We start from the raw sequence: 72,089 nt of genomic DNA, 5'->3' as shown, positions 1-72,089 counted from the left end.
AAACTTAATAAGGCATAAATATTTGAACCAGAAAAGGGAGGATCTTCCGCGTTCAAATGAATGTAACAATTTAAAAAACGCAAGGGTTCACTTATGTCTATGAGTATCATTCAATTTTTGTTAATCATAAAAACCTAAATATGTAGAGACATTGATAAAAAGAGCAGTTGGTAAATTTGATTAATGCCAACGTACATAATCCTCATAGGGTTGACAGGGGTACATTGTTATTATCATCATGGGAAACCTTTAACGCAATCTCCTTCACCCTCGTTATTGGTACATGCTTTTTCGCTTTTATCTAAAAGAAAAATGTTGTACAGGTTTTAATAGGATAATATTTTATAACATTCTTTCAGAGATGAACACCTATTTTATTTTTGTTCATTTTGGTTAATTGTACACAGTATCTTGTCAATAAAAACGGTCATTCTAAGACCCAGTTTCAATAATCAGTGTTAAATAAATAATATTGTTTTATCATTTTCGACTATTTAATTGTATTTTTAATTAAAATTTCTTTTCCATATGATGAAAAATATTGCCCCGCCATTTCTATGACATTGCAAATTAGGTTCTCTTTTCATCACTTAACTTGAGCACAATTTAACCCAATAAACAGACAACACAATTTTGACAGATTACACCTAGCAAAGTGAAAAGAAAGGTTTTGTGTGCCAAATCTATGGAATCAACGATATATAAAATTTTGTTGTCTTATAACAAGAAGGAATAATTTGGTAGCCGGTCATTTAAAATGTCTTTTAATAATGCGTTGTTAATTTTTCATCGTGGGTCTTAAATATTTTGACATACAATTATATTTTTGAAAGTTCGTTAGTAAATGCCTCGTTTAGATTTAACAAACAGGGTCTAAGTAAGAAAAGAATACAAAGTATTCTAAAATAACATTTAAGATATAAAACATGTTTAGATATAAATATAATTATTATTAAATAAAAAGGATGGATGGTTAAAAGTATGGTAAATTATTACGTATGTGAAGCTGAAATAAAACTAAATGTAAGCAAAAATTCGGACAATATATTTCCAAATATAATATTTCATAAGGGGATATATAAGACTCAAATAAAACTGAATAAGCTACTCTTCTTTATCCTTGTCAGAAGAGTGATAAGGGTGACAACGTCGTCGGTTATATTCTTAAAAAAGAGCATCTGAATGCTTTTGTCTTAAAGTACGTGAGTGGAAAATGTAAGTAACTGAGTAATAGAAACTACTGTCAAGAGATGTCAAAATAAATACATAATAGGTTTAGAATATTAATAGTTTAATCAATTTTAAACTTCCATATAACCAGGCTTACAGAAGTTGTTTATAAAGTAACTAGAATCAACACATAATTGCTAAAATATTTGATTTGGTAGCACGAAAAGTTTACGTATGATGTGAAAATCCCTCGATTTTTTTTGCCTCCCGATTTTATTATTGCCTTAATTCTTAACAAGATAGTGATTGGTTTGAGTGACCGTATCATTATATGAAATAGATTACATTGTACCAAAAATATTATGTACCTTGATGAGATGATATTTAGGAATTAGTTACAGCGATAATTTGGGGTTCTGCTTTGGAGTCTCCCCTTATTTACCTATACGTAATGAATTGTAACTTGTAAAATTGTAAAGAAAATGTTTCCCGGCCAGGTAAAACAACCTTTTCTGTCTTGCCTACTCGATATCGTTTTTATCTATATTCATATGTGATTCCGTGCAGGCATAATAGTAATAATTTTCTTAAAATAGCACATTTCCCAAGTAATTATTCGCATTGTGTAATCTTATATATAAAATTCTTGTGTCACAATGTTCGTTCCCGTACTCCTCCGAAACGGCTTGACCGATTCTCATGAAATTTTGTGAGCATATCGAGTAGGTCTGAGAATCGGCCAACATCTATTTTTCATACCCCTTAGTGATAAGGGTTGTTCACCCTTAAACATGTTTTTTTTTATTTTTGAACGAAATTTTTTGTTTTTATAATGTGGCATAAAAAAATACATACAACCCAAAATTTTTATCACCAATCTCTACTTTTTTATATATATGTAAACACAACACGAGTGTATGTTTGTTTCGGCTAATATCTAAAATGGCTGAACCGCGTTTAACGGGACTTATTGGCACGTTTGGGCTTTATAAAAAGTAACTGAGGGTACTTTTTTTCAAGATCCCGAATGACCATCCCGAAATTATAACGCGCGAAGGGGAGGCAGGGCGCATACCGGGCTTTAAAGTTTTGTCATGGTTTCTTATTATTTTTCTTACGCAGACGGAGTCGCGCGTAACAGCTAGTTGTAAATAACACGATGCAGTTAACTTGAAAAATATATATTTTTTCAATGTTTGATTTATTTCGGTGAGTTTAAGATCATAATTTATTAATTATTAATTTTTATATTATTGTAAGTATTCAAAATTCTATTCTAACCAAATGTGTTTAATAAAAAAAAAGAGAAAGATAAAAAATTCATAAAATGAACTCACAAATAAGTCGCAGTGAATTTAAAAGTTATTTCCTTTCAAAGAAAATGTATTGTGAATATATTTTTTATAATTTTCTTTATAATGCAGAACATATGTCTTAGGGTCCAAAAAAAAATTTGACTTACGAGTATATCTAACTGTCAGGACATTAGAAACGAAATCAGCTGGCATTTTCCTTTTATATTTACCAAAGTTCCGAGAATAAAAAGAAACTTTGTATTCTCGGAATAAGACATCATAACTTTTTATTAGTTTTCTATTGATACATCATCATCATCACCCAACATCGTACAATGCTGGACACAGGTTTCAAAATTCAGCTTCGTAGTAGTAAAACTATTAAGCATTCAACTTTATGATTAAACTTCTAGAGCCCGTAAAATCTACCTTATTTGCATTTATGAAATAAAGTTCTAAAGTTACTACCATCTGCAATACAAACATTGTCGGTATTTGTTACATTTGCAATGATGACCAAGCTGAAAACTTGTGGATGTAAATATGACAGCAAAATATAATTTAGCAATTCAACATAAAGCTTTACAATACATTGAAACGTTTATCATTTCCATAACACTACGTAACACTTTATTAGTAAAATTTCAGGAAATTTTAGAAGTACAATTTACATGGGTCTTAAATATTTTTACTTATTATTTGAATAAAACCGGATTCTTTTGGTTTTTTTTAATGCATATTTATATACCAATAAAATCGCGACACTCAATATGAGTTGTATGCTACTTTTTAATTAAAAAAAATGTATTTTGTGTACTTAAATATAAAAAGTGGGTATGCGTATTTGAATTTTTCAAAAAAAGTAGAGTTTTAAAAGGGAACATTGAGAGTTCCACAATTGGAAATTGAAGTTCCACATAAGTATGCTTAAAACAATAAGCAGTGTGGAAACCTGATTCGATGGATTGAGGCGAGAGATTCGATTGAGCTATTGGAACAGTTTACGAAATGGAATATTTTCTAATGCTTAGAAAACGGAAGCTATGGAAATTGGTCGGAACCGATTGGAAGTTTGAGGCAGAGGAATGAAGTTATCCAATTTCCACAAGTCAACAAAATGGTTGTAAAAATAAATTGAGAATGTGAGTTTAAAATAACAATAACATTTCAATTTTGGGAACGATCCTGTTTTGACCTATCGTTATCGACACCAGAGAAACAAATATTCTTGATAGTGGTCCTAACTTCACATAGTTGTGTCTTCTGTTCTGATATGTTTCATGTTGTTCTGTGTTATTATAAGTGCTATAGTTTGCAAGTTTTCTAAGGGTAATAGTGTTTCGCTTAACTTAGATTTTGGAATATTTCATTGGTAATCTCTTATAAGTTTTGCTTGAAGTTAACAGGTGACCTAAAAAATGTGCAGGAGATTGTCGTAGACAAAATAGCTGTCGTTATTTTCATGGACATGGATTTAATTTCATCAAAGTGTATCGACGTTGGAAATTTCATTGGTAACTTTTGGGGAGTATTCTTATTTGGTGCTTGTCAGACAGGTTGGTATTCGCAGTTTTTGCAATCTTTATATTTTTATTGTTATTTATGGAAAAAAAAAAACATTTATATAATTCTAAGGTTTAGTTGTCAAAGCTTTTTATAAGTTATAACAAGCAAAAGAGTAGGGTTTCTATTTATCAAACACACAATTAGATTAGCAGAAACACAAACGAATAGAGAAGCTATTTAGTTCTGATTACCTTAGATTCATGTCGTTTCTTAATTTTATTTTATATAAATGGATATGTTACGTCATTTAAAATTGCAATACGTCATTGTAACAAAAATGATGTTTTGATACCAGATAATACTGAGTTGATTACAAGGGATATAATTTTGTTATAATAGTGAAGAAAGTTTTCATTTACCCCAACTTGTGAAGATCGATATGTTTACTAAGAGTTAAATAGCAAAAAGACGAATGTGGTACCTCAAATAAAACCTTTCACTACGCTAACTAAGTCGGCTTAAATAAAAATAAATTCCCTAAAAGCCCCAGCCTCTAAGAGCAACCTTAAAGATGTATCTAAAATATTAAATTGGAATTAAAAACCTTTTTCATCTCAAAGCAATTAATTAACCGTCCAAAATTGTGACCGTTCGGTTAGAGTTCAGGAATACTCGACTTGTTAAGGTATTTCTGATAATTTATTCCTGAACAACCGACGCTTAGCACCCTATAAATTTATCGACGTCAAATAAAGGCGATGCTTCTAGATTTATAGTTACCACTCGAAACAGTTTACTAATAGCGTATTAGAATATGTTAGGGAATTTTAATTCTAAATAAAAATTTAATTTGCACTGTATAATTTTAGAGAGCATTATAATATAATATGAGATATTATAGTACCTATACATATAACACGAAAAATAGTTGATTCATCTTAATGGTTGTGTGTCTCCTCAAAAGTCACTTTATCGATATTATTATTTTTATCAGACTGGAATCAACAAAGGGTTATATTTTATCAGCTATGTAGATAAAATGAATGTGGTCAGCTTTGTTAGTATGGTTGTAACCGGCTGAATAGATAACTATATTACGTATACAATAATTTTTAATAAAAACTTTGAATTACCATGTGGGACTGATTCAAGGTTATTGTTTATCTCCTAAAGTTTTCATTTTGCAATTAATATCTTAGGAGATAAACTAGTAAGCAACGAGAAAAAAATAGGGTATCAGTTCAAGTTGAACAATAAATACACAGAATTCATTTTAGCCTTCGCTGACGATCTCGCAATACTCACATGAAACCCCAAATACTGTCAGTACTTTTGGATGAAGTGGATCAATTCTATGAGTGGACGGATTGATTGAAGACAAAACCAAATAAATGTCACTGTCAGTGTCTTATTGGCGCAATACAAGATATACCTCATACGATCCGGGATTATCGATTATCCGGGATTATCGGGATTTAAATTTCTCGGTCGTAAGATTGATAATATAGATCGTACTCCATTTTTAGAAGAAATAGTAGATAGCTTCTTAAACGATCTCAACAAGGTAGATAGCCAACAGATCGGTAACGTCAAAAAAGCTTGGATCTACAGTAATTAGCTAACTTCATGTTTAAATTGGCCTTTTCTCGCCTATGATTTTAATACAACCCCTTTGACAAAATTAGATGCAGGCGTCATAAAGAAGTTGAAGTTGTGACTTAGGTTCGCGCTATCGGCTGATTCATCAGCTTTATTCAGGGATTGAAATAGTTTTGGAATGAGTCTAAAAAGGCCATCGGAGCTCTATAAACACGTAAGAGTTTCCAAGTGATATATCTTGGGGAAATCCCAAAAGAGAAAGATGCCCTAAAAGTAGAGTCAATTCCATAAGCAATTTATGTTAGGGGCACAAAGAAACAGAGTAGGGTTAGGATCAAGTAAGAAGGCCCCCGATACGGATATATTGAAGTATTTTATTTGGCAAGACGAGAATGCTAAATATGTAAGCCATGCCATGAGTTGCAGAGTAGAGATGCAGAACGAGTGGTTAGACATAGGAGATTTTTACTTCCCATTAGCATTAAAATGGCGCACCTTATTTCATGATTGGTCTCCAGCATTGTTAAAATTTTATCTCAATTCGTTTCAAATGACTCTCCCAGATCAGAGTAATTTAATAAGATGGGAAAAAGGTACCGAAAAAATTTGATATATCTGTGGGAAGGCAAATCTGTGTTCGGAAATCATACGAGAAGCGGTTAGTCCTTCGGTAGCCAGAGCGCAAGGTGAACTAACCACAATCGAGCGATCAGTAGGTTTTGTGAGAGAAGGCACTGTTTTATAAAATTAAACGTCAAGCCTTACACTATCCTTCAAGCGGCTTCGGATTGGACTATAATGATAGATACGTATGATAAACAATATAAAATCCCAGGAATATTTGTACGTCGGCTTCCAGACCAGACATATTTATTTTAATTTAATTTTAAAGCGCGTTGTGAGCTTACGGTTCCTTGGGAAACCAACATCCCCAAATACCATGCCATCAAGGTCAATAAATATTACGAACTCACTCGAAATAGGTTCGTCGTGGATTTATACGCGGTACAATTGGAAGCAAAAGGTATAACGGAAAAATTTCACTACAACCTACTAAAAGACTTGGGCCTTTCCAGAACTAATATCAATTCATTCTTGGAACGCACTTCGAAGGCAGCCCTAGTAGGTTCTTTTCAATTTTGGTTAGGTAGAGAGAAGAGCCTGGACGGTGGAGGTAAGCGTTTAACGCTCGTTAGATAGGGGCCCCTTAAACCCAGACCTGGGTCGCAAGTCCCAGGCACTGTTGAAGCTCATCTTCCTGCTATTTTTTAAATTGGTTTAATTTATTTAATTGTTTTAATTTGTTTTAACTAAAATTTTAACGTCTTTTGCTCTTTATTAAATAATTTTTATTATTTTCTTTAAAATAATTTAACAAATAAATAGGTCTTTTATTTTCAACTGGTCATCTGTTTTAAGTGTAGCCTATTTTTATGCAAAGAACGAGAGCTTTGGCCGTGACAAAGTTTCGTTGTTTGCAAATCAGAGATCAAAAAGGAAATTGCCTTCAAATCCCTCCATCGTGATCTGAATAATAAACTAGATTATCTTTCGCTGTTTATCAAAGAAATCAATCACTTATTTCATATTAGACAACATTCTATTAAATATAAATGTTAAAATATTAAGCAACATTATCATATATATATGTTCAATAACACGTCGTTTTGGCTTTGATAAGTAAATCAATGAAACGTAAGTGACATTATTGAGACAGTGATATCCACATTTACCACTAATAATTTCATCACATGACGTAATTGATATATACATTTAAACTGGTTTGGAACCCGTTGGAAATGCTCCGTTAATCTCCTATTATCTTGTAAATTTATTAATGCCAAAAATTTTTGAAAGTAAATTATAATATTGTGTTTTTGTATGTGAATAGTAATTTCAAATTGTATGTGTTTTTAATGGTATGGAGAAAAAGAAGCCACAAGAGTTGCTTGTCATAAATAGTGTTCTGATACAAATGTCTTCAACAACGTACCTGAAAACTCTCGTACTGAATTATTTAGTATCTACCAAAAATTTGGGAAGAATTTTAGAATTAGGTATATTTTATTTTTCGTTTTTTGACATCAGTTATTAAAAATATTAGTATCATAAATGAAATTTTTATAAGGAATGCAGTTAAAAACTTTAATTTTACTTGCTGTGCCTCGCGGTTCTGACAGGATTGTACCGGCTCCTTAAGAATTTTTCCTGCATAAAATTATATGATCGCAATTTTTCGGTCACAAACAATATCTATACAAAATTTCATTCCGATCGCATCAATGGTTAGATAAAACATAGAGCAATTAGCTCAAATCGAGTAATATTTCTTATTTAGAGGATTTTTATATACGTCTTAAATGCTAAACAATGAAACCAATCCGAGTAGTTTTAAAAAGAACATAAATTTTTATGTGACTTATCACTAGTAGTGTTAGTATTTATATTTTTGTTTCAATCTAGATGAACATCTAATTATTTTTAATTATTGGCATTTATGTTACAGGGGGAAGACGTAAATCATAACAATCAATCAGACAAAATATAAAATCTTTCATGATGTTGTTAAATTAAGATCTATGTATGTATATAATAAACAAAATGTAGAAAGTAAATGGTATGCTAGTGTCACTTCGTTTTCATTTCAATATTCACCAAAAGTTTCAAAATATTTAAAGAGAATTCAAATTAAACTTCCTGTCGTTTTAACATTTCACTTGAAATTTTAATTTCGAGTGGCGAAATTTTTATGCACTGTTCCAAATCACCTTGACATTAAATTCTCTTAACATATACCCGTTTTACCCGTTTACCCGTTTTTGTGAATATTCTGAAGTCATAAAATGTTTATGCCTCTGCTTGTCGAAAAGTAATTTTAAGGCCCCTTTTATAAATTTTAAATATCAGTAAAATTATTGCAGTCTTATTTTTATTTGTATACATAAATATATACATTTTTTTTTATTTTATATATTTCTTAGGATATAATAAAATATACACATTTAAACGGAAACACAAGATTTATAAACGAGTTTGCTCTCAGCTTTCATTGCACCCGTTGAAAGGTGTGTACAAACTTCTCTTGGTAACTAATGGTCGCTTGAGAACAGAGAAGGTAATAATTTACTTTAATGGGTATCTAAGTAAAAGTCGAAGGATATACAAAATTTTATTTCATTACATGTATAGGTTGCTCTAGATATCTTATCAGACTTTACTTATGTCTTAAATGTAATAGTTTTCTTAGCCAGCCTTGTTATTGTAATTAGATGGATCTATCTATTTCATGTAAAATGTCTTTACAAGTTTTCAGAGAGATTCACGGTTGAAATTGTCCGCAAATTAAAACCAATGTTCAAAGAAAAATTTCATTCAAACGGATTTTGTTTTCCGTAGTATACAGTAGGTTTATTTTTCAGAAATACAAATGTATATTTTAATAATATAATTTATATCAGGCTCATAGATAAATGGACTTTGTGTTGTTGAAATTCTACAAAATATTTTTTTATTTAAAAAAAAACTTAAACAATGAAAATTAGGTAAAACAAAGTTTTGTTGTAAATAAGTAAATGTATACCTAAGAAAATACATTTTCTAAATTAATTGTTCGTACGTTAAAGTAAAAACGTGTCCTCGACAGGTATTAGTGATGATAAATAGATGTGTCAACAAATTCATACAGGCAACAAAAACCTCTATTGAGATGGATCGTCTAGCTCTTGGGTCATCTTAATTCCCTTGAAGAGGAAATCAATCACATACAGTGAGGCCGTGTTTCATCGGTTTCAGTTCTGATAATGTGATATTACTGTTTAATGTCGTAATTTAATAACCATACATTGTAATAATATATATATATATTGCGTTAAGATCAAGATACTAAAAAGGTTTGTTTAAGGAAAATTTTTGTAAAAAATTTAATGATTTTCGCTTCAGGTTTTTAATCTGTATCTCAAAATATTCAAAAATTATTATCAATGTCTCAATCCTTTTTTAATGTTAAATCTATTCCATCAGCTCTGACCCTCATTAATGCACTATTATTACCACCTGCACCTCATTAATATTATGTCGCATAAAAACGGTTTACCGAAAAAGAAAAAAAAAAATTTAAGAAATTGATTTAAAATCAAAATAAATAGAACGAGCTTAATAAAATAATTCGTATAATGAATACAAAAATAATTATTTTTAAAGTATAATAAAAACAATTTATAATTAGAAGGAATTATAAAATATATTAATGAATTGTCTGCTTTTATAACTAAAAGGAATAATCCCTGTCTAGCTGTTGATTATTTTTAAACTAAAGTATACTAGCAGCCGTCATTATGTTTCATAAAAAACCAAAAGCACGTAAAAAAAAATTTCAAACGAGTTGCAATTTTTTATTAAAGCATGTGCTCTGGATTTATCACCACGAGGGAAATCTTAAAGATCAACAAATTGTTATGCCTCTAATTTCCCAGGCGATTAAAATATTAAATCAAATTTCAATTTGTAATAAAAAAAAATTGCTTAAGACATTTAAAGGTTCATTAAGATTATTAGTAACTCTATAGTTTGTTATTTAAAATACATCAAGTTTTTATATCTATTAAATTAGAAGCAATATGTTACTTTATATAGTTAATATACACAACATTCTATATAGTATTTTTTTCAACATAAAGCTAAAGTAACATACTGATGACACTATTCTCAGGCGACTGCAATCTATCTTGTTGAGACGTGATGCATACTAAATGGTCTTTTAACACTTCGCCATTATGTGACTCACTTTTATCATTTGTTTTTGTCAGAGTTAGAGATTCTTTTCATTACGATAGTGATATTGTTATCTTAAATTTTAATCTTATGGTGTGGAAACAAATTCAAGTCACCAAGAAACACATTTGCATATTTAGAGGTGATATTGCACCATCTCAACAAATTATGATTACAAAGCAGCTTTTGAAGTAGTAATTAAATCAAGTAACTTTATAATAAAAGCATTTTACTCAAGCGTTTTAAGAAAAACGAGATTAAATAGTCTTGTATCTTTTACTTAAATGTATTCATACTATATAATTTAATAAGATAAAAACTAGCAATCTTTTTAATTGGATATAGTTCTGTTATAGGACTTAAGGATTAACTTTTTTGTCACAAATCTCAAACGAAGAGGCTCGGCAGTAAACTTCAAACTCGCTAGCGGTTCTGTGTAAAAATTTTGTATAACTTTTTTTTCGACAAATACAGAATCGTTTTCACGGAATAAGGGGTACTGGGATTTGGCATTTTGTAGAATTTAATTTCCTGCGAGATTTTATGAGATATGTTTTTTGTTATAATTATTACGATGTTGATGTAAATATGAGCCTATCTACTTTGTCTATTCCATGTGTAGATATCAATGGTTGCAATAGCACTTCTTTTCTAAAGAGATAACGACTTAGCCAAATCAACTTGAACCATATTGTAACGTTCACGAGAATGTCATATATATCTTTCAGTTACTATCTTCCACCCATTCCAACTCAGCAAACAAATATATCGCTTCCAAAAAAGAGTAAAAGTGGTCCTTATACTAAAGATATTAAAGTTGACCCTTGATCCGGTTCATCTCATTTGAATAGCTAAAATAAATTAAGTGGAATATTTTTTCAGATTAACTCAACGTATTTTATTTTCGCGGGCAGACAAGATGAAAGGGTATTGAAATTAAAAAAAAAAAAAAACATCCAAAATCAACAGAGAAAATGGCTGGCCATGGTCTAAAAATTGGGATCCTTTTATAAAAAATATAAAATCCCATGTTCAGACTTTAAAAAAAAGCACTAACAGATATTATAGCAGCGTGCGTCCAGAGCAGTCCGCGAGGAAATTAAGAATTTGTTGGCGTTAAATGACATAAAGACCTTCCGCTCTTCCGGCTGTGATCAAGTTTTCTGAAATGTAATCGAAACGCCTTTAAAATTTAAAATAAAATATGTTGAATTTAATTTGAGTTTAAATGATGGATAAAAAAAACGAAAAGCAAAAGAGTAATTTCTTTTGAAAACAATCTATTTTCTTTGTTTTTAATATTAAATTATGATGAATTAAACTGTAATTCTTATGAATTAAACTGAAATATAGAAAGCAATATAAATATTAACAAACCTCAAAAGAGAAAAAAATAGTTTTATATTATATCACCTTGTTTTAAATTCATAGCTCAAAGGTTTCCGAGAACCGCAGAAATATGACGGAGAAGTATATTAAATTCTATCGTAGTTTTAACACAAATGTGCAACCTGTGGCTCGTAATATCGTCTTACTGAACATTTCACACTCTTCGCTACACTAATATATGCTTGTAACATGTGTACCATCGCATGAACAATTCCCTCGAAATGGATTATGGTAATTCCTGGATAGCTCTGAATAGCACTAATTTATGAGACAAAACATGTGAGTACTCCTATTTATTCTTACATGATTTATAGCAAGAATGAATCAGACTAATAATAATTTTAACAAGATAACAGCAGTCATTGTTTACGATGATGACATTGATATTCATAGCTCAAATGACTTAGTTACATGAAAAAAAAGTTTATAAAAGTAAATAAGAATAATATGATATCAAATCTAAACCGACGTAAAGTTTAATATCATGCATATATTCCCAATGGCAGAGCTGGCTTCATTTGAATTGCTTTACGGGATTTGCGTATGTTCTTATGCGGATAAAGTTACGATTGCGCTTTGTGTAAGGTCAGATTGAAGATATATAGGATACATGAATAATAATTAACAGAAAAATATAAATTTTATATAAATATGAATGATAATGAATTTTATTTAGTTTAAGTATAAAACAATATTTACGATAAACAAATGATATGAAACTGCGGTTCCATAATTAATTATTGATTAGTAAATTATGAAATTAAAAAGATGTTTTTGTATTTTTTTATATATACCTATTTATTAAAAATTATTTTGAAATATGTGTCTTAAATATTTTTTAAATAGATAAAATGTTTTTATATTATACATTATTTTAAAGTATATTTTTAAAATGGCAAGGAAAGGATAACTGAATGTTTTTCTAACGTCTTGGGATGCTTTAGTGAAATTCGACGTCCAAGTTGCTTAAAGTTTTCTCTCTGTCTGGCTACTTAAATAAAAACAAATTCGGTATACATTTATTCAGGTTTGTTTTATTTTCATAACTTTACATGATTTACCAATAACGCATTTGAACTGGCAAAATTTCGAAATGGGATCGATTATTTTTCAGCTATAGAATAACATCAATTATTATTATAATTTTTTATCACATGCTATTATTATTTTAATATAAATTTAATATTTTTCTGTAACGTTACATATCATAATCGTATCATATATCATATATATCATATCATATCGTTTTCAATTTTGATTTTGGTCGTCAATATAAAGACAATCAATTAAAGTACTGATATCTAATAAATAAAATCTTATAAAGTACATGTGAAATATTATGAGAATAAATTATATGAACCATAAATCTAGAAGCATCTCCTTTATTTGACGTCGGTAAATTTATAAAGGATTTAAGCGTTGGTTGGTCTAAAATAAGAGTATGATGTCGTACTATGATTGTAAATAATATCAAATTCTAAATAAATGTATCTGATGTATGGTCTTGTCATATCGTAAGTACGACGATTTAATCTTATGAAGGCTGACAAACGTGAAAGCTTATATTATGTAATTGATTACCCTCAAGGGATAATTCCTTTGAGGGCAATCGATTACCGACGGCGACTTAAGAATTATTCTATGTACCTACAGTAGTGGAATCATGTTATAAGAAAATATTTTTTTCATGTAATGTGAGTTTGTATATTGATTTTTTCCAATTAATTAAAATTTTTAATTTGTAAACTTTATTTAGATGATACAAATAAGTCGAAATCTCATAAGGGTTTAATTTGTATGTAATTTTTTTTTTTGGTATTGAATATAATACTTTTATTTAATACTAATAATGTACCGACAAATTAACGATTCAAAAGCATGTCGAGGTTGACGGCTTTTTTATTATACAGCAAGATCTCTTAGACTTGAATCTGTTGAGAAAAATGTACATATATCATAAAATATTTCTTTTTTTGAACATCCTTGTGTCTCGACAGTTGAATATATAACTTTAAATAATCAACGAGTAATAATGTATGCAGAATACTTTAATTTCATGTTCTTTTCAACATTCACTGTATGTAACTCACTGTGAAGTAAATTTAATTTCACAGAAATATAATAACGTGGACATCATAAAAGAGATGTCATTGTTTCTAAGAAAGTCTGTCTTTTTAATCCATTAAAGTAATATACCGCCTTTACATTACTCAAGTAACCATTTTTCTAAGTTCCATCTATGAGCGCAGTCTGTTGTTTGGTAGCAAAATTGTATTGTTATTACCTCAAAATAACTCGTTTCCTTTTTAAATTTCTATAAAGATACTTTATAAATTTAAATTTTCGTGATAAAAGCATAAGTTTATTCTCTATAAGCACTAGATTCCTTTGTGTAAAACGTTGTTATGTTATTAATAGATAAGGCAATTACTATTCATATTATGTAAAGCAGATTTTCCGTACTGCTTTTAACAAAAAATTCAATGCAAAGAGCCTTCATTTAGACGTAATATCCAGAATATAATATTTCTTAAGGAGCTACATGAGACTCAAATAACACTGAATAGGCTTGTCTTCTTCATTCTCGTCAAATAAGTGATAAGGGTGACAGCGTTGTCCCTGTTTTCATAAAAGAATATCTAGGTTATTCGTACTAATTTTCATTGTATACTTAATACGAACCATTTTAAAGTCTATCTATACGAATATATCTGTTAATTTATGAACGAAAAACTCCAAACTGTTGGTAATTATATAAAGAATCAAAACTCGTACTAGGGTATTAAAGGAGTCGAGTGCAAGTTAAAGGCCAGTGTGAAATAGATTTTATTATCGTTATAATAATATTTTCATTAATAACACAATCATAAATTCACGGCAAGCGGTATTGTTTTCCTAGAATTTTGTAAATTATTTCTAAGTGAATAAAAAACAAATGTGCTTTTAAAAAATATATTTAAAATTATTTTTTTTTACCTACCGAAAAAGTTACACCGTTTTACGTTACCATCATTATATTTTGCAAAAAAATTGTTGAACATCTTGTTATTTTTCTCTAAGCACGAAGTTTTTTACGCAATTTAAAGCTCGATTAGGCTCGTGCAGTTGAGTTAGTTAGTACTAATAAACTGATTACTAAATCAGGGCTCATTTGGTTTCACAGAGTCTTCCAAAGGGGAGGGTACAAATATTACAAATGTTACTCTTAATACCAATAACTTTAAACACACTTATTTCAGCTATTCCCAGTAATTCCTTTCACTTTTATGCGAATATCTTTAAAAGAGCCATAAAACAAAAATAAAGATAACTAGACGCCGATTTAGAGGAAACTGTGATGAAATTCATCTCGTAAAATGAATAGACTAGGGACTTTACTGTCTCGTAAATTCTAGAGATACGACCGCTCTAAGAGTAGGTCCAAGACTTGTACTAACAATATGGCACAGTAATTTCACATTATATTACTTTTTCCATTTAAAACGTTCGTGATGCCTGCAAAATATTTAAATCTATTAATAACACAATGGAATGCTGTTTACTTGGAGGTCAATTGTTAAATATAAGAATTAAATTATCTGGAATACTTTAATGTGCTATGTATAGGCTACACTAGCTATATAAGCGAGGTTTGCGGAATTGGAAAAAAAATTATTGTTCTATTGATAAATCGAATAGGTTTTAAATATATTAACATAATTAACATAAAAATCTCAGGTGTCTAATCGAGTCTTCATTATTCGTATAAAGCAGAAAAATTAATTTTAACAAAATATGCCTTTTTTACCGAAACAAGTAGAAGGACTTTATAAACTTGTATTGATGTTTACAAAGTTATTACGAAATTATAATTTGCGACTTAAAAAAAATGAAAAAACCAATTCCCATTTTTTTTGTTTTAACGTTTGCTTATTTATTAAGGTGAAATATATTTTAGACGGAATTGTTTAGTAAAAAAATCCTATATTTGTAAAGCAAGATATGTATAAATAAGCCCCAAATCCTTTACAATAGTTTCCTTACTAACCGTTCTATTATTCACATTTAACCGATCGTATACAGCATGACAATTATGTAAATTTATTCAAAGCGAGACAGCTCCAGTGACAAGACACGCAATAATTTCACTTGCCCTCATACTTCTCATGTATGTACGAACATTTAGAATATCGTGTAGAATGGGTTACGTACATGAGAAATGAATAAATGACTTGGAACTTGAATAATAGCATATTGAAATGTTGTATATTATACATACATACATATACATATATGTATGTACATACAGGTATATATATAATTATGATTTCAATATTAAAGCCCTGTTTGATTAATTGTAACGAAAAATGCAAAAAGAAAACATACGATGAATAATTCACAGTCACAAGCAGTATTCTAACTGGAAACGTTCAGAGTAAGGCGCTTCAGTTTCTTTGCGAATTGAACTGTCGTTTTTGGAGAGTTAAGCTCTAGATTAACTTTCTGGTCATTTCCGAGATCGAAACCAATTCTCTCAAGGTAGCTTCAAAAAACACTCGACTGTAATGTCGGAAAGGTAGGCACTGTATCGGCTAAAATCTAACAAAAATATAAATAAGTTTATATATTTTTATTAAATGGCAGAGCTATTTTTCACACATTGCAAAATAGTTGAACCATCGTTTAGGAAATGTCGAGCGAGATCGATGTGTTTTATAAGGATTTTTTTTGATAGCGGTATATGGAGACCTGTTTGAGGAAGATGCGATAAGGTATAAGTGTAATAACGTAAAGTTTAGGCTATAGAAGAAGTTTTCAACTTGTTGATAAAATTTGTCTCCTGTGAATAAGTTGGAAAAAAGTAGTGGAACTTTAAAAATTTACCTCATATGTTAGGTATAAATAAATGAACAGGTAAATATTTATGGATATGTATTCTGTATATGAGATTGCAAATGAGATATAAAAGATAAAAGAAAAATTCCTTCCCTCATTTCAAGACACATCTAATAACATTCAAATTAATAGATAACTAAAGTATGTTTCGTGTGTTCCCGTGCTAAAATCTTGATTAAGATAAAACTCGTTTTAAGCTTATTGGTTGCTGATGATATTTTCTTAGATAATAAGTCATGTTGCTTGAGTAATTGCACTGAAATCAAACTAACGGTACGTTTAATTATATTTTATATGTTATATAGATCTGAAACCTTGTTCTTTAAGTGAAACTTAGTACACCATATTTTATAAGAGCACTTAAATCTAATCACAGCGTTGAGACTATGATCACGCTCATGATGTAATTCATACAATAATTTTAATTTTAAATGTTTCAATAATATAGTTCATTTTATAATATCGTCTTTAATATTATATTTATTAATTTTCTGTCTTTAATTTGTTGTTTGTAATTAAAATTTGTAGCTAAACCTTGTTATTGATTACCGGTTATTATATTTCAAATAAAAAAAAAATAACATTATGAAAGTATTCGAAAACGCTAAGTTAGAATGATTTTTCTAAAACGTTTTTAAATTAACCACGAGCTAAAAAAACTAGTTTTATAAAACTCACGTAATTGTATTTCGAATATGCAATAATTTCTTTTAAATATATTAATTATTAATAAATTATTTTTTTGCCGATTTATTTGATATGATAAAAAGTAATATACCACAAAAGGCATCAGCAATACGAAAAAGATATTAAATTCCTCATACGTTCAACGCAAATGTTAAAATGATACATTGGATGTCTTGAGCATGTACACTTCTTGTCCTTTACATAATATAAACGACTTTGATTTTTTTTAGAAAAGTTCGGATTGTAGGATTTATTCCATCCAGAATTGTTGTGGAAAAATTTAATTTAATTCTACAAACTTATGATAGGAACAGCAAACTCACTTTAGGAGTATGTACACATCTACTTCTGACAATAATATCACTATTCAAGAATGATATCATAAAATATATTCAAGCAAAAGATTCAAACACAATCAACTTAATGATATCTAAGACTTTCGCTAGTATTAATTGTTGGTCTCGTTATTAACAAGACCAACTGACAGACATTCACATCTCGTCTGCCGTGATCACGGTTGCTGCAAAGTAACAGAAACGTCGGGATTATGTAGTTTTTAAATAATAAAATCCGCGTATTATATCCGAATAATACTAGTTTCATTTAAATAGTTATCATTTTTCGTTTTGAATAAAACATAACAAGAAAGCTTTGGTTAGGTAGATGTACAACGTAAGAAATTCTTAATTCATAAATTTTATTTTGATTTATATATGCACATGCAGCCTTCTCTCCGAAATGATTTCAAAATAAGGCCTTTTCAATGAAAAACTGTTTTTTTTTATATTATCAGAATTGAAATTTCAAGTTAAATCAAATGATACGAGGAAGAAAGTTATATGAGTATTAAAATATATCACCATAAAACATTAGTTTAGGAGGTGATATATTTTAAAGTTACTTGGATTACAGAAACATCTGGGAATTATAATGAAATAATGAAATTTGTACTTCAAATATTTAGACAAAGAATCTTAACATTTACAAGAAGTCTTAATAAAAAACATTCTTATATAAGCGTGGGAAATTCGGAGAATATTCTTTCAATAATTCCACAAGGGCATTACCAATGAAGCGCAAACAAAAACAACGAAGCGCAGTATTGCTTAGTATTTACCGTTAAAATATTCAGTTTTAAATTTTCGCAGAGTTCGCAAGTGCAGGTTTAAATAATATTCACAATGCGCTAACTGTATCTAGAGTCTGGTGATTATCTGTAACTATATTTTGAGGTCTATTGTGTGGTCATGAAATGATAGTATTTGTTAGATTATTGCCAGCTATTTCCTCTCTTGATATTAGAACATTTATTTTGATTTCAACATTCATGAGGGCTTATCATGGTACATACCTATACCTCTTACCTTTACATATACCTTCACGAGGGAAGCTCTGTGGTTTGTCAATCAGCATGTAATCGTTTGGCTTGTCCATTTTATGTTGACATAGTGTTGACCTCGGGAAACGTCTATTATTAATATCTGAGATATTATTTTGACATTTTTTCTAATGCTCGTCTGCTTTTGTTTAATGTATGCAAGCCATAGTATACTAAATAGTCAAAACAAATAATTTTTACCATATAACTGGCACAACCTCATAAATATTCTTTGAAGTTTGGATTGTGATATAATTCCTGAACAACTCTTACGAATTTACATAGTAATTTACAACACAAAGCCAGCCATTCTATATGTCATGACATGATAATAGAACGTAGGAAGTTCCTTCTATTTATTTGGGTTTTGGAGAAAATATAAATTTCCTGCATATATTAGATACGCTATTCTAATAAACTCTGAAATCTTGTCTACTAAAGCTCTCTAGCTAAGGAAATTATCTGAAGATAAGTGCTCAAGATGTATCATTTACCAAAAATTACAGATAATTCATATTTTTATTTCAAGAGGGTCTCCTGAGACTTATTTTCATAACACATATACCGAAATTCATAGCTACGGTTTCAGCATATTGGGTGCTTACATACTTCTCAAGAATCATATATTGTTTCCATCGATTCGTAACTACATACATATATTTGCTTTAAATACTTAAAGTTATTATACAGTCAAAGCGCTATGAATGACAACGAAAATTGTTTACGCATTACATAAAAACAAAATTGTCACTTTCACCAATGTAATAAAAAAAATCTAATCCAAAAGTTATTCAAATGAAAGTAGCATTATGAATAAATGCATATTAAATTTGTTTGCGTTTTCTAAACCCTTTCAAATACGCCATATTCCTATTCACATTTAAACCTACGATCTACATGTTATTGCTCCAACTTCCCAGCCTTACTGCTAAGTTCAGCAGTTTTGTATTGGCTTGATATCAAAAATGAAAATACTTATATTCTTTCAGTATTATAAAAGTGAATTAACATTATTTTTATGCTCATATTATACTGTGTTAATGTCGTATGTGCAACATGTGAGGTTAGTATACGGTTACTTTAGCTGAAAATTTGTTGTGATGTGTGTTAATCATAATATTTTGAGTGACAACTCTTGAACTAATTAACCTTTGAAAAAAAAGTGTTATATTCCAGATTCCAGATTAAAAGAAAATATTTCTTTAATTATATATAATGGAGGTTGGTAGATATATGAATTAATTATTTTTAATTTTTTCAAATTTATGGAAGATAGTGTAGGCTTTTAACTATGTCAATTTTGTCTTAAATAAATTAAAGTCCTTTGATCCGACATCTCAAGACAGTGACTGGTGACGATATCAATCACTAGGGATCAAATCACCCGTATGGACTGCCTTTGAAAGCACTAAATGTAAGGGGATATTACTAAGATTCGTTTAGTTTTTTATATAACCTAGATATATTAAAAATATCGACTTGTCTTCATAAATGTGTAAATTTTATGATTATTTTGGGAAGAAAAAAACTGCATAATTTTACTTTTAGTCATAACATGATTAATATATTTTTCAAAGAAAATTTCATGACCAATTAAATTTTTTAAAATGATGTATATATATATACTGTGTATACGAAAATAGTAATTAAATTTTTGTTGAAAAAAAAAACTTGCAATTAAAAAAATAGGATGGCAACTTGACTTCTTGTAACTAATACTTGAGGAATATCGATACAATTCTTTATTGCTTTACAATTTTCATTTCTGCAATACAACAATATTAAGTCTGACCTAACACAAAGCGCAGCCGTAACTTTATCCGGGTAAAAGTATACGTAAATCCCGTATAGTTATTTAAATGAAGCTAGCTTCGGCAGTGCGAATAAATGCATATTAAACATGTTTACGTTTGCCAAAGAATTACAGATAGACCAGAGTCTTATTTAGATTCCAACGTATGATTTACATTTTAATGTTCTAAACAACAAGTAAAGAGTCAAAAGTCAATTTTTTGTTTTAAAGAGTGCTCATTAACAGTTTACTCGACTGATGTCCAATATATTTTGCTAAATCAAAACTTTTTTTTATAAAGTGAAAAATCATCATATGGCGCCTCTTGCCCTAGGTAGGGTCAGACTCTTACTGACTAAAAACCCCCCGTACCTTCTCCTGCTCCGAGTCAGGTCGCGGTACATCATTGCGCTTGCACCCGCAACCCAGCTTGGCAACAGCTCTAGGGCCTCTTCTGTGGTGGTCTGATGGCTCTTTGAGGCGCGCGCGGTGCGCTACGCGCCGTAGGCTTGGGTCTGGTTCTGATCTGGTCACGGGCTTCTTACATCACCACTACACATCAAATAATAGGATATTGAATAATCACACTCATATCAGTAATTTCATCAATTTCAACATCTATATGGAAGAACCAATCCAAAATTATGTTTAAAGATAGATTATCAATTTTAAAAAACGAAAACTTGCAGAATATGAAATATATTAACATTTTACAATAATTTTCTTAAGTTTATTTCTGTCTCTGTGCTCTAAAATACCTTATATTGAGGAATTCTCTTGTGATTTACACGAACTTGAATGTATATAGTTTATATTTTTAAATTAATTTGTATGATTACATAAAATATTACTTGGTAAATAATTAAAATATAGTTTAAATGTATATTATATATATATATCCTTATTATCAATTTATTATCTTTGACAGTTGCTGACAGTCATATGGCTGTACTAATTATCTATAATCAAACAGTTCCAATCACTAGACCGTAGACCGTAAACCGTAGAAACACTAGTTTCAACGGTCTACCGTAGGGGCCCTGAACATTCCCAATGGGTGACGTAATCATTGAATCAATTAAGGTTAAATGAAGAGCAGTGAACATTTTTTAAAGAAATTCAAGAAATAATTAGAAAGCTACTTTTTTTACATAAAAAATAATAAAATTAATTATTCCCGACCACATCTTTATTAAAAATTTTACTACTTTGAGTAAAATGTAAAGTAAATAAAATATTCTTTTATGCATAATTACTCTTGGAATTTTGTGGGTTCCCATCTATAAGATGCACGTTGAAAGCTTCTCTTATGAAAAACTTAAATAGATATTTAATATGAGGTAAATTTTTTCCACCAGTTACAAGTATTTTTATATGAATAAAGTTTAAAAAATATATATTTAAACATATAGTTAAAAAATTGCAGTTTATGTAAAAATTAGAAATCAAATGAAATGTGATTTATTCAATAAAAAGTTTTATTAATGTTATGACGGGAAATATATTGTATGATAAATTGAATTAATAGAGCAAAACTCTATCTTTACCAAGACACTAAATAGAATTACTTGAAAGATTTCAACAACCATTGGAAGTGTCAGAAATAGACAGAAAAATATATAAGCGTAAAAAATTCGCTATCCATTTCATAGTATTAATATTTCTATTATTTTAAAAAAATTAAAAAACACACCAGTATACAACTAATTGTAAAGTTCCTTATGGTTTGTAGAAAATATATTCTAATTTAAACTATTTTACAATAACTATACTTTTTTTGTACGAATATTTATATTATCAAGAAAATAAATAATATATGTCAAATACAATAAAATATGATATTTTCTATTCATTGTAATTTTTGTAACTGTTTTATTAGCCAATAAAAATTTTCGGTTTTTGGCTATCTCACCAAGAACCGAAAATTTTATGTAAATTTTTTAATGATTTATCTATAAATCATTTTCATTAATATCAAGAGCAGTCAAAGTTAAAATATTTCGGGCATATTACTCTAGAATACCAATTCAAAACATTGATCATTAAGTGAAATGACAATCAATTTTATGACTTACTTTTAAAGGTATCTTCAAAGGTAGTCGTCGGTCATTTAAGTAAATGGTGATGACATCCGTCTCGTAAAATAAATACACCAGAGACTCGAGTATGTCGTAAATTTTAGGGGAAATAAGCCGTTCTATAGAATTTATATCTCCAACTTGGAAAATAGCATTGTAATTAAATTTATTGTTATGTAATGTACTGCCCTTTACATGATTCATAAAAAAATGGTATTATGTTATTAAAAAAAATTAAATGTTACTCGCTATGATATAATATTTTATATCATACAATTTTCTATCTGTAAAATAAAGGTGGAATCCAAAAAAATATGTTTATTTTTTATACAAATGTCTGTTTTTTGTAAGAATATCTTCAAAATCACATATTTATGTAAAAGGAAGGTAGCTGATATTAGTTACTTTTACATCACTTTTTCTCCTTCTTTTTTACGAACTTTTTGAGGAAAGAAGTTCTTATAGAAAAATGGAGAAGAGATGCGTATTAAAGGAGAATAGTTTTCGAGGTCGTCTTATCGCTTTTAATCAATGTTCCAGATCCCAATTCGTACCGACCAAGTGAGTTTTCATTCCACGCAATCAAGGTTTTGCTATTGTTGTTGGTATGAAAGCGCGTTGAAAAGTTCGATAATATTTTCTATCACTTGCTTTACATTGAATATCTCTTCTAGCCTACTTTATATTTATAATTTTGTTAACGCAGATATATTTTGCCTCTTATTTAATTGAGTGCCTAGAATCCGTAATGTGGCATATCACATTCTTTCTTGTTTTCTTTGTAAAATAATCATGGCGGGGTTCCAGTTTCCTACCAAGTCAATATTGAAGGGATATTTATTTCTGATTGCAACTCTGCGATGCCACGCAGTAATAAGGGTATATTATATTGCCGTCTGACAATCGGCTTTGACATTTAACTGATGGACACGTGTTCTCAAGCTCTACTCCTTTTACATTCAAAATTAAGACCCACAATGGCGGAGTTCGTTATAAATTTTAAAAAATGTAAACAAAGTTGAAATTTGTGCTATATTATTAAATAAAATATTTTTAAAGCTTTGTTTTTAAATGAACTGATTATAGGAATAATATTCATCAAGATCTAGACGGCAAAAAAAATATTACCAGTTTCACACATTTTTCTAACGTTTGTACCTCTTGTAATCAAGGATTTTTTTTGTCTTGTATAAGTAGTTTAAATGTAATTATCATGTTTATTTAATGTTTAATTTTATTCTCTTTTATAGAACTTTTTATTTAAAGTCTTTAAAAAAAAAAATGTTTACATACCATACTTGTAAAATTGTACGTACATATTTGTAGACAATTTGTAAAGAAGATAAAGGGATTGAAGAGTTATTATGCAAGACCCTTACAAAGATTTGCAAACCAAAACATCGGTCGTCGAAAGGATTTTTAAGATTTTGTAGGATCAGGAAATGAACGAAGGTATTTCGAGATGTTCTTTGTTGAAAATAGTAAAAAAAAGCTTATTTCAAATAATGTTATTATATATTCTCAATTGAATTATTCAATAATAGCTTTCCTATAGAAAAAAAAAATTTATCTTGCAGTAGAGTAATGACGAAGGCAGGAAATACTTTGGCATATATAACTATTTTAGTGTATATATAATGTATATCTGATATGATGTTTTAATCAATTGAAAACTTTTGGTAACAACCGAACGATTAATATTTTAATTAACAAAGTTTACGCTAGCGTAGGCTTCAAAAGGTAGTACAGCATAATATAATTTATCAAAAGTAAATATCCCGCACTATGTAAATATTCATTAGCATCTTTATTGATATTATTATCAGCTTTCAGCATCAAATGATTTAATTAACATTTAAAACATTCGATAACCTACTTTCAATTTCATTTATAATTTAAATGTTACAAATACTTGTAATTGTTTCATTAAATTAGTTCAGACAAGTTTAGACAGTTAGTTTTTCACTTAATAAAATATATTAACAATTTTGAAAAGTTTACTGCCATTCTGACCTAAAAGTGAACTGTAGTTAGAACTGTAACCAGTATCTACAATGTTTCTAAACAAGTTTTGAAGTGTATGAACTGGATGGTAAATGAAAATGATATTATTATTCGAAGCAATCTATAAAAACAATTTTTCATTTACATGTTAATTTTCTAGTTTTATTTATACTGTTTACTTTTCATATTAAGTAAAATCGTTCTGTTTTTTATATAGCATATTATTTAAATTACAACTTTCACAAGGAAACAACGGAGTAATCAACGTTTTTGTCATATCCGATACCCATCTCTAATATATTTTTTGGTCTCAGGTATTTGGTTGTAAAAAAGTGTTTTCAATGTTTATTTTTTTATTAAGGCTAGAATTATATTAAAATAATCTAAAGACGTTACGGAGTTCATTCTAAGGAATTTTAATTCAGAAAAAACCTTTTTACACTGATGACATAAAATAAAGCATAGTATGGTTTAAGAAACGAGAAGATTCAGTTGTTTGATGAAGTCCTGTTGTATTTCGGATAAAACAATAAAAAAAATTTGATGTATATATCGAACTTAAATATTTTCTCTTCCTCTATTTTTTGATTTAAGTGTTTTTTATTTTTAATTCATAGTAATTAAGGAATTGTACGTTAATAGTGTTATGATTTTAATATCTCCGATAATGTTATAAAAATTAAAGTAACCATCATGAACGTAAATATTTACATATTAATTTATATAGATATTTACTTTGAAATATGAAATATCACTGAATCGCTATTGGAATCACTCTCTAGATTTAATAAAACATTATGTGTTAATGTTTCATTCCGTAGATTTTTCATTGAAGAATTTAAAGTAATTCTTATGCAGGACATTGTTTAATATAAAAGTAAACTTCAATATTATAAAACACAATTTGAACAAAGAAATTTGATACCCATTGATATTTATGGAGTTAGAGAATTTGGTGAATCTGAAAACATTTATTTTATATCTAAAATTCTTGTCCAAAAATCCTCATGAATACACCTAAAGAGGATATTAAATTCCGTCGTTATCTCAACAAAGAGGTTCAACGGGTAACGTGGGGAATTACACGAACGCCACCTCACTTTGCTGCAGTCCACTACATATGTTTTCCAACAAGCACGTAAATTATTCCAACGAATTTCTGGATTATGGTAATACCTGAAATACTGAAAAGTTTTCGACAAATTTACAAACAAAACAGCAGGTTGCAAACTCCTGTGAATTATCATATGACAATGGCAGAGGAGATATTGTATTTCTGTACTTATAAATAAATAAGTAGCGTCTTGTTCGTTCAAATCTTATTATTTTAAGATTTGTCTACGTCAAATTGCTATAATTTATATAATAATATTATTATTAATAAGATATATATCGCCGTATCCCAATACGAATCCGTTAAAGGAGTAGATATATAAATCTATATTTAATTTCACTACAATTATTATTCCGTTTTTTTTCTTTTTAAAATACAATGACGTAGAAACTTCTCAGTATTCCATGGATTCACATCATCATCGCAGTGCAGGGAGAGGAGCTTTATCATAGCTGTGACTTGCGATCCAGGTGTAGGTTTAAGGGGTCCCGATCTAAGGGGTCCAAGCTCTTCTCTCTACCTAACCAAATTTGAAATGGACCTGCTAGGGCTGCCTTCAAAGTACGTTCCAAAAATGAATTGAATTGAGTTCTGGATAGGCCCAAGTTTTTAAATAGGTTGTAGAGAGATTTAACCATTATACCTCTCATTCCCACTTCTACCGCGTACAAATCCACGGTGAACCTATTTGTAATGAGTTCGTTAGTGAACTCGTAATATTTATTGACTTTGATGGTATGCTTTTTGGGGATGTTGATTTCCCAAGGAACCGAAAGCTCTATTATCACAACGCGCTTTAAAATTCGCGAATACATAAATATGTCTAGTCTGGAGGTCGACGCACAAATATCCTCTGGGATTTTGTATTGTTGCTCATACGTGTCTATCATTATAGTCCAATGTCAAGCCGCTTTAAGGTTAGAGTAAGGCTTCACTTTTAATTTTATATTCTTAGTGCCTTCTCTCACAAAACCTATTGATCGTTTGTGTTTTTTTTTGCGCTGTGGCTACCGAAAAACTAACCACTGCACTTATGATTTTTAGAACCCTGTTGTGACGACGTGAGTATTAACTATCGCGCTATCCAGGAGTACCTTACACCCCACTAGCAAATATATAACTGGATCTGAATCTTTTTACTTAATCCTAACCCTATTCTGTTACTTTGTACTTCTGTCATAAACTGTTTACAGAATTGAAGTCTCTGACTCTTGAATTGCCGACTCCAGGTCTGGGGCACTTTGTCTTTTGGGAGTGATGTAACGACGTCATCATAGGATTTCCCCAGGATGTGTCTCTTGGAAACTCTTAGGTGCTTAAAAAGCTCTTATCCCCTTTTTAGATTCATCCCAAAACTATTGCGATCACAGAACAAAGCTAACAAATCAGCCGATAGCGCGAGAACGAGCCACAACTTCCACACCTTTATGACGTTTGCATCTTGCTTTGATAACAGGGTTTTATTATAATTATAAAAGTAACATTTCTAAATTGTATTTTTTTATAATAAAAAATTTTTGTAATTTTACTTAGACATGTGTGTGGGTAAATTTTTATAAATATAAAACTGATCTGATGATGTATAAATTCTCCAATAGAACTTGAAAAATACTCATTTATTACGCCCATAAATTTCTAAAATAGAGTACTTCAATAACAAACTAGTATAAATACATGTTAAAGTGCGAGTAAAAGGCATTGTATATCACTTCATCCTGATGCAGCAGTTTTATTTTTGTCTGATTAAGTAATTCTGAAGCCTCATCAGTGATTTATTATTACTTTCAATACAAGAATGTAATCTGGTAAAAGCCGAAAACTTTGTTTTTGTATGTGATTGATTGTCCTCTCAACGAAATTAGATGACCTCAGATTTCCATCCATCTCTTGAGACGTTTCATTGTCACTTGATGTTAATTGGCTTTCACATATTTTATTAAAATAGTAAATTTTTTTCTTAGATCAGCACATTACGTACATATATTTTCGTGACTAAGTATTTCAATATTTATTTATTTATTTAAGCGCCTGTTAAAGAACCTAAAAAATAATTTTAAGTAATTTTGAATATGATTATGCAATACAAGAGTTAAAAGTCAAAGTCAAAGGTTAAGCTAATAACGAAAATAGCACACATAATTATATTAAAGAGCAAAAAGCAACACTAAAAGTTTTTTAACTCAACATAACATTTCAACAACAATAAGTTCACCACAAAAGGTTAAGTATAAAAACGTTAGTAAATGAAATAATTTAAAACTTTAAATACTGATGTGGGATATATCATTTTTTTTTAAATTATAAGTTTAACATATAGTAACTTCTAGACCAAACAGGCTGTATTAAACTGTCTCGTTGCTGCAGGTTCACTTGACACAATACATACAGAGCGTTTACTTTTTTTCATTCCTAAATGTTCGAATACAATTGTTTCAACGAAAAATGGCTTTTGAAAGAAAATCTCTCTATGCGTCGTATGTGGTATGACAAGTGGTCAGGGCACAGCACTTTAGAAGTTAGGGACAGACGAATGCTTTGAATAAAACGTCGTTATTATTCCCAGTCTCTTGAATTTTATTCAATTTAGGAGATACAAGCAAATATATATATAAACTATTTTAGAAATTAAAACAATCGTTCATTGTTTCAGTGAGTAATTTTTTAAGGGAAGAATTATTACTTCTGAAACTTTAATGCATACAAAGTGAAAATGGATTATACTTTTATGGACCAACAAAAATGTGTCATGAAAAAAGAAATTATTTTGTTCGATTTTATTTTGTTAAAAACCATGCAATACTACTACTACTAATGAGTTAAATAAACTTTTTGTTTGAGTTAATAAATGTGAAAAAATTATCAACAAATTATTACAAATTAACTTAATTTTTATGAATTAATCAAATGTACTTATTTAAGTCCGTTTTCTTCTTAATTTCTTATTTTTAAGAAGAAAATGGTTAATTAATAGGTCAGTAATCATTTAATATCTCCTTTATCTTACATTTGTAAATTCAAATATTTATACTCTTTTGATTTAAAGTGTTTTTAGCCTGCCGAATAGGATGATATTACAAATGATGGAGACAGATAAAGCTGAAACTAAAGTACACCAGATAATTAGCAGAAATTGAAGTTTATTCAAGACGTAAACCTTGTAAGACCATTAAGAATATTTCTCTTTTTTAAATTTATGAAACAAATGCTGTTTAGATAATTAAACCATAACCAGATATACTACTTAACTTAAGATTCTGAAACCTATACGAAAAAAAATTTAAACTTAAAGCGTTTAACGCGCATTAGATAGGGGCCCCTTACACCCACACCTGGGCCGTTAGTCCCAGGCACTGTTGAAGCTCCTCTCCCTGCAATGCGATGGACCCGGCACCCGCACGGAGAATCCATGGAATGCTGAGAGGTTTCGTCTCAAATTTACGAACATCTAATTGTTGTCACTCATAATTATCCCAGAACGCATCGGATATATTGATTAAGACAAAGTACATATTTCAATATAATATTTTATTTATTATTTCCAATAATAGACGTTAAATAGTCTATTAATATTGGTGTCCATTTATGAAAACTATTATATAGATTTAAAAAAAAATTAAGAGAAAGGATGGGATATGAAATAGAAAATGTCGTACGTGAAGTCACATAAACTAAAATGCTGAAAAATAATATTTCCCGTTATATATAATAGAATGATTATACTACCGTAAAGTTTTAAAATGACGAGTAGCACAAAATTGTGAGTAAACACGATATTGCCCCATATAATGTCATAATGGTAGAGAATAGAAAAGAGCTGACACATTTAAAAGCCATTTAAGCTGATGGATTTTCTTTCAACCTTTCAATTTTTTTCCTGATAATTCCATTGTTGAAAATCTATTATGCGCTAATAACTCAATTAAAGAGTCCCTTCACAATCACCGGAAATAACAATGTATCAAAACAATACGTTTGTTTGTAATTACTTGATATGTTAATAAGGCATTTTATTTAATTTCGTTGTGTTATTTTCTTAACTTTATTTTATGTTGCAAATTTTATAAAAAAAAAACTATTTTCTTTTAATGTATATAATTGAAAACAACCTTTGAAATGGTTATTCACAATGATTTTAATTTTTATTTCATGAATAACTTGACTTATCTTGACATTTATCGTTATATAAATTGTAATATGAAAGACGTACAGTTCTTTATTCTCATTAAAAACTTATAATGTAGTTTAACATTTAATACTTTAAAAAAACGATTAACTTTAGCGTTTTGAATGTTTAAAATTGAAAAAAATATTTTCTTACTTTATTAGTTTTTTTTTATACCGAAAAATAAAGAATGTCGCTTATAAGACCTATTCGCGGAACTCTAGCTTCAGTTCCTAGTGAAATCACATTTTGCGCTAATTACCTTCAGAAGTTTGCAGTAACTTCTACCGCCAAAGATCATTATAAGGTAAAGAGGTTTCTCATTGCGATAGTGTTAAAACTTTGCTCCGTCGCGTCGCGCTGCACCCAAGTCCTGATAAGCGTAAATCAATAAGGGCAGCTTAAATAACACTTTTATTGAAAGCAGTCTATTTTGACACTTTTATTGAAAGCAGTCTATTTTGACACACTTGGCAAAGACGTTTTGGTATTTCTAAAGTTGGAGTGTTTTCATTTCATTTATATAAATGAATATCAGATGAAAATCAGAATATTTTTTTGTCTCATTTTCTTTCGTTTCTATTTATTTTGTTTACTTTGTAAATAGATTTCAAAGCCTGTGAACTTACTTCACATTTTTATCCTGTAATTCTTCAAGGTCATAGTAATTTTTTTCATTAGTAAATATATTTTTGTGGCTCATGTTATATAAATAGACGACCTTGAAATTGTTTAATCCAATTCTATTTGTACTGATAGCACTGTTAATATCAGAATAAAATGTCTATACTTTAAAAAAAATATCACAACACATTTAAAAAAATCACTCATAGAATTCCAAGAAAAAGCTTATTACGAATAAATACACGGATAATGTTTCTTTACAAAATGTTATCAATTAACAAATTTCAATCTATTTTTCTATCATTAAATTGAATTCCCTCACTCTTTTTATATCGGAATCACAAGCAATTAGCGTTGAGCCGTTAGCGAGTAATTTACCGTCACAATCAGATGTTCGATAGAAAAAGCAAGTAAGAGAATTTCTATTACGTATACGACAAAAAAAATAGAATATAGTATAATTACTAAATGAAATATATAATATGGATTTATATTATTATTCTGATGTGTTATGGGCTATATAGTGTCATGGATATATTTTTGCGAAGAAATTTTCATCAAAGAAAACTTTAAATATTTTTTAATTATATTTGTTGAATATATATAGTATATTGATATAATTGTAATAGTGGTTATGAAATTGTTTTAAGGATACGTAATAAGTCGATTCACAGTCGCAGAGATCCTGATTAAGTATAGTGTACTTGTAAGTTGTTTGGTGACTAGCTAGACTTTGTTATTTGTTACACGGCCCACATGGCTTGAACGACGTCGATTTAAAACAGCCATTACACTATCTGAGAAACAAGAGACCAGGCCTTATTGTCTTTTTTTTTTGTTTCTTTTATTGTTATAAAAGAAAGATTTATTATTATTGAACACAATGAGGTTAATTGGGAATAATAAAAAAAAATAGAATTAAAATCCTCTTATTCCTAGCATATATATACCCAACAACGCTAAATTGCAACACAACGTTAAATACGTTATAGATACGGATTATATACACCTTAGGGATATTCGCAAAAGCTTCCTGTTCGTTAAGAGTGACATAATTATCACTTAATTTTTGGTACGATATTCATTGCTTTCGAGATTCATCAGCCAGTTTCAAATGGTGTGATAATTTTTGAGTTTTGTTGAACTCTTGAAAATTATTAATGATTTCCATCAATTAATCATATTAGAGTGGGTTTGGATAGCACTTATAAGTTTAAATAACAATATTTTGTTAGTTTGTTTTGATTTAATCTTATTTTTTATTAAAGAAAATATATAACACGAAGTAATCTTGATAATTGAGCATTTTATAGTTAATCGTTTGCTGGAGTCCAAAATAGTTATGATATTTTTTTTAACCAATGTTTTTTTTTTCAAACAATCGTTTTATCAATTTGACAGATTGTACATTGGCATATCCGTCTCGGTAATATGAGTGCCTGTAGTTGTATGTTTTATTTTATCATTAAAATATTTTCAGATTTATTATAAAACAGTGTAATAAGATTTAAAAATACGGAAAAATATAAAACATCTCTGCTCACAGTATATCGATTGTGACCGTTTCGTGTATAAGAATGATAATTTTAACCAGTTTACATTAAGTTCACTGTTCCAGAAAAGTTTATCAATCGTATAAGTAAATGACTTTTCTGATTCATTTGAAAAAAACATATAGCTACATTACAATTTTCGGTTACATAACATTTATATTACAAATATTTTCGATACATATATTTCCTCTATAACATTATTGGTAGAATCCATTTAGAAAACTCTCGTAATGAAACCGAGTAGTTTATTACAAATGTAATACTAAAGAGTAAAGGAGCAACGAGCGCAATCTCGTGGCAAAAAGACAATGGCTTCGGTGAAGGAAAAAAAGTTAAGGAAATCCCGCACTTTATTGCGATGTCGGGAATCATTTATATCGCTTTGTTAATAGAACTTATGTTTTATAGGATTTATGTTTGACTTACCTTGCTCCACTTTCATTTTGGGAGAAAGCTTTGTGAGGAAAGTGCGTTGTGATATAAAATGATAGGTGCTCTATGTACAGGTACCATTTTCCTTGTAGTGCGTTTAATGTTTCGTACACTTGGCACATAGAATTTTAAAATTTCCCTATCTATTAGGTACGCATAAAATTTCACTGAAGTCTCTAGGTTAGTTTCTGTAATGTTAAAACACAAACTCTCATATAAGTTACCGTATTTACAATATAAGTTTCAAAAATTGAATTGGTTCGGAAAATAAATGTACTTTGGCGTCGCATAAAAATTGACATTCCCATATTAACGAAATATTTACATTCAAGTGACAACCTTAAATTTTGTTTACTATGTAAAAAATCGTAAAAACTAAAAGTTGTTCGTATAGAATAAATTTGAAGTGAATAAACATTTCCCTTCCGTCTACTTACGACTTTGTAAATACTATCCAGTTTTCCGTGCGATGTTTCCATTGTTTACGTATTGATAAAATGTAGTAACAGCCGCTGTCACGATAAAAGTATAGGACTCACATAATCTGATTTCAGACTTTATTTGTTCCACCTTTTACTTATTGTTTACGACACACTCGAGTATTAGATTTATTTCGAAGGTATTAAGATATAAGTATAATACTATTTTCCGTTTATGTGAGAAATGTTATTTTGTTTACTAAAATGAAATATATTTTGTACTTAGTTTTTATTTTGTCGACGATTAATAATAGTTTAATATAAAGATAGTAATGTAATTCGCTTTATTTTAACCATTCTTGTTAATAAATAACCTAATGTTTTTGTTTAACATTTTTCAATGCTCAGTGACAAAGTAATAATATTATTTTTGCGGTACGACATCATAACTAACGAATATATTATTCCATTAATATAAACTTTGTGGATATGTAAGAACAAGGTCAGAAACTAAAGCAATCAAAACGTTATAAGACCGTAAACATTCATGGTGTGTACATTTTATAAGGTAATATTAAGTATTCAAAAAAGTTTTACCGAATACTTGATAGTGAATAGCTAATATTATGAAGAGACAAAAAAAATTAGTATATTTATTTATTTATTTAGATAGTATGTTAAGGTTATTCTTATATTATAGTAGTTCAAACGATGTCGGGACCACTAAACAGGCCTAATAAGCAGTAACCTTGCGCTTTGTGTTAATCGTAGCATCATGCAGGAGTGTCACTAATTATTCATTCGTAAATATTCTCATATGACTCTATCAATGCAGGATTATGAATGAACAACTCTACACCTTCATTATGTAGTGTGAAAATTTAACTTGTATTAAGAGTGCAATAAGAAGTAGTTTTTAAGGATCAGCAATAATGTGACAAAATATAAAAGATCGATTAAATACAAACACCAGAAGTGAGTAAAAAAATATTTGTTAACAATATTGTACATCATTGAAAAAACTACATTGACCAATATAGTTTAATGAAATATTTTGTCACCAAATTTAACTAAACAAACTCTTTAAAGCGTATTTGTTGTATATGAATGTAAATTTCTTTGACTCCTCTTTATGTCACTTTATATAGAATCTCTAGCTCTATTTTACAAGAGATGAAACTTCTTAGCATTCAATGGATTCACCGTGCGGGTGTCGGGTCCATCCTGTTGCAGGGAGAGGAGCTTCTACACTGCCTGGGACTTGCGACCCAGGTGTAGGTTAAAAGGGCCCCTATCTAACTCGCGTTGAACGCTCACCTCTACCGTTCAAGCTCCTCTCTCTACCTAAGCAAACTTAAAACGAACCTACCAAGGCTGCCTTCGAAGTATGTTCCAAGAATGAATTAATTTTAATTCTGGACAGGCCCAAGTCTTCTAGTAGGTTGTAGAGCGATTTAGTTGCTATACCTCTCGCTCCCACTTCTACCGCGTACAAATCTACGATGAAACTTTGTTTATATTAAAATATGAAGTGTATATATATATGTATATTATACATACAGACATTTTTTTTATATCTGAAGAACGACGAATTCAATTAGAATAGTGTTAGTCCATAGTAAAATATTATAAAAACATTTTTCATTCCAGAGAATAAGGGAATCATTAAAATTCTTATATTTAAAAGATATTTATAGATAAGAAGTCAAATAAGCTTAATTTTTTTTTTATTAGATTTGAGTAAACAATAGATTAATTGAGATTAATACAGGAACTTACGACGTCAACATATGTGTATAGAACTTCAAACTTTTACAATATTCGTATAGTAATAAAAAGTAGGTTAATCCCAAATTACAGTAGTACGAGCGTATTAACTTAGTTATAATAGTTCCGTCAACGCAATAAAGTGTCGGATTTTCTCGAGATTCTTTTGTCCTATTGCCAAAGGTATTCTGTGACAGATAAGTCGGTCTCCATTCTTATATTGCTTTGATATATATGTCCTTTGATAGATTGCCATCGATAAAACATATGTGTAAGTGCTCCTTTATTTATTTTTTTTATATTTTAACATGCTAAAATATTATTTTATTAACTGCAAAGATTGGATCATAAATACATTTTAGCAGAGTTTTTTTAAAACAATAAACTAACAAAAAAAATTTTTTTTAATTAAAACAACTATTGTTTGTAAAAACACTATATTCATGATAAAATCACACCTTATCATTATTGTCTGAATATTGTATCAACGGAAAAAGTATCGTTAAGAAAGAAAATAATGATTCTAATTTCTTTCTCACATATTAAATAAAGAAAATTAGTTCTAAATTCTTAATAATCTCAGCATCTGAGATATGGGTTCAAATAAACCTTACATTCTAGTGAGTAATTATAATTACAAATTATTTCATATAGCAAATACTTATTTGTATTGCCAATTAATATATTTTATTTTTTCTTTTATTTATTTTTAAGTTAGTAAAGTAAGTTATTTATTAAAATGATTAATTTGCAATCTTACATAAACGACAGAGTTCTACCGTGTGATTTTCTGAAAGCTAATGATATTAAAAACAACAAGAAGTAAAGTCTTGTTAATAGTCAAGTTACTTTCTAGTTTTTACTTAAATCTAATATCATTTTGATACAACAGAACAAAACTGCTCCGGACAATAAATTCGTTCGTCAGAGTGACATTAAGTTTCTCTTTACAAAACGAGTTTAAAAAATATCAGTTAAAGATATATAAATTTATTATCTTTTAATAAAAATGTTGATAAAAGATAAATAATCAAATCAAAATTTTATCGATGCTACGTGATACAAATACTGGTAATATGATTATAGTAATTAAATAACTTCATATCCAAGGCTGAAAGAGCAACTTTAAGTGACTAATTGTAAGAGGATTGAATAATGAATTACGAGTAAGTCAAAGAATTTTTCTTATCAAACAAATTGACATAAGATATTTTGTTAATGAAAGGTAACCTTTATACGACTCTCTGTTGCGGATGTTTTCCTTGTATTTAATATATTTCTCATACAAAATGAGAAATAAGAAAGAGCGAAGAAATGTTCAGAGATTTTCTATGAATCCATATTATGATACATATAACAAAAGATTAAGAACCGTTGTCTGTTTATGAAATAAATTTACAGAGAATAAGTGGTGATTGAAAATATTTATAGTATACAAAACAACAATTATTCTGTCTCCGTGTGTCCGAATTTTTCTGTTCAAGTTTATTTCTGATAATATTAAAAACATTTTTCTGCGCTGTAAATATTAATTTGAGAACAATTTCGAACAAAATTTATACCTTCTTGTAAATAATTAAAATCCACGGGATAATGAGCTTATAAATTACTATATTTAAAATAATTTCAATATTAACCAAAATCTGTATAAAATAAACCCTATTCCAAGAGAATAAGTAGCAAGCTAAAGCTAGTTTAATTTCATTAAATTCTGTAACATTTTGTCCTACAAATTTCTCTTTGAAATATGTGTCGTATCAGAAGTTATAAAATTAATAAGAACGCTTACTATTAAAGCCGCATACTTCTCGTGTTTTTATATAATATCGTATTCAAATAAATTACATTTATATGAATTAAAATATACTTCAATATTTTTAAATAGTTAGTTATATTATGATTAAATGTAAAAGTCAAGAAAAAATTAAACGGTTACAACTGGTTTAACAACATTCTATGCAATTTCTGCCAAATGACTCCAATTACAAGCAGCGAGGCGCCGATTAAAATAGTTTCTTATTAAACTTACTCCTGTTACAAATAAGTTTTTATTATTCAGCTTCAAAATATTCATAGACATATACAACCTTTTTTCAGAAAAATTAAATCTCTTTAAGGCGTTTTTCTACATATTGCTCCGAAATTTAACGGATTTGTTGTGTCAACTCCAAGATTCAGAATGCTCTTGAGACATCTGATTCCTGAAAGTTATAGAATAAAATGTATTTATTTAAATGAAAACATAGAAACATACTTTTGTCTTTAATAAATTGATCTAAACATAATAATGTATTCAGAAGTCTACCCTAAGGACATTTTGATTTCAGAGACATATTCAATTATGTTCTGGTCTTTATAAAATATTATCAACTATATAGTAGTTATAAATATCGATAGCTCGCTACATGTCGTAACTTCAAAAGATAAGATTTGTTCTCGATTCGAACCAATGTGTTTGTCGCACGGGAAAATCTTTGCTTTGCTATCGCTCTTGCTGTTGTAATGATATTGTACGATATTGTACGAGTTTCTGTGCTATAATATGTCCGTACACGTCCGTCAAAACGGAAGTTCAGCTCTAATGATTTATGTTTTTATTTAAATAGCAAAAATGTTCTAGACTACTTAATTTCTTGGGAGAATGTAAAAACATTGCTGTGTGCTTAGGCGCTTTTCTGTTCAATCATCAATACTGAAATTTCAAAAAAGTAGAGCTCACAGCCAATTCAATATTCTAAGACTATATTAGATACAATATCGAAGAAGACCTAAGAGAAAGGAGAAGGAGAACTTATTCTGTTTGGCATTGTAGATACGTGGAGAGTCTTTTACAAAATTTTACTACCACGCTTCTCTTTTATTATGAAACATATTTTAGTGTTCTGTGGATCTATTTTAGATAAGCTATTTGTGAAATCACGTCTATGTAATTGGTATTATATATAACTGTACTAGTTAGCAGAGCTGAGAATAAAGAGAGCGGTATTAGCAAGGATTATATAATGCCAAGATATGCCGAATCTTTGCATATGAATAACCCAATTAAATGCTCAATTTGTTAAGACAAATAAAGATAAATTAAATAGTATATTAACCGATATGCACAGAAGATTGAGCAAAAAAGTGGTTTGAGATAAAATATCAGGAACCTTATGTATTCAGATACAAGGCGATTTACGACATAAGAACAGCTTAGTCTATGAAGTGCTATCTATCCATTCGTCCCTTGCCAGCGATTATGTTTCTAAATAATTTCAAATCATTTTAATTTTATTCATTTTTTCATATATTTTCTGTAAATACAAATATGTATATATATATTTTGAGGTTCAGTTTCATCTCAGAAGATTGACTTTCTACAAATGTATTAAAATATCTCTATTCGTAATATTGAAAAGGTGTTTCTTTTTATTATTTCCACTTTTAATTTGGAAAACAGTCCATAATCATCGAATCTAGGCGTCTTAGCTATCATTGTGTAAAAAATTTAATGAAAAACATATTGTTTTTTAAGTATTTCTGTAACATAGAATATATAAATAGTGTATTGTTTTGTTTGTGAATACACTTCGCGCACCTGGTTTAGATTATCAATACCACATTTGCATCACAAACAGAATTTTGTGAATTCCTGTGAGCTAGAAATGAACATTTCCGTTGTTTTGTATAGTGACAATAAATTGAAAGAGAATTCGTTTGTTTGTAAATAAATATACAGATTAAGATTATTTCGAATCAGTTTTACTGCTTTTAATTTGCTATTAATATCTGCCCATATATTTACATCCATATTAAATTATTATATTCTGGTAAATTTCATCAAAATCTATTCAGTATTAACTCTCAAGTAAGACCAACAAATATTTATGTTAACATCGTGACAAACTTTTTAATAGTATATATAAGATTTTTCATATACTTAGTTGATACTAGAATTCTTTACGTTTATGATCAATATCTCACTGATATGGTACGTTAATAACAATACATTAATCTTAGGTATATTGCAATAAGCCTATCTTTTGTCACTATTCCAATATATACACGCATTTTATCATGTTAAAAGATATACAACACATATATGTACCTATAGGATATAGGTACATATGTGTCCTGAATTCCATTATAATATACTATATATAACCATTTATATCTGCTATTTAATTTTTATACCTCCGTAAATTATTAAATTTATTCATTAAAATTAATAGTATTATATATCGTGTAACTCAAAGCTTCAGAAACTCCGCCATCAAGCAAGGCCGCCTCCACTTATGAAAGTTCATGGGTGACGTCGAATAAGTGCTATTCAATATTGAATTAATAATCTTCATAGATATATATAGAATGATAGAGATGGAATTAATATATGTACATATATTATTTACATTATTCATTAAATAAATTTCTTCTATAATATTGACATTGAAAACCACATCAAATAGTTTAATAAAATATAAAAAGTATGTAATAATATTATTATACACTAGATTCTCATACCAAGTTCTGCAACTCTTCACATTGAATTCGGTTCAGTGAGAAATGTATAAAATGTGTTTAAACAGTACATATTATGTTAGCCTACCATCAGCGACATCTATGTCACGTCTTTATCACGTGACTTTGTACTACATATAACTGTTGTGACGTGATCCCGCGGGAACCAGAAGAGAATGAAGGGATAATTTGTAGCCTATATTTTATTGTGAGGTCAAGTTACCGTACAGTTACGTTTTACCTAAAACGTGCTATCCACATTAATATCAAGTTTCATCGAATCAACAACGTAGTCTTTGTTTGAAAGAGCATTGGTCAAGAAGCATCGATACATCCGTCTATCTATAGAACCTTCCATCCATACACGCATTCAAACATCCATAAACACTCGGAGACTTTCGCAATTACAAAATTATTAGCAGGATTTAAAATGAAAAAAATCTTGTGGAGTAGATACTAAAGTTATTAGGATTTTGAGGATCGATAACATCCTTGACAAGAAATGCTTTAAGGTAAATATTTACAAAGTAAATAAAAAATATACTTAGATGCTATTAAGAATCAGTAAAACGATAAAACTGTTAAAAAACATCACGTTCTATAATCATCACTAATACCCAGTAAGTCCTAAGGGTTGGCGTAGTTTGAACTCGTTATGGCCTATAGCTCGCACTTCAGTCTCCTCTCTGACGTGGTCGCGTGTGGACGCGCCGCTGTCGTATTTAAAATATTCAATATAATAAAACTTGTCGCGGCTTAGAACTGGTGGATAGGACAGTGCTTTTGTGTTTCTTTTGTGAGATTACACGTCGGATTTTTTATTTAATGTGAGTATACTGATATTTTTTGGACTCTGACATTTTTTTGCCGATTTTTTTTTACATTGTAAATGCGTTCAGAATTCTGGCTAACTTTAAATTTACTATAAAAATAAAATATATTTATTATTTATTTTTCCTTTTTGTAAATGAAGTAATAAATGTAATTGATATAGAAGATATTTTTTAAGACATTATTTCTGTTGTTAGTTTCAATAATGCTTATTTCTAGACAAACCCAAAATTAAATTTTGTATTTTTTACTTCCGTGTTGTTCCGTGTATATTTATGTAAATTCGATTTCAAATGAAAATTTTAAACATTCCTATCGATATTAAATACTTATACTATTTTATTTATCTGTATATATATATATAATATTATTTTTTTCTAGTTTCCCATTTATTGTGTGTAGAAAGCAATGTTGATACGAATAAAAAGTACAAATACTATAAATATATCTTGACTATTTGACATTTAATTTTTTCTTTCATTTTAAGTCGCTCTATTTGGTTTAGAAAATTGAAAAATTTAAGTACTCAAAATTTACAACGTACGGGTACACATAAGATTTTATAATATATTTGAGAAAAAAAATTTTCTTTACTTAATATCACTTTAGAGTAATGTCGGATTATAAATTCGGATCTTTAAACAAATTAATAATATTTGTATAACTTTTATGTCTTACTTCCTCCAGGAAACCTCTAAGGAAATTATTTTGATTTTGATTTAGTTACCACGTTTATTCCATTTCAGTTTCGTTTCTCAAAATTTTTATCTATACGTGCGGATCAAAGCAAGAAAATGTATTTAAAAATTACCAAGGGATAATTTAGTATACCAATAAAAAACAAGTCGAATACTTCCTGTGTTATATACACAACTATATATTTTATCTGCCATATCATTTAAATATCAATTTGATAAAGAAAAGATAAATCAAAACTTTTACAGATATCATGCCAGAAACATTTACATTATTTTAATAATTTAAGGTCCTCCAAACAATTTCCTAAGAATTACTTTCTCTTTTTATGCTATCACTGCCAACATTACTGTCGGTAAGTAGAATAAAACAGGTCAGAAACAAGATCATTCGATGAAAAAGTATCATCAATAAACCTTCTTAACAACTGTCGACCACAAATTGAACATACGTCCAGTCCCCGAGGAAACAACGGTTGACTTCTACCGAGTTAAATCGTAATGGAAATATACAAAAGGAATCAATTTCAGACCTTTTTGAGATATATATTTAGAAATAATCAATTATTGATAAAAATATTTAATAAAACTATATTACATTGATAATACACTGTTATTTGATTTTTAGATATCATATTAAGCAAATATGTCTATAGTTAAATGAAAGTTGTTAGTAATGACTTATAAAGATCGATATGTTGAAAGATGTGAAATGATGGAGTTATTTAGAAGGTAACATTCCATGAGGAAGCTTTCAGAATCTAAGTAAAGTAAGGTTTTGTTCATTGACACATATTTCAATTTAATGAAGAACCGATTTGTCTCACCATGGAGTATTAGAAATAAGTAGTCTTTTTTTCACAATTCCAACTACCTCTATTATGCTTCGTAGTACGCTTGCTGTATCTTGTCTTCGCAATAACAAAGTCGATAATGTAATATTGTGATTCTTGGCTAAAAGAATGACCCCTTTTAGGTATTTTTAAAAAATATTTTTTTATATATATTATAACTTCCTCGTGTTTCAACCACCACATTCTCTTTATGGTGTTGGAGATCATCATTTGCAACTATTAATTAAATTTAATAAAAAAAAAAATATGTAGAATTCAATTACTTTGCGTCCTTTCCTTGTAAAGTAAATTAATATGCAAACAACGAAAAACAAATGTTTATGAAAAACCCTCTTCACATGACATTTTATTTGTTTATTGAGAAAAATTTATTCCATAGAAATTTTTTAAATTCAAATTGTTTTTTGGGTCTTTGTTTTTTGAGGTTATTAGATTTAATATTCTGATTGGTAATAAAAGGGTGACCCTTGATTTGCATTTATTATTTTTTGTTTTGTCTTTATTGTTTTCTGCAATTTATTATTATCTTGTTTTTTTTTTTTTTCAATTTTCCCCAATGTAAAAACGAAATGTTGCAAATAAATTCAAATGCTTACCAATATTAAATTTGCGTTTGTTTTTGTTAAAGGATCCATAAAAAGATTATATTCCTAATTAAATACGCAAATGTTTAAAAAACTAACTTGTCGTTAGATTTAATATATTAAAAAAAATATATAGTTTTAATATTTTTTAAAAAAGCTCCGTTGGCAAATCCGAATAAAGAGTAAGAATAACATCAATTATGCTTTCTACCTAGCTCGATAAAAAGTTGTGTAGATGCTGTAAGAGTCATTGAATGTGTAGATGATGTAAGAATACCTTTCATAATCAGAATTGATGTTTTCAGAAAAAGCGAAAAAGAGTAAACATTTTTGGAAAAACTATGCCACAAATTCCGCTGTATATGTTATATTTTATATCAGATAAAATATTTTGATCAGATAAAATATATATTTTTTTGTAAAATAATGTATATCCTATATATATGGGTTTTAAAATTAGGAGCATCTGAATTAAAAATATCTGACGCTTCTTGTTATCTAATATTGTTAAGTCAGAAAATTCGAAATTTTTTAAATTAATTTGGTGAGTTCATGAAAATTATTATAGTACTTTTATCTTAAATTCCTTATATAATTATTTAAAAAGTTTAAGTGACATAAACTTTTCTTTTAATAATTTTTCCGTTAACTAGATCCTTACCTTTCATATTTATTATGATATTCCCTCTTTGTTTCATTAACCATTTTTTTATTATCTAGGTATCATATAGGACAATATAAAGTATGGAAATAAATATTTTTCCTTCATTTAAATTCAAATTTTTCGAAAAACTGACCATCATTCAACCGAAACCACAGAAAGTTCAGCTCCGGCAAAAAGTTGAAAGCGGCGCATGAATACTAAACTTATGAATATGAGTGAAACGTATTTTTTATTATGCTTTTATATTTTACGGTATTTCCAAGTCAATAAGATTATAGTCCATTTTAAATAATATTAAAAATAATTTTATAAAATCGGTCACCATTATTTTTTGGCCTCTTTGTCCTTCTCTTTAACTGAAATTTTAAAAAAATCAAATGATATGATAAAACATTACATAAAATAAATAGTATTCTTAATTTATTTAATTACAATCATTTCAAACCTTAATAATATTAATAATAAGTAATTTTATAAGCCTATTAGATGGCTATGGCAATAAATATTTATTTTAGAACACTCAATTGAGGTATACAATAGATTAAATTCAAAGGAAATAATGACTTCCCTCTAAAAGTCTTTGTTCTCATAATAGCGACGACAATTTCAATGATAGAAATTTATATTACAACTTTATACTAGATCTTGAAATGTTAATTTTATACCACAAAATTTCAAATATCCATTATCAGACCTTTATGTAGCTAATGATCTGATTAAATTTAATATCTGACATGATAAAGCGATGCTTTGAGTGGCGAATTTGCTTATCATATAAATTCGTGAAATATATATGTAAATATATCTTGAGGAATATAAGGTTTTGTTTTGATTATTAATAGGCGTACCTTAAATAAATGTTTGGATAATTTCAGACTTCCAGAACTGTTTAAATAATGATTTACTGAAGATATTTTACCTACAATGACAATTGGATAATAAAGAATTATTTAAAGTATTTATGAAATATGATTTGTAGATAATCTCATTATTGGATTTTAAGTTATATACTTTTATGTCTATTTCGAACATATATAAAGAAAATAATTATAAAAAAAAACCTTTTTGTATTTTTTATTCGTAAAAAATGTAGTATCTATTTTGCAAAAATAAATATATCGAATAATATTTATTTAAGATTTATATTTTTGTATTTTGATTTCAGTATCTGAAAAATTTAATGAAAGTATTTTTTTTTCAGCAATTCCGTTTATTGTGAAAATACATTTTTAATACCAATAACACTTATATGTTTTATTGTTATATACTTTGTTAGTGAGCCGATGAAAGCTTAGAAATTCCGTTGTGATTTCATTTCCATCATTAGAGATACAAAAAGGTCTGAAACCGTAATAAGAGGCTTAAAATGCTCTGTCTGGCTTAGAACCCGACAATTAAGATAGATTTTGACCGAAATTATATTTGCTATTATTGGTACGAGTATAAAACAGTCTTAGGAGAAATGTATTCTTTTAAACCGTTCTTTTTGTTATTATTTTAGTTTATTTATTAAATTTTATGTACCTTTTAAAATCAATCCTATTTTATGAATTGTTTGTCGTGCTTTTAGTGGCGCTTGTAAATTAAGCATCCATAATTTTATCGTCATACAGACGACTGAGGTGCAAAGGTTTAATATCTTTACAATGTTTTTTCTACTTCAAAGCAAGGAACATTAATTAGCATTTTCGTGAGAAAACCTAATAGATGGCAGCTTCATCTTAATATTCTCGAACTATTATTTTCATGAAATGAAACGAGAATGACATATAAGTTGCGTAAATTATCATAGTATACTATAAAGATAACTGTTAAATTAAAAATTTACTTTTTTGTTAATATCAATGCGCTTTCGTATATAAAATTCCTGTATTAGGATTTGGAAAATAAGTTAAATGCTCCAAGCAACAAAATATTAATTTCTGTATCACCACTTTCCGTATCCATCACGATAATCGTAAATCTTCGTTTAAATGTATGCTGAATACATAAATACACGTGACACCATTTATTAAGAATTTTTTCATCACGTCATTAAAAATCATGTAATACGGAGCCATGTTATGATTTTACACATACGAAAACTTAAATGCACATGACATTATTTCTCAATCAAGCGAAATGTATTATTATATAAATCACAAGCTAACATTTGTTTTAAGAACTCTTTGAATCCTCGATTGTGCTTACAGAAAGTTTTCATTCCTATTATAATTATACCGTTAATTTAAAGCATAATGCTTTTTACTATTATCTAGAATACTTAAGGCGAACGAAGTACAACGAATATAATTCATACACAGCCCTAATCACCTCAATAAAATACATAAATCCGTACGAGGCGCTGGATAAATAGAATTATATAAGTTCTTGTGCAACCCTAAGATAGTAATTTGCAGTTCCGCTCAAGATAATACTGAATGCAGTGCATCTGTGCCTCGTCATTCGTTAATGGTGCCAAGATGATTACATTTCGATACGAAAACGAGGGTTCCGAGTTATATTGGAATATTCATGTTGTTTTGTTTCTCAGTCACACTATAAATAGATATTAATTTAATATTATTTCAGAGGATTATAATATCTCTATAGCGTTGATCATTCGTTTATCAAATAATAATGCGCCTCGAAATGAATTTATATGCATTTTGTAATAAATATTATAAGCGTTAATGTTATTCCAGAAGTTATTAAAAATATTGCTTTTACAATATGAAATACTTTTAATTTTTAATAACGTAAAATATACAATGAAACATTGAATAAATATGCACACTCTGAATATAATAAAATTTCAAGAAACTGATTTAATGAATTGCTATGGATGAAATCTGACGCTTTTTGCATATTATTTTTCTCTCTTTTGCAGAGAATTAATAATAATTTATAAATGCGATGCTAGTGTAACATAATATTAATCATTTATGAATGACATTCCGAGATACATGCAGAAAATGATTAAACTTTGAATTTGTTGACCTGGAAGTAAACGAAAGTAAAATAACATTTTGATATATAAAAGATTAAAGTTATATTTTATGTTTATGCCTACAAATAATGGACTATATATCTAAAAAAAATATATGTAATCATAACATTTATTTTAAAATTGTTCTTAAATATTATCTATATAAACAGTTAAAAAACAGTAAACATCGATTTTTAATTAACTCAGACCATGTTTAACGGACCTCTCTACATCTCATCAACCCTTAAACTATTAGCACATTTAATCTATGTAAGTAACATACAACCAACTCACATTACTTATAAAGAATGATAGAACTAACCTCAAACCGCACGTAATTACTACAGATGGTTCATCCTGCCTCCATGCCCGTATCTATTGTAAGGAGCATTGTCTGAACCCTATTAGGAATTACCTGTTTTTGCTTATTTTTGCCTGAAAACAGGCTATATCGATTTCAATATAATGAAAGATAATTAATTATTAACATAAGTTATGAATTTATAGCTAATTTCGGATTGCGGTAGTAAATATATCGATAAATATTTTCGGATATAAAAATTTACTGTTATTGCCGTCTTACAAAGGTTATAAAATTTTCAATTCAAATTTATTTTTATAAAACTGTTGTCATATATTTATAAAATATTTTTAAAACTTTAATGTCATAGTATTCTTTATGATTAACAATATTATTGTAAATTTTTAGTCACAATATTTATATGCATAATATTTCATCATCTTCATCGTCATTATCAGCCTATAGGAGCCCACTGCTGAGCAAAGGCCTCTTCTCACATGGAGAAGGTTAGAGCATTAATCACCGCGCCTGCTCAAGATGGATTGGCGATTTCAATCTTATAATTTGAAATTACGAGTATAAGACCAGATTTCCTCACGATGTTTTCCTTCACCGTCTGTCAGTGGTGTCTAAATACTCTTAGAAAGTACATATGAAAAGATCATATTGGTACTTGCCAGGTTTCGAACCCGCGCCCTCACGTGTGAGATGTAGCCCTTTAACCTCCAGGCCACCTCGACTATGCATAATATTTAGTTCTATATCTAGAAGGTTTAGACACCTGATGGATCTGGTTCACATACGTGATCTAAGCCAGCGATTGTTAAACTAATATAAAAAAAATTTCTTTTGATTAAAACTGTTTACTTATGCACATATTTCTAGATATTTTATTAAGTTCAAAAGAATTTCTATCTTAATTTCTTGTAAATTTTTGCCAGAGATTATTAAGTGTATCCAAGCTGGTACTAATATCAAGAAGTTTTCAAGCGCATCAATCGTAGAAGTACATAACATCGTAGTTGTTCTACAAATATAAGAAAAATATTTAGAAATTGTCAGAATATTTAATAATTTATAAAATGGAAAACGTTTCAATATTTCAAATAACCAATTTCTTGTTTCAGATAAAAAATGCAAAGAAAACGTCAAAAGAAGCGACGAGAAAAACGCAGTGCAGTGAAATGAATTAAGGAATATGTGACTTATTGTAATAATGATTAAGTTTAAAATGGCATCTCGGATGTGCCGTGGCATTTCCAATGGATATATCTTGATGGTCGTTTTGTTTTTGTCGGGGCAAGCTGTAGTTTGTGACAGCCAGTGCCCAAAGTTTGCAGAAAGGCCTCTGGAAACGAGAGTTCAAGATGCTTCAATAGTTTTTAGGGCGGTGGTCGTTCAGGCACACTATCAGGTAATTCTTTGCAAACATTTTCTTTTTCTACTTTAACTATTATACAGACAAACTTTTTGTGAATCATATTTCCAACTGCATTCTGTGTATTATAAAATGCAAAAGTGAAATTTTTTTTTGCGTTAAATATAGTTAGTTCCTTTTTCAAAAATTTCTAAAAGGAATATTAAAATCAAAATTATGTACTATCCAAATAAATTATATGTTAATAAAAGTTATTATGTTTACTGTAACTGAGGATATGTATTAATGAAACTTTCAAAATAAGTTTGAAAGCAGATATTATACCACCAACGTCTAGGACATATTTATATATGTAGGCGCAAAGAAATGCGTGCATGAATACAAATACCACGTGATGTATAGAAAACTGATGTTTTGTACACGTCACATACGAAAAATTTCTTTTTAATCAACATCTCTCATCCTTTGCACTGTTGTGGCAGTAGGAGCAGTAAAATAAAAGGAAGCACTCACAACGCATAAGTTAAGAACAGAGGTAGTCGTCGTAGAGGTCGGAACGCCTCGTTTCATTTACTTTACTGATACAGATACAGATACAGAAACCGGTCAGAGTTCTTAAAAACTCAACTTTTTCATCATGATCCTGGATAATATCCTGACATCAAAAGATAGGTAACCACGCAATCAGTATCTCCCCAGTGACGTTATCCGAGTAATGGCAAATGTATTTAAATCTTTAATGCCAGACGTGATAAGTCACTCACACCATTGATAAAGGATAATTATGTAATCCTATGCGATTAAAAATTAAGTCGTTTGCATTAAAAAAAGCAATCACTAAGAAATTTTCAAAAATAGCATGTGAAAGCTGCGATCTAGTCATATTCAGTATTTAGAAGTCATCTTTAGTCGTCATTTGGAGGAACTGCAATACAACTGCAACTTGTTTACATTACACACATTTTTTGTTGAGATTCAGTGTTTTGCGATGGAAAAGAACAATTAAAGAAGAATATAGCTATTATAACACGAATAGTTGTAGTATTTATTGTAGACACAGTAAAGATATGTACAGGCAGCGACACCCCGTGCGTATGGGTGCACACTGGTTCCCAAAGCTGTCCGGCCAGAGAGGTCGAAGCAGTCTGAGAGCGCAGTGAACACTCTGGCCCGCTTGTTTTTTTTGTTTTTCGAGTTGACAGTAGCTGTTAGCCTTTTTACAGCTTCACCGGGAGGGGTGGGCGGCCCGATGGGACCTACCCGTTTAATTCGGGCCCGAAGGACCCGACAGGCCCGCTTGGCCTCACGATCCGCTTTATATAGCCGGCGGTCGAAGTGGGGGAACACGCGCGTGTGGAAGTATGGTCACGAACGTATAGCGGTGCAGCGCTCGACCGCTGTAAGCGCTTGATTGCTGTATACACTCGTTAATAACTTAATTAGTATGTTGCTACACTATTATTTTAACGAATTACAAATACTCATTATCAGCTTTAAATCTTATAACCAGTGTTTTTAGTTCAGCGTTTAAAATAATTTTCGTATTAGCAGTCTTCAAGTGACATAAAGTTTCTCATCCTTAGAGGAAACTATTATACAGGATAATAAAATTTACAAAATTAAATTTTGATGTAGAGTACTGAAAAGAAGAACAGGTTTATTTGCAGAAATCCAACAACAATGAGCATTATGCGGAATCAGGATGGGCAGGATAGTGCAGAACTGTCATACTGATCAATTAATTGAGAGATGCACTAATTGAACTAAACAACATTTGCTTCGTGAACAACATGACTGATAGAAACACGTGCACAGAATGTCAGATAGACGCTTTATCATCACTTTAATTATTGTAGCAATGGGCGCAGTACCATAATAGCAAAAACTCTCTTCTTCTGAACTCAGAATATAGCTAGTCGTCGTAGCGAATGGACCTCCCCTGCATTATTAAAAGCTCTAAGTTCTTAAAAATACAAAAATCAAATTACAGAGACTATATAAGGTAACATTAATATGCTCTTATATTTATTTTGAGTTACATACATAAAATACCAGATATAAAATAAATCCACTAACTAACATTCAAGGTACTAATTGAACGGTGCCATTTAGTAATTGAACCGATTGCCTGCTATTGTGAATCAAAACAGAATTAAATGATTTCATGTAATACTTATGTAAACAGATGTACAATCCCACATAAAGTGATTTCGTATGATCGTTTATTGCGGTTACAGACCGCATTTACGTGATATTTATTCTACGTCTGTGTTCATAGAATAAAAAATTGTGTGATTAAAATTGGAAATAGGCAATATTTAAATTAAAACTCGCGAGATTTATATACGATACGATAAAATATATTTGTTCTTTAATGACCCTTTACAGTAGGAAAGTAACACACAAAAAAAGGTTTAACCTACACGTTTATAAAGACAATGGGAACAACATTTTGTAGAGACACCCATGAAACATCTTATAAATTTATTTATTCCACAGTCCCACTTTTTATAAAATATATAATGTTATTTGACCCTACTTTTAAACATAACATTTCAGAAAATAAAAATCTTTTTATTGAAACTTAAACATTTTACAAAACATAAGTCACATGATGCGTTTCTCTATTTATTATCTCCATTTGCATTAAAATAATTTACAGTCAAAGCTTCAGTTAAGAAATCAGCTAACTGAAGTGAACTATTAGCATATTTAATGTTAACAAGTTACTTTCGCACATTATCTTTAAGAAAATTATACATATTGTGTATCTATACGTTTACTGCTTCTGTGAAAAACAGGGTTATTAATAAATTTAATGAGGCTCTTAGTTATCAATATTTAAACTATAGATTATAATTATCAAAAATTATAATTAAGTCTTGTGTTAATCTAAGCCCTTGATTTATTTGAACCTTCTTGCACACAGTTGTGATTTTAATTGTTCTATTTCTCCTTCTTTATATTTATTTATTGCGTATACTTCTCGAAACTATCCACTAATCTGCTTGATCACTCAGAATCCAAATTTGATTTCTTCATGTGACTGAACCTCTTCAACCACAGCTTTCTTCCATAAATGAGAATATCGATTTTAAATCGCTCCTTCCTAAATATTAGGTATTTCATATTCTGTGATATTTATTAAAGGGTATAATCAGAAGAGCACGTAATGAGACATTTCTCTATTATTACTTCTTCAAACGTATTTGTTTTGAAGGAAAATTAGTTTCATCTTGTTCATCTAAACGTTTTATACAATAATTAATCATATTCTAGTTCAGCTGTCCCTTCTACAAAAGCACAAAGATTTTCTTTTCAAGTACTACATTCACCTCCTAAGTTAATGTAATCTTTTTTGTATTTATACAATACATCTTTTAATTATCATGGTTGTAAGTAACTAAGACTATCAGTTTTCTTGGAGAGCTTACTTCGCTTTTAAATGAGGTTGCAAATGCAGTAGTTTGAAAATGAGGTGTCACCCCATACCACAGTTCATATGCTGTAACATTATTACCTGTCTCTCTGATGTATTCCTATTCAACAAATATTTGGTACAGTTGACAGCTTCTGTTTACATGTTCAAGGGAAGTTTGCTTGCATATAACATTGTTCGTATAGTTTCTGTTCCTTGATCTAAAATCTCCTTTTGACGTTACCAGTGCCGGCTCACCAACTTTATATCATTGGAAAACTTGGTTTCTATGTCTACTAGGCGAAAATTTAGGTTCTAAATTATTTGACTTCCCTAATCGAGTGACAGGTATGCTTGTCTAAGTGAAGGGGGTGTCGATGGTAGAGTACGTAGAATTTTGGTCATTCCTACTGTTGCTGATTTTCTCAAGTGTCTCCAGGAGCTGTTTTATTAAGCGTTCTACTTTGGATACGTATTATGATATCATATCACTGACATTATATAAATATTGATAAAATCGCTCGTCAATTAATATTGTCTTATATTCTTATTTCCGTTCATAGATGATTTCTAATTTCGTCATAACTTTTTTCTTATTCTCGCAGTTTGCTATGAAAGAAATTATTTTCAAATCCTAGAACGAACAAGATATTAGAAGAAACATTGCCATCCCATCATCTTTTTCCCACTGCACTTGAGAACTGGTAGAGCTGGTCGTGTTTTTAATATCTGCTAATTTCACTCTTAATGCGCATTTCAGTTGAATTTTCATCTGTTTTAAATATCGTCTATCAAATTTCTCAATTTTCAACGAGCTCGTTACCTCCATTATGGGTTAATTTCTACATCAGTTGTAATCTTGCTCTCAACTTGAAGTTTCTATTGATATTTAATTATCATGTGTGTGGGCCCATAAACAATTGGAATTAGGTAGTATTTCAATTACAAATTTGATTTTTGTAAAACACGATAAGTATATATTTGTTTTCAAGTAACTTTTTACACTACAAGGGAAGGCCAAATACAAGGGAATACGCCACTATCGATAGAAAAATATAAACTTTAATTACACTTTTATAAAGACTTGATTTTATAAAAACGTGTCAATAACGACTTTTACAAAGAAATCTATGAAATTCTTTACATTTACAAATTCGTTGATTCAATAATTAAGTTATAAAAAACAAACGTTTGGTGAACTGATAAAATTACTAGCCCAGTTTATTAGAATTACGATTATCAAGTTTGAATACCTATATAAAATTCTGCATCAGTTACAAACTTGCCCACATTTCTGTATAGAATTGCGGAGGTTTTTTTAAGGAAATAGTTGAAGTATAAATGCCAACGTAGAACCAGAAGAGAGTTATCAAGGCACCTGTGTACAAGTATGATGTATGTGCCAGCTATCGTTCAATCAACTAAACTGAAGAGAATTTAATAATCCGAAACACGTCAAACCTGTATGTATAGAGATTTTAGATGTAAGCTTCTACTTAAAATATTAAAAAAGCTTTTTTCGTACTTATCTGCGTGAAAACTTGTGAACACAATTACAGCAAAACAATCGAAACTTCAGGTTAAAAGCGAAAAAAGGTAACCATATTGAAAAAATATTATTTGATCATATATTTATATGTAAATAAAACTTCCATGAATATGAATTTATCAAAATAATTAAGAAGGAATCAGATTTAAAAATAATAACACTTAAAGTAAAAACCCTCTTAAAAATTGTTTCAATATGTAAGCAATATCGGTGTGCCTTGCCGCCCTATTTAATTACCTTACCTTTGTTATATTCATAACGGACTTGATGGCTCTTTTAAGGTTTCAATTATCTAATAACCATACAAAATACTCAAAATAATCAAAGAAATCTATGATACAATTGTGTTACATTATTAAAATAAAGTATCAAAATCTTTAAAAGATTTCTAATTACCAAAAGCTTATGAAATAGTACAATAAATTTTAAAATCTTAAAATACTACTTTTTTTGTGGTCCTCCATTACTAGCAAGCCTGGAAACCATTACCTTTCATTTTTTGGTAAAGCTCCATCAGGCAAATTATAGTTCTCTTCTATGTTTAAATTTATCGATTAAAATTTATCAATGCCATGGTTTTGGTAGCTATCGGAAATGTAGTAGGCACATAGTAAATACGTGTACAAATATATATTTTTAGCACATCTGCTGTGAAATTACATCTTCAATTAATATAGATATTATTTTGTTATTGAAAAATTATTGCAAATTAGTATAAATACAATTAAATAATAAAATACTTGATAGATTGAGAAATTTATAAACGAAGACTTATGTAGCAGGATCTTAAAATAAATTGAGAAAATATGTGAAGCTGGGAGCGGTGATAAAGAAGGGGTTTCAGTATGTTTTATGAGAAGGTTCATTGTGCTATCCAAGCCGGTATAATATCGTTGCGATGTAATAGTAAAAGTTCATAAATATTTTTGTTCATTCAAGTTCTCCCAGCGCCCCATTAAAAACTAAGCGGCTCTATCTTAGATCAAAAGGATATGACATCACCCACTGACTTGAATCTTTTCAAAGTGCATTAATGTTATTACAGTCGAATGTTGATGTACAACACATTAAATATTCTTGCAATGAACGCGATTATAAAAAAATTAATGTATTAATTATGAAGAAATATATAAAATAATTTAAATATACGAGTATATTACTCTCTTTATTAATCGGATGAAAAATACGATGTATGAAATTTTAAATTTGATGAAAAATATGAAACACGCCACTGAAAATTCACAAACTAATATTTCGAGATTCGAATCTAGCACATGTTAATGAGTTTCTCTCTCTATATTTTCTACTTGATGTTTAATTTGATTATTAATCTCTATATAATCTTCATGTTAAACAAATTTATAGAATAAAACAACAAAAGAAAATCAGAATGATTATAGAAATAAACAAGCTACGAGTCTAAAACTCAGTAGCGAAGAATTCTCAAAAAGAAAATTATATATATATATATATATATATATATATATATATATATATATATATATATGTGTGTGTGTGTGTATTGTGTCTATGGGTACTTTATTGTAATATATTGAAATGACGCTTTTCTTGATGACATTTTTCGGAGGAAAAAAGTAGTTTTGTATTTTTATATTACAATACAATTATTATATGACTTTTCAGTTATGTTAGTTCGTATAAAGTCCAAGTTCTAATTGTTGAACACAAACAATATTATGGTCTTATCGTCTGTAATTGAGAACATAAAACCAGATATAATTTAATAACTATTAGGTTTCCGTGATACTTTCCTTAACAAAGCCTACGTTACTGCAAATAAGATGGTCCTGATTAAAAAAATTCTAAAAAAATTATTGGAAAACGATAGTCAATATAAAAAAATATTTATTTTTTTTCAAATTATATGTATAAACGTCTTATCGCTAACAAAATATAAAATGGTATGATTTCTGTAATTACACTTTAAATAATTGTTTCAGTGGTTTCATTATATATTGCATCAAAAAATTTATAATAAACACAAACATTGGTGAATAAATATAAAGAGGATTAATTTTTCTTGTTCCTCTTTGTATTTCTATGACCTGATCATTAAGGCGAAGCGTTGAAAAAATATATAATAAGTTTTTTATTCATAATTATATAGATCGAGTTTCATCACAGCGGTATGAAAACCTGAAACCTGAAACAATCAATGTATATTTTATTAGTGAATCAAATTATGTTAATGGCAGCAATTTTGATTAACAGTGTCTTAATAAAGACGTGCCTCAGTTATTTTATAATTATTTTAATTAAGGCGACGTTAATTACTTCCTTGTTGGATAGAGTAATATAATAATTATTTTCATAAACTTCCATACTTAACGATGCTTTATTTAAAATGCTAACGTTCTAATTGCCTTGTTTGGCGGCACGTAACCTCATTACATTTCGGCTTCTGCTTATTTAAAACGTCAGTGCTGTTGTGAAGTACTTTATATTTCTGTTTTGGTGTCTGCAACCGTAGTGTAATTAAAATTATATACATTATTTATAGATAAATTTGCAATCTAAGTTATGTTTAATTGGCTGGTTCGTATAATATACTAATTGATTTGATTTTTATCTAATTTCGTTTAAACTTGGTTAAGCCCAATAGGCTTTTACTTCGAGTATTCTTTAGGAATCTTCATTTTTTTGCATAATAAGGATTTATGTAGTTAGGTCTTCTAGGTAACCTTAAAAATATGTAGAAATTGATTTCATCATAGGTTCAGCAAAAAAGAAATGAAGTCAAATTAAAAAACGCTAATTCCAAAAATATAACGTGCTAATTTTATTATATATTCCAGTCTAGCATTTTATTATTCAGAAGAACATTAAAATAGGATTGGAAATGTAAATTCTAAATAAAAAATTGATTTTTCTATTCTTCTGTTTTGCACACAACCAGGAGTCCAAAGATGTATACTGCAGCTACAATAAGATTAGTTATTCCAACATACTTTAATGCGTACCATTACTTGTTTAAGCACGTGACCTTTACCTGAAGATGACAGTATATTATGAAGAATATTTTCAGATATCCAGAATAACCACGATGGGTCAAGCTGTGAGGATTTTTTATGGAACTCGATTCATTTTCATCTAAATAAACCTAAATATGCCTAAAATATCTGTTAGATAAAAATCTGATAGGCAAAAGTCTTTAATTTACAAATTGAATTATTAACATTCTAGAACATATTAAATTTTATTTGCAAACATTGCTTCTTAATGTTCTCTAATTGCTGTTGTCAAAATTTTGAAGGAACTAGATCATTTTTTTAGTATTTGGATTACTGAATTTAAATTCGATATATAATGATTATCTTATGAAACGTGATTATTTTATGTTTAGATATTAAATAAATTTATTTATTTTCTTAACATACGTAAAGGAATGATCAATTTATAAATATTGCTAATATAAAACTATCAAAGTATATAATGTATCTTATGGCAAGAAAGTAATAGGTGACAATTTGTCTTCTTATTAGATGCTATTAAAAAGTTTTTATTGCAAAGAAATTTTTCTCGACACCAACTTTCAAAACTTCATACTATTACTCACAAATGCAAGGTCAATGAAAAAAAATCGGCAAAGTTTTATTTCTAAGAACAAATTCAATTAAGACAAACAGGACTCAAATGAAAGGTTCATTGCTAAAGTTTTACAAATTAAGATTGAGCAGTCATGCTTTTACTTTACTTCATGGATTATCACGTTAGTAATGTTTAAAAAAAAAAAAGGAAAATCAAAACTAAAAAGGGCCTTGATCGTTTTTTTTATATACATTTTGTAGTTTGTAGCAAAACGCACCGTATTGTATTGCATGGAATCTGCTAAAAATGTATCGCAAATTTTTGTAATCTTTCCCTAAGTATTGAATTCAACTCTTGGCCAAAACAAAAGAGCTTTTATAATGTAAACCGCATTATGTGCCTCTAACATACACAAGATATATGACGATGAAACGCAAATCAATTCATACTATCATTGATGTTCATGTTTTCAGACGAGATAAATTTATGAAAATTTCATAAATGTTACAGGAATTGCATTTTAAACCGAGAGACTGACCAAATCCCCAAATCTCTTGAGTTTTACTAATAACACGCACAATTAAAGCCAATTCGAAAATTTGCTAGCCAGCCTAGTGTTGCAACTATTTAAAATCGTTATCATTTTTGCACCACTCTAAATATGGTCAATTAATGTCTTGCCATAATTTAATTTCTGCCCCTCTCCTAATACAGCTGTGGTCATAAATTATAAAGTTTATAAAACTCGGATTTCTGTCACTACTACCATCGTAATATGGTAATATGTAAATACATTACAAAAGTTGGCTTTGGTGTCAAAATTCTAACTTTAGTTGCAATAAAAACTTTGCACTCAAAAAATTTATGTGGCAATAATAGCGAATAAACATCTGTAACTATTAGAAATGTGAAAAAAGAGATTCGTCCTTTTAATGCATAATTCAATAGAATTTTTAAATGGCCGACAATTCGACAAAATTGAAATGTAAAAGGATGTTCAATGAAAATTAGTATTTCTTGGAATTTTACCATATTAGATGAAAATTATTAAACATCTATATATTTGAGATCATCCAAATGTCACCAAGTGCTTACCCATATCAGAATATGGCTACCGAAAAGAGAAGAGAACACTAATTTTAAAACTTATTAAAACGACTTAAGGTTTATTTTTCTTTAAATCCGAACATTTAAGGGCATACCTTTTTTCCGTTGCTCCATTATAGAGACGCGGCAGCGGAAAACTATTTCTCGGTTGTTACAATAAAAAAGTTTTTCTAGGCCGTAATATACTGTAAACGGACGTGACTTGAGATTATATAAGCAACTAATATTTGTAGTTTGGGAATGCTCACTTCAAAGTTAGGAAACACATTTATCTACAAATATCAAATAATGTCAATCGATTTTATGCCTGAAAACAAATGTCACTGCGATTTTATGCGTGAAAAGAATCGAAAGAAAATACATATACTTCTACGTAAGTCGTATATAGGTGAAAGATAAGGATAAAAGTAATGATTATATATCAGTGCTACAATAACTATTTCAATAGTTTCGGATACGCCAATAATATTTAATAGACGAGTTCGATTCAGCATTCCCCTTTCTTGATTCATCTCTGTTGTATACTGAGAATAATCTGAATTAATCTGAAACTAATTGATGGATGTTATACTCGCTATTCAGAAGTTCAACATTGAAGCTATTCTGGAGCTAAACATTGTTCTTATAAATAGATGTCATAGGTTCGTTTCGGTTAATTGTTAAGATAAGTAACATTTAAGTGTTGTTGATCATTTTTGAATCGATTGTCTTTTATTTCTTGTATATTACTATTAACTCGTTTGGTTAAAATTTCAAATGGATGTTGTATCATTGCAGAATAACATTTAGTTATTAAACAAACAGTTTTTAATTTCTTATGATAAATGTTAAAGTCAGATTATTGAGTGGTTCTTCTATGCAGTAAATTTATTGTAGTGTCTCGGACTGTCTTATAACAATAAAGGTCGCTTTCTTGCTATAACAATAACTAATTAAAAAATTTCAAAATAACTATAACATATTTTAAACTTTGAGATATGTATCTCGATATATTAAGAAGATACTCTTTTGAAGATTTAAAACACAATCAAAAGTTAAATGTGTAATTTTGTATGAAAATATTTTATTTTTATTTCAACGATTTTATCGTAACATCCTAATTTTTTAAGAATTTTAAACGTTAAACCATAATTGGGAACCAACGTTTTAAAGTATAGCGCAGTTAAGACTGTAGTTTATTTTTCTAACTATATTAAAATACAACAACAATTGACTTTAAATTTATAAAATATACATTAAAATCTTCTTTGTACCGTGTTACAACTCATTATAATATATCAACACTTTGTTTCAGATAAAGACATTTGATTTGGCTTTAGTGTCAATATACAGAGGTGGAGTTGAGTTGGCATCGATCAGCCAATACGCAGGATCACCCTACAACACGACAGATAGGTACCTGCTCACATTATGCTATATATTTAACAAAATAACATATACATATATACAAACATTGTTTTAATTTGGTATCATTTAAATTAAACTTATATTTTAGGATTATACGTATTTTTTATTATTTTAAAAACTACATACTCACGACGTTTCGGTTACTTTGCAGCAACCGTGATCACGGACAGACGATGGCCGGGAGTATGTAGTTTTTAAAAACAATAAAATACGTGTAGTTATCCGTAAATATTAGTCTCATTTAAATTAATAGTCGCGAAAGTCTTAGATCTCATTTGTTATCATTTCTCAATGTAATGTCCATACTTGTTAGATATTTGTAAGATATATTTTATGTTGAAAAAGATCCCAACGTAAAATGTTCAAATTTAAGAAATTTAACTCGCACAATAACAAATAATAACTGTTTTTATTTAATCGCGAGACTTAACTATTTCTCAAAGTTAATTGCCTAAGTCGTGTGAAGTACGCACGGAAAGGTTTGAAGTTTGCTTAACATGACTTCAAGAATACGATACAAGTCAAAGATGAAGAGCGAGTACAAATTGTAAAATTTCGTATTATTCCAAATAATAATTCCATTGAAAAAATATTATCAAATGTCGGTTATTTCTGGAAATAATAAGACAAAAATAACTAAAAAAAAACAATATTATAAGATACATTATCTGTAAGTACTCGCGAGTCCAATGTAACAGGACTGCCATAAAAATATTTTGATATTATCTGCAACTATTATTAAAACTTGCATTCGATCCACACTTTCCAACTCCGTAAGAAGCGAGTAAAAGATTAGTGTGGAACTCAATTAAACCAAGCAAGTTCGTGGTGAGATCGCGATCCGTGTAATTAAATTCCCAGCAAAAGTGCCGTGATTCGAATAGAGGTGCACCTTACCGCTTAGCGTTTACTTTAAATTAAATTTGTTACTTGCTAATGCGAACCTTTGTCAGATAATATCGTTTATAAGCCGAACTTTCAGCTACTTAGTAATAAAATGTTAAGTTGTAAATTAGCTGACGCGTTTGCTTTCAATGCATATTACAAGTCGTAGATGGTGACGAATTCTGTTTTCATTTTACTCGGTTCGAAAATTATTAGTAAAACGATAGTTTTTATTACTAAATTTTTAATTACTTATTTTAAGAAATTTACGCTGCCTTTCAAGGGTAACTGAAAGAGGTCTTTTTAAAGGGATTAGTTATTCGTAAATATAATACCAAATTGAAAGTTACATAAAATTTTCGTATCATAAATATTATAAACTTTAAAATTTTTTAGTAAATGACTAAGAAATAATAATGAATTAAAAAAAAAAAGAAAAATGTTTTAAATGTCGATGTTAGTTAATCTTAAACTGGACATGCAGGCTAAAATCACGATTCGATCCACCACTGTCATCTATTAAATTAATGTACGTTTTTTGAAAAATATAAAGAGATTTTTTTTTTAGAAATATCAAATGCGGTCAGCGAAATTGCAGTTATTTGTCACCACGACCGCCTGCAAGTCGAGACAAATAGCTTCATTGTATTGTGATAAAGTTAGCATTTCAGATTTTGCAGCATCACATTCTTTTTGTTATTCGCATCGATAAACCGCATTTTAAATTTAAACCTTAAATAAAATCCGTTTTTGTGCTTGTCTTTTTTTTTTAATGATTTATGAGTTTTAATAATAAAAGCTCGAAAATATAAAAGAAATATTATTTAGAGCCGCAAAATTTATTTAAACCTGATTTATTCATGAAAAGCTATGTTACGAATTTGCTCGTTTCTTTGAAATTGCGTTGTTAATTTCCGAGGCGAAATAATTTAGACGTTTAATCTATAAAAATATAAATATATTCACGTATGAAATGATATTGAGATTTTTTTTTAAATTTTTATAACGTGTTTTTCAGAGATATAATAAAATAATAATATTTTAATTCATTGAGTAAGAAAAATTATGTCTTACATATTAACGTAACATATTTTCCCTAGTTTTAGATTTTTCAAAAATTTTTCATATAAACTTTTAGTAAAGTTAAGTTATAAGATAAAGTACAGGCTTTAGGCCAACATTTTCCTTATATATGTACTAATATCCATTAGTATACATTTGTTTTCTCTTTAGGCAGGTAAATCTCAAAATCAATAATCAATTACGTGATTGCTTTAACTGGAGCATGGTCCAACAAAGCGAGCTTGTGGTTTTCGCTCGTGTCAGTGAACCGGCTGTGGACCTGGAAACAACACCAGCTGATGGGCCCTGGCTGGAAGCTACTGCAGCAGCAGTTCCTTGGAGCTTGGGAGTCGATATAGCAATATGGAATGCTGTCGGTATGTCTTTAATAGCAAATTTTTGAAATACCAATAATACTAATATTAATTTGAATAAAAGTCCTAAAGATAAAAAATTGTTTGCTCCCTTATATAGACATAATTTCTTGTGCATATTTTTATTTCAAAGTTACTTATACAGTTACGATAACAACATCCTTGATCTTTAATAAATGATTACCATTTTCAATGATCTCATACAAATAGTAATATGACAGGCTGGGCTGGCTGGGGGGAGTGGGGTGTGTGTAGCAAGACATGTGGTGGGGGAAGACAAACCAGAAGAAGATACTGCTCAAGAAATTTTTGTGAAGGTTACGGAGAACAGGGAAGGTCATGTAATTCCTTCAAATGTGATGGTGAGTAAATATTTTACTGTAAATCCTTTCATTAAATCAATAAAGTTATATTTATTCGTAGCAACATTTGTAAATCTATTTTGCCATGAAATAAGTTACATATAAAATTAGTTACAAGTACCAAAATAACGTAGTAACACATCTCCACTTAACTTTTACGACCATACGAACAGAAATTTAGTACGTACTAAAGCAATAAACAATTCTCCCAAACTTTATCCTGAATATTGGAGTATGTAGTTAAAATTTGTAATACTGATTCTAACTTTGAATGCAGGTACAATAAATCCTCTGGCACCAGACGCCAGGCGAAATTTTCATCCAGCACAAGCCAGATGGGGTCTAGTACCAGATAGACCTCATGCCTTTAGTCTGAAACCCAACTCTTATATCTGGATAGCGTCGTCCGAACTCTTCGCTCCAGGCAAGACCTTCCCCAGAGAATTCACACTATTCATTTCTTTAAGATTAAGACCTGAGGTAAGTCTATATTTTTTAATTGTCTTAAATTTTTCTAACAAAAAAAAAAAAATAAGAATTTTATAATTGCAATCAAGTTCTTCATGCATACAAATTAACATATTCAGTGAACTTTCATTTATTCTTTGAGTACTATGTTTTAAATCAAATTTTTTGTATTTTTTAAACGTTAATTACTAAAATGTGCTTAAATTACAACACGCGTATATCTTTTTGGGGCGAAAAAATATGGTCACCTTGTTATAAAATAAATTCAAGTAATACCGTTAAACTGTTAACGAGTTTGAATAATAAGTTAGTACGAAAATTTTTACGGTTTGATGTAAATTTTTAAAGAGTTTATTGTTGAACAAAAACAATATTTTTTTTAGTTACGAACTAGAAGAATATGTTCCAATTAAAATATAGCTATAATAGAAGTATTGAAAAACAAATCAATATTCGTATATTTCGTAAAAGCTTAATATAAATAGTATTAATTTATACTATTTATATTAATATTATTAATATTAATAGTATATAATATGAAGATACTTTATACAGACTGAAAATTACTTTAGATTTTTCTCTATTTATTTAATAACTTTCACATAATTAAGCTATTAAAATTATTATTAAATATGAAACGTTAATCAAAAATCTTTAAGGCTTGGAGCAGTAACAGTTATACATTACTTTCAGAGCGGGGGTTACGGACAGGGAACGTTATTTTCAGTTCGTTCAAGACGTAAAACTGGTTCATTTTTGTCTCTGGAACTAGCCGGGCGAGGAGCAGCTAGATTGGTTCATTCAGGTGCTGGAACTTCCCGGTCTATATACCTCGCTGTCCCACTTTATGACTTTAGGTGGCACCACATCGCTATAAGGTGAAGCTCGTTTTTGCAATATATGTATTTTACTTTTAAACTATTTTATTTAAGCCACTTTAACTGAGTTTTCTAATTATATTTGAAATGATTACTGTTTTAGTTACATTTTCATTATTTACATTTAAAAAATTTATTTTAAAATAAGATTTTAATATTAATTAATGTTTGTCGGTGTTTTTACCTCACTATTTTCTTCACATTTAACTTCTTTGCTTTTGTTTTTAATATTATTGGTGGTAACTGTCGTTGAAAGATATTTTTTGTCTACAAATGTGAATTTTAATGTTTCTAAGATTTGTATAACATATAGTATAGTATATATACCTCATTTTAAATATACACTTGCATATTAATAAATTGTTAAATTAGAAATTTCTAAAACACCATGTTATCATTAGGCAAGAGTTTTCAAGCGGTAATAATTATTACATGCTTTTCTTTTAAAAGTTAGTCAGAATAAATGACGAAAAATAAAGTTATAGTAGAAGTCTACTTTGATCGTATGGAGATTCAAACAAAAGTGTATGGTCCCTTTATACGTATATACATACATACATACATACATATTATTTTTATAACTAACATTACGGCGACGTGCAATTTTCCTTCTATACGTCTATTTACAATGATAAACATACTGAATTTTCTTAAAACAACATGTAGCTTTATTAACTTCGATTTTAATGCACTGAGATGCGAAATGATATGTTTAAAAAAAAAAAATCTTTTATTATTATTAAAAAAGGCTTTTGACAATATTATATTTTATTTATATAAGATGTAAGTAATTATCGCTTTTCCATTTAGTGTCCATGACGACAACACTGTGAGAGTGTATGTGGATTGCCGATGGCTGAGGACTGACGTACTCGAAAAGGACGCTTTAGATACACCAAAGGACGCTGATCTCATTATAGGCTATCTCTTCTCAGTAAGTAGATGTTTTATTTAATATACGCCAGCCATGCATGAAAAAGGAAAGCCCAATATTGACACAGGTTCAGTAATTTTATCGAGAAATTCGTTCGGTGTTTTTTTCCATTCAATCATTTGTATTTTTTAGTTTTGATGTATTTTATTTGATGTTTCAATTATATCGACGTTTGTAAAGTGTATTTGAAATATATTGAATGGTATACGTTATGTAAATAAACTACGCGAGGCCGTAAAATCCAATATTATAATGATGATGGTAACAAAAATTTTATAACATTTTATTCATGTACACAAGAAGATAAATAAAAGGTAAAAAAACATCACGATAAAAACATAAACCTAGCTTTTATACATAAAACTTGTTAAGATAAAGAAAAACGACAAACATCATTCACGCTATATACATTAGACAAAGTGAACTGTTACCGGCTAGTCCTTTACTGATATGTTTCTCATAACATCTGCTTTTATGACAGGGGGACTTGGAACAAATGGTCGTTGTGCCGAAAGCCGGTCAAGCCCACGAGCAGTGCTCTAGCCAAGTGACTGGCATAACACCATTCGTTACCCCGCGCGACACATAATTCAGGTAACGAATTGAACGAATCCTTCTTTGAAGTACCAATCAAAATACCGCAGTGTAATGTAAATTTTGAATTAAAAGTTATTAGCTATATACGAAACATATCCGCTTGATTGATTCTTGCGGTCTCGACGAAAAATTCATGTTTGAATTCAAGTGTTTTTTTTTTCATGAAAACGAAAAATCATTCATACTAGCATCAATAATATTTTTATAAAATAATATATTGTAAGCTGACTCAATGTTTTCTTTTGTTTTCAGATCTATTATTCTCTATAAATTGGATTAAAAACGCTTTATCCCAGTACATTCAGTTTGAGCGAATGAATGATAGCATGTTAGTTTTATGTATGCGTAGGTGTATAATATAAAATGTATATAGTTCTTATAACTCAATATGAATAATTAGATATTTTATATTCAGATACATCATACGTTTTCTGATTTAAAAGTTGTATGAAATTAGCCTCGTGCAGCCTTTTTTTTAACGATTGTATTATTTGATTGCTGCTTAATGTTTTTACATAAATATCTTTACCATAGTTTAATTTTTGAAATTTGTCAGGAGACTATTCGATGTATGTTTATATTTACGTATTAATAAATCTTGTTAGATCCATTGAAAATGAATGTTTATTTATTAGAAATCTTTTTAAATATAGCGGGCCTAAAGTGTAAATAGAAAAAATCTATTGAATTTGATATACAATATAATGTTTGCTTTTTAATTAAATGTTATTATTTAATCGTAAATGTATATGTAGACATAGATGATAATATTTTCAGTTTCTGATGTAAAAAAACGTTTATATTTCTCTTGGAAATTAATTAAAGAGAATTATGCTAAATTACAGTTTTGTTTCAATTGATATATTAGTATAAACTACACAGTACATTTACCTATATTTTATTTTATCGTTATTTTAAACGACGGAACCATTAAAAATAATTGGTAAAAAATATATAACAAAATATGATTTAAAAAGCTAGAAACTTCAAGCAACTGCAACTTTCAAACAAGACTACATTTTAGCACGCCCCGTTAGATTTATTGGAAATACGCCAGTTTAAAATTTTGTCAAAAAGCAAACGTAGGCATTAAAAAAATGAAATAATGCACGACAAATGTATACCTGGATATTATTTTTGTTACTGAAACAGTATTAACAACAAAAATAAAATCGTTTTGAAACTTCAAATCTAAATCTGGTTCGTCTTTAAAATGAATAGTTTTTGAAATAAAAAAAAAAGATTTTATTTATAATTAAGTTAGGAAATTGGTGACAATTAAAATGAAACTTTTAAATCTAAAATGTATACAAACTCTGTAAACGCATTTAAATGCATAATAAGTTGTATGTTAACATTGCATAATTGCGTTGTGGAGTCAAACTGGGTCCAGAAAGTTTAATTAACATTTAACAAGGAAAAAGTTAAATATCCAACAGCAATAAAATCTAGCAAGCGTTTTGCTGTTTTGTACGAGACAATTATTTCTATATATATATTCTTTACTTCTAAAAATTAAAACAACTTCATACCGATATTTTTATCAGAATCCGATAGACTTTTATTTACATAGTTATGGTATAAAAAATTATTGAACTAATAATTGCAAGCTGACATCAGAAGACTTCTCTTTGAATGTGAAATGTGAGGAATATGTATTACGTATTCACGGCAATTAAATCAAACAAGTGGCAGAAACGCCGTGGCTGTGGCAGAATCTGCATTTTTTTCTTTAATCTTTTCACATACACGTCTAATATAACTAAATTAATCTGACTGACTGACTGACTCCGTTGCAACAACACAATAAGGTAGCAAGCTCTGTGGTTTTGCGGGTTTTCTATAACATGCTTAATATGGTGGCTCCCCCTTAGCTTACGCTGCGCTGCTTCCTTTTTTGTAATCCTGTTCGTTATCTAGTTATTATCAAATTAACATAAGCGGGGTTTGGTATAAAGTCTCTATTTTTGTCCCTCGTGACTTTCTATTTCATAATAATAATGAAATCAAAATATTCGTTTGGTCTAAGTCATAGGTTGATTACCATACTCTTAATACTTGTTTTTACAGTAGTGAACTAATTTACGAAAAACATTTTATTAATGATAATTTATTAATGACATATTAAGTTTGTGTTATAAATATATACATATATAGATTTTCAATAAATTCTTTCATTATTTGTCGTAATCTCGTCTCCATTTTGTACACAGCTTAGTATATAAACATAAAGAGGCTTTTAAGTAAAAGGAATTAAAATACATGTGTTTATACACACAACATAAAGAAAGTAGAAAATGAGATTTAGTCCTTTTTAATCAAATATAAGTTACTCCACTTTACCCTAAATATTAAACTACTACATTTTGTAGCATAAATAGAATCTTCAGAAAACAGACTTTACAAAATCTTTTGACAGAAATAAATCTCGACACGGCTGAATATTTGCTTCCATGTTCTATGTTATATTTAGAGGTATATCTAAGAGCAATATTGCAATAAAAATAGCTGATTGTGTTCACTGTTATGTAGCATTTTATTACGTCGCATTTTAACATGGGACAGACGAAAGGATACATGAAATCAGTTGACATCCTTTCCCACATAGAAAGAGAAGTAGAAGAATAAGTAAGTATTGCCAGAAGTGTAAGATTGTCAACAGTTTGAACTGTCTTATAAGAACCAGAATTAAATATAAACTAAATCAAGTATTCAGCATTAAATAAAAATTCAAAAAGTTAAAGGAAATAGCAGAATAATAAATATGGAGCTTGGTAGAACTGAATGAAGAGGATGTCTTTGGATGGACTGGATGAATGCCAAGTGTTCAATCATTTAATTTCTGAATTGGCAAGAGCATGTTGGGAACATATCCTAACTTTGTATAGACACGAGTAGTTTAAAATTTTCCATATCACAGATGATATGATACGCTTGGTAACATATTAAAACTAGCTATGGTTGAATACCATTCCCTTCCAATTATTGAATAAAATTCAAACTTAACTATAAACAAAAAAAAATTAATAGTTGCTTATGATTCAATTATTTTTTCTATCATATACGTTTTCCTAATGTTCTATAAAACTTATATGTTCACTTTTAAAGCAATCTAAAGCATATTACGCGGAATAGAGTATCGTTAGCCATCAGACAACTTAATGACCCCGCTAAATCAGACCAACTGGAACACTGCATGACGTTAATAAAATTCGATTACCGATATATAAACAATTACTATAATTAATTTGAATAGTTTGTTCTATGTTTATATGAAATAAATGACTATAATTAACTAAAACTTCGTTAATTTAAATAATCGCAACCTTGACGGAACGATTATAAATTATTGTTGTTGACATTGGATATCCAAAAATTTCAAATATTGTTTTATGCTGAAATTTTTCTCTTTGTCCCCAGTTCCTAGTAAGATATTTATTTCACTGTTCCCAGTAACATATCTATTTCACTGTTCCCAATAAGATATTTATTTCATATAATTGATATGGATACTGGGAAATGTTGAAATATCTAGTAAAATAATTCTTCTTTTTTGTAATTAAAGTGGTATTTTCAAAAATTTAAAAATAGAACATTAGGTGCATTAGAATAAAACTTACGACTACATTTTTTTCCTCTTTTAAGCCTTTAGGGTACTGATGAAATAAGCGAAAGGTACAAACTATAATAGTGACCTATGCTTAGATGTAAGCTACTTTACATTCATACATACAGCAGAGGCCATGCCAGCTTCTCGGATACTGACTTTAGCTGACGCCTACGCACTTTAATCGATGCTACATATAAAGCAACAAATTATCACCAACCAACCAAGCTGTTCCTTGTATTAATAGATGTAATTCGAATTTCAACCTTTAATAAATTGTTGAGGAACGGAAACTTTATTGCAAATCCTAACAGAATAACTATTCCTATGAATATGCTCTCTAATAACCTGGCAACACCGATGCCGGGGAAAAAAATTAGATAAGTTTTGACAGGTAAGTAATACCCTCATTGATTAAAAAAAAATATTTTTTTCCTCACAATTGTAACAATTATGCGGTATATTTTATCTAGCGCAGACTCGTATCTTTACTTCAGCGCTGTAATATAACACAACATGACTTCTCTTGAAGCTTGTTTAATTAGAAAGCTTAAAATTTTTTGGGTAACTTTTAAATAACGTTTATTATGACATTCTGGGAATTTCTATTTTATTGTAACAACTTATGTCTTTATAAACAAAATGAAAATATATGTCTATGTATATAAGAATAATAATGTAACTAGGAGTACCTAATAAATTGGTAAATTCTTATGCAATCCTTCATCGAATGGTTTCAGAAAGACTAACTTACTTCCATAGTTGACCTGAGCTTTGTAGAGACAAAGAAGCTATCAAAATAAAGAAGAAAGTTTCCATGGAAATGCCTCAGCTTTCTACTCAACGAAATGTTCAAAGTTAAAATTCGAGGACACCTCGAGGCGGTTTGTATATTCCTAGGACACTTTTTGAAAAATCGGAGTCTAGGAACTTTTTTCCACATTTTGATACACATGTATTTTGAAAAAAAAAATCAAAATTGTCATCGCCCCATTCGGATACTGTCCTAAATGTGAAATTTATACTCAGTACCATAGCAAGCCTTTCCAATACAAATTAATCTTAGATAATTTGAGAGCACGATCGGTACTGCTCTGCAACTGTATTTTCATATTAGTATTTAACACACCAGGTAATAAAAGGTGGTTAGAATAGAGACAAAGTGACGACAATACTTATTCCCTGACAAGTAGCCCATCAGAATCAGAAATTTAGCCAATCAGTGCAGGAGATTTAGTTGATGCAGTTTATGTTCAATTTGATCTATTTTGGCGAATAGTCTATTATCTTTCACTAAAATGGTCATTGATATCTGCGTGTGCTATTAACTATCAGTTCAATATCGATTTTCATATTTTTAAAAGTATAAAAACGGGTGACACGTTGGTAAGCCTCTAAGACTTAGACACAACACAATTTATTAAATTGAGACAGTATAATCGTGTCAAAACATTAGAAATCTATGCATATGTATTTAAGATTAGAGTTTCTATGCCCGTCAAGCTTCTAACTTTGTTCACGTCAAGACTACTCAGAATTCTCAGTACCTGGTTATAGTAAATAAGTAGTCTTACCACAAGTTTGCATCATCAAACTTAATATGGAGCGTTTCCAGCTTTTAATTCAATCACCCACGTCGATATTATAATGTGCGAAGTTTTACGATTCAATGTGTGAAAACCCACCACGCATGTTTGAAAAGACCGTACGTTATTTTATCGAAAATACTTGTTAGTTACTTTAGAAGGTTTAAAATTTTTCTAATGACATTTAAAACACTTTTCAAATAAAACATTTTGTCTTTCTAGAAAATAACGTTAGGAATAGCAAATGCCAGTGATATATTATGATTTTAAACATCCACTTTCTGTTATCGTTCCACACAGTTGCTTTGAGGTTGTAGGAAACTGGCAAGTCGCCATGTTGCTCTGACTAACGACTCTGTTGCAGCCATATCATTGAACTGAGTTATTGTAATGACAGTCTGTAATACCATTGGGTTGTAATAAATACTAACGAGTCACGCATTACTTGATTATTATACATTAAAGTTAGATAGATTTACTTATACTTTATAAAGTAATTACAAATTATATCACTTTTCAGATTATATAACCGAGTACCTACAGTGCAATATACTATAATAATGTTGAAACGTCATTATCAAAATTGATGATTGACTGAATTAAATGCAGTCAGATGATTTGAATTAAATTTTATAATTTCATAACTAGTAACGTATTTAGGAGTGTAAGAAAAGATAGTATTAAGATTTACTGTCTAACACATCGTGAAGTTGTTCGCACGTGCGGCTCATAAATATAGACTACTATAAAAGATTGTCATGTTTATATATTATATTTGGTATCATTGGTGGACAAAAAATTTAAAATAGATTAAGTCCAAGGTTTCCGGTACAGCAAAGCATGATATTTTGTCCTATTATAAGAAAAAAGTTCACCGAAAAAGTTATAAAAGTTATTATTTTGATAATAAAATTACTGTTAATATATTAAAAATTTTATAACATAAATATAGCGACAATTACAATCTTAACTACACTGTCGCTATAATAAGATATAAGGTATATGTCGAAGCACCCTGTCATATTTGATGTTTAAGAAGTGTGACGCCAGAAATGCTGCCGTCACAATCACTATTTTCAACAGACTGCTAATCTATTTTCCATTTTCATTTAACCATTAAAATACTCACAAACACTTTCACTTCTTTATTTCAGACTTTAACGTGCACTTGGTAATTAGATAATCTTTCTGCTGGATGCCTCTCGAATATAAATGGTCTTTGTGAAGTCATTACATTTTAATTACATAATTTTAAATATTAAGCTACGACGAATAATCTTAGTTATTCAAAAAAACACAAAACCTTACATAAGTTTTAGTAATTAATTATTAAAACATCCACTTTTTATATTGCAATTTAATATTTTATAGAAAACATAATTAGTTAACATGGGTTACGAATTTTTCTTTATACTAAGAGTTACAGAATGACTAATCTTCATATATTAAAAATCGCGATACGAATTAACATTTACTGTTCTTTAATTCAAATCATACAACGATCTGTAGAACAAATAATTTTGTTAAAGAAGTCACTAACGCCATGACATTGATAACGTCACGTCTACCCTCTAAAGTACTTATGAAGCAACTATCGTTTATGGTTTTAAATGTCGTTGCGCCGTCATAAACATTAGTTTGAATGTTTGTTTTAAAAACTGGCTCTATTGAGAATAAATTTGGTAGTTATAGCTGTTGCTTTCCAAATTCAAACGGAATAGGTAATTAGGTAAGCGTAACCGCGGCCTGCAGCTAGTTGTTCTATAAAATAAAACCTTTAGCCTCATCACGCACCTCTCTATCGTTGTAACAATTTTTTTGTACAATTATTTGATCGAATAATTTTCAGTTTTAAAATATATTTTTATATACACTTAATATCAGAACGTATTCTTAAAAAATACAGGGCAATTATTCTTAATTAATAAAATATTACTACTACAACTTGAAAGAATAGGTCTAATATTAGTTACATAAAATCGAAATCGTATATACAAAATCATATATATATAGGTATTTATACATATATCATATATAGGTATCAGGTGATGAATGTTGCTCGAGGAAAAATCTACCACGAGTAAACTTTACTTTGAACTAACATTGTTATTTAGTATTGATATCTAAGTAACGGTAGAGCTCATGGCTCTGACGACATACTCGTATACCTCTAAAAACATTGTTGTGTTATTACCATAAAATGAAAGTAATGTGCTTCCATATTTTCACAGTATACCTCACTTAAAACTGAAACAGAAAAAATATTTTATGATATGAAAAAAAATTAAGCCTACTTAAAAAATATATAATTTAACATTAGTTCGCTTTGTGTCAGCAACAAAATATTTGGTGGAATAAATATAATTCAGCAGACGTTTCAGTCCATTTTTTTTTCAGGTCAAAAAAATTAAATTAATTTTTGTCTTTTTAACATTTTTTTACTTACACCACTACTAATGCCTTTCACTGCACCTATAACATTAAATAACGTACAAATTTAATTTTAAAATTTTGAGTGGTTTACCAAAGTTTTAAAAATTAATAAAATTTCACCAATAAAAAATAACTTCAATATTCTCGCGAATTTCCCACTGCGGAACTTTGTGAATAAAGTAATACTCCTGCCAAAATGAAATTAAAGTAAAAAAATGCCACGTGTCCATTAAAAGTTATACAGTTCTAACCGTTAAGTTTTATTTATCTTCCAACACGGTTGCTTTGAAGTTTTGTTTGAAACTGGCAAATTGCCATGCCGTTCCGACGATTGCGTTGCAACCATACCTCCTTACCTTAAGTTTTTAAAATTTCACAGAGACTGTATGGAATGTAGTTTTCCCCCTAACGTTAATACCACTAACGTATATAGAAAAGTGGAAAAATATTGAAAAGATCAACTCTTTTTGTATTACAATTCGAAATA

General features: G+C 29.0%; 1 protein-coding gene across 1 annotated transcript; it reads left to right on the top strand.

Moving 5' to 3' along the window:
• Positions 1-39,799: 39,799 nt before the first annotated feature.
• Positions 39,800-64,818, top strand: LOC116769653 (uncharacterized). Its single transcript, XM_032660799.2, has 10 exons — positions 39,800-39,938; positions 47,136-47,422; positions 58,304-58,404; positions 60,535-60,740; positions 60,959-61,099; positions 61,377-61,579; positions 62,261-62,445; positions 63,256-63,379; positions 63,861-63,973; positions 64,229-64,818. The coding sequence occupies exons 2-9, from the start codon at positions 47,225-47,227 to the stop codon at positions 63,966-63,968; spliced, it is 1,266 nt and encodes a 421-aa protein (XP_032516690.1). The 5' UTR covers positions 39,800-39,938; positions 47,136-47,224; the 3' UTR covers positions 63,969-63,973; positions 64,229-64,818.
• The last annotated feature ends 7,271 nt before the right edge of the window (positions 64,819-72,089 follow it).

Source organism: Danaus plexippus, chromosome 14, assembly GCF_018135715.1.
Source record: "Danaus plexippus chromosome 14, MEX_DaPlex, whole genome shotgun sequence".
Lineage (NCBI taxonomy): Eukaryota > Metazoa > Arthropoda > Insecta > Lepidoptera > Nymphalidae > Danaus > Danaus plexippus.
Note: the sequence above shows the minus strand (reverse complement) of the source record. Positions and strands in the feature narration are given on the sequence as shown.

Excerpts from the sequence above, each read along its gene's own strand:
- LOC116769653 (XM_032660799.2), top strand. The coding sequence starts at position 47,225 with ATGATTAAGTTTAAAATGGCATCTCGGATGTGCCGTGGCATTTCCAAT. Across the intron at positions 61,100-61,376 it reads TAATTCCTTCAAATGTGATG|GTACAATAAATCCTCTGGCA; the intron begins GTGAGTAAATAT and ends CTTTGAATGCAG. Across the intron at positions 61,580-62,260 it reads CTTTAAGATTAAGACCTGAG|AGCGGGGGTTACGGACAGGG; the intron begins GTAAGTCTATAT and ends CATTACTTTCAG.